The sequence below is a fragment of the Salvia splendens genome, chromosome 7 (genome assembly GCF_004379255.2).
Source record: "Salvia splendens isolate huo1 chromosome 7, SspV2, whole genome shotgun sequence".
NCBI lineage: Eukaryota > Viridiplantae > Streptophyta > Magnoliopsida > Lamiales > Lamiaceae > Salvia > Salvia splendens.
This window is the reverse complement of record NC_056038.1, coordinates 8,077,008-8,148,814: the sequence shown is the minus strand read 5'-3', so window position 1 is coordinate 8,148,814 and position 71,807 is coordinate 8,077,008. Positions and strand designations below refer to the sequence as shown.

General features: G+C 39.1%; 4 protein-coding genes and 1 pseudogene across 6 annotated transcripts; 3 read left to right on the top strand and 2 right to left on the bottom strand.

The window, feature by feature from the left end:
* Window positions 1-13,674: 13,674 nt before the first annotated feature.
* LOC121741228 (E3 SUMO-protein ligase SIZ1-like) lies at window positions 13,675-25,771 on the top strand. Of its 3 annotated transcripts, none has more exons than XM_042133935.1 (17): window positions 13,675-13,951; window positions 14,234-14,301; window positions 16,882-16,962; window positions 17,299-17,341; window positions 18,027-18,099; window positions 18,385-18,544; window positions 18,698-18,831; window positions 19,435-19,503; window positions 19,942-20,029; window positions 20,112-20,187; window positions 20,594-20,667; window positions 21,563-21,670; window positions 22,233-22,397; window positions 23,300-23,404; window positions 23,544-23,624; window positions 23,709-24,924; window positions 25,078-25,771. In XM_042133935.1, the coding sequence occupies exons 2-17, from the start codon at window positions 14,278-14,280 to the stop codon at window positions 25,215-25,217; spliced, it is 2,637 nt and encodes an 878-aa protein (XP_041989869.1). In that variant the 5' UTR covers window positions 13,675-13,951; window positions 14,234-14,277; the 3' UTR covers window positions 25,218-25,771. The 3 variants fall into 3 exon arrangements, with proteins under 3 accessions (XP_041989869.1, XP_041989870.1, XP_041989868.1); XM_042133936.1 differs by having other exon boundaries at window positions 14,183-14,301; window positions 18,033-18,099; XM_042133934.1 differs by having other exon boundaries at window positions 13,676-13,951; window positions 14,183-14,301.
* A 5,004-nt stretch (window positions 25,772-30,775) lies between these two features.
* On the bottom strand, window positions 30,776-35,010 carry LOC121810343 (annotated as a pseudogene).
* A 6,386-nt stretch (window positions 35,011-41,396) lies between these two features.
* LOC121811170 (isovaleryl-CoA dehydrogenase, mitochondrial) lies at window positions 41,397-46,082 on the top strand. Its single transcript, XM_042211968.1, has 15 exons — window positions 41,397-41,606; window positions 41,987-42,070; window positions 42,146-42,203; window positions 43,042-43,166; window positions 43,248-43,292; window positions 43,665-43,713; window positions 43,817-43,926; window positions 44,324-44,400; window positions 44,832-44,882; window positions 44,967-45,031; window positions 45,164-45,318; window positions 45,399-45,439; window positions 45,520-45,574; window positions 45,665-45,721; window positions 45,836-46,082. Exons 1-15 carry the CDS (start codon window positions 41,508-41,510, stop codon window positions 45,980-45,982), a joined length of 1,218 nt encoding a protein of 405 aa, XP_042067902.1. The 5' UTR covers window positions 41,397-41,507; the 3' UTR covers window positions 45,983-46,082.
* Window positions 46,083-47,869: 1,787 nt separating this feature from the next.
* Window positions 47,870-49,193, bottom strand: LOC121740960. Its single transcript, XM_042133626.1, has 4 exons — window positions 49,078-49,193; window positions 48,889-48,976; window positions 48,316-48,793; window positions 47,870-48,212 (listed from the first exon to the last, which is right to left on the bottom strand). Exons 1-4 carry the CDS (start codon window positions 49,103-49,105, stop codon window positions 47,985-47,987), a joined length of 822 nt encoding a protein of 273 aa, XP_041989560.1. The 5' UTR covers window positions 49,106-49,193; the 3' UTR covers window positions 47,870-47,984.
* A 13,945-nt stretch (window positions 49,194-63,138) lies between these two features.
* LOC121742351 (MLO-like protein 12) lies at window positions 63,139-68,284 on the top strand. Its single transcript, XM_042135467.1, has 15 exons — window positions 63,139-63,431; window positions 63,546-63,603; window positions 63,698-63,942; window positions 64,032-64,148; window positions 64,240-64,300; window positions 64,404-64,492; window positions 65,828-65,902; window positions 65,996-66,090; window positions 66,242-66,291; window positions 66,503-66,543; window positions 66,693-66,866; window positions 67,167-67,202; window positions 67,466-67,533; window positions 67,609-67,669; window positions 67,757-68,284. The coding sequence occupies exons 1-15, from the start codon at window positions 63,312-63,314 to the stop codon at window positions 68,156-68,158; spliced, it is 1,692 nt and encodes a 563-aa protein (XP_041991401.1). The 5' UTR covers window positions 63,139-63,311; the 3' UTR covers window positions 68,159-68,284.
* The last annotated feature ends 3,523 nt before the right edge of the window (window positions 68,285-71,807 follow it).

Below are 71,807 nucleotides of genomic sequence, written 5' to 3'. Positions count from 1 at the left end.
GCCGATCTGATTGTTCGGCACTTTTAAGCGCAATCTGCAGACATTCTTTTGCTCTCTTTTGATCACCTCGGATGACTGCTATCCCTCCTTTAGTGGGGATCTTGATTGTGAGGTGATAAGTAGAGCAAATGGCCCGAACTGTGTTGAGCCAGTCTCTTCCCAGTATAATGTTATACGGGGATCGAGCTTTTACCACAAAAAACTCGATCACCGTACTGGAGCTAGTAGGCGCTCTTCCTACCGTAATCGGAAGGCTGATAATACCTTCAGGGCGGGTGTCCTCCTGGGCGAAACTTTTCAGAGGAATTGGGGCCGGACTGAGCCGAGCTGGATCCACTTCCAGTTTATCAAAACATTCTTTAAAAAGAATGCTAACCGACGCTCATGTATCCACAAACACTCTGTGGATCAGTTTGTTTGCCACTCCAGCTTGAATGACAATAGCGTCTTGATGAGGAGAAATGGCCGGGACGGGATCTGCATCTGAAAATGTAATTACTTCCTCCTTCTTCAGCCTTTTATGTGTTGGCTCCTCTCGATTGAAGCCTTTGCGCTCTGATTTTAGAGACGATTTAGTCTTCCCGGCTGGGAGAGCGTCAATAGTCTGGATCACTCCATCATATTGCGGCTCGTCATCGTCTTCGGGATCCTGTTGCCTTTTAGGATCCTGAGGAGCGCAGTTCGCACTTCTCTGTTTCTTATTCTTTTTCGGCGGCTTGCTTTGGTATTTTTTTAATGTCCCTGCTTTCACAAGAACATCAATATCTGCTGCCAAATTTCGGCACTCCTCGGTATCGTGACCGTGGTCTTGATGGAAGGAGCAATACATATCCTGACTTCGGCGCGTGGCCGATTTCGTCATCGACTTTGGTTTTTCGAACATATCAGAATGCAGTTCGAAAATTTCCGCTCTCGACTTGTTCAATGGTACGAACTGAGCGGGTGGTTTCTCAGGATTGAGACGTGGTCCCAATCTGTCTTGTACCGGTGCCCTTTGAATTCTTTCAAAAGGAGTTCGGCGAGGATGTCCCTGATCGCTATGATCGGGCTTCCTCTTGTCTCCTCTGGAAGAGCTGTCTAAAGACCGTTTTCGACGGTCTGCCTCATCAGCACGAGAAAACTGGTCCGCAATGTCCCACATCTCTTGAGCTGTTTGCGGACTGCACTCAACGAGCTTTCTGTAGAGAGCTCCTGGCAGAATTCCATTTTGGAATGCCGAAATGACAAGTAGATCATTGAGATCATCTACTTGTAGGCATTCCTTGTGGAATCTTGTCATGAAGTCGCTAATCTTTTCATCGCGACCTTGACGTATAGAAAGCAGCTGAGCCGAAGTGATTCGGGTTTCCGCCTTCTGGAAGAACCTCCTATGAAAAGCATCCATTAGATCTCTGTAAGATCTAATGCTGCCTTGAGGGAGGCTATCAAACCACCTTCTTGCGTTCCCGATGAGCAGCTCGGGAAACAGCTTACACATATGAACCTCATTGAGACCTTGGTTCGCCATATTATACTGATAGCGTCCCAGGAAATCATGAGGATCCACTAACCCGTCATAAGTCACTGACGGAGTTCGGTAATTCTGTGGCAACGGAGTTCTGGTGATATCATCCGAAAATGGAGTCTTCAGCGCTCCATACATAGCGAATCCGACATCTCTACGGTATGGTGGAGATGGAGTTCTCCTGTGACTTCGGTAACAAGGAGGAGAAGGAACATATCGGTGGTGAGGATTCTTTCTCCTGGAAGATACGACACTACTGCGGTAGTGACTTTCATGTCTGGAGGGGGAGGGAGAATCCGCCGTTTTCTTCTCCGGCTTCTGGCTCTTTTGTAGGAATGTTAAGAACTCATCCTGCTTCTCAGCCAAGAACGACTTGACAGCCTCATTCAAAGCGAGCTGCTGGGGAGGCTCGGTGCGATGACTTTTTGAGTGGTTTGTTCTTTCACCGTGAGAACTGGAGGCAGATTTCTCCCGAGGCTGTTTTCCAGACCTACGGGCTGGACTAGCTTCCTCACGTTCATCACGGACGGAAGTATGGGTATTATGTGATCTGGTATGCATTTTTTGGTGGAAGAGGATCAAAAACTCGCTTTTATCACAGTTTTGGTTTTCTGTCGGTTCCCACAGACGGCGCCAGTGATGATGTAGCGAATTTTTGATGGGAATAAATGCAAGTAATAAACGATCACGACACGGAAAATTACGTGGTTCGATTTACTGAGGTAAATCTACGTCCACGGGAAGAAGAGAGGGCAAATTTGTATTGCTTGGTCTCGCTTACAGATTACAATATTGATTTGCTATAAGATTCAGGATCTAGAGAGCTTAACCCCTCGTCTATCTGATCTAAGTTCTATTTATACATTCGAACTAAGATCGTGGTTTGCAGGTTGATAACTGCTTGATACCACTAAATAGATCGTGGGTGTAATGGAGGTCGTGGAGATCCTGCATGGGTCCACTATCTCCTTGTTCGGTCGAATACTGAGACCGAACTGCTGAACTTTGCCGATCAGCTTCTGCCGATCTGAGAGTTGAGCTCGATTGGTCGGCTTTTACCGAGCTATAGGCTGTGACCGAACTCTTTGGTTGTGCCGAACTGATACTACCGAGCTATAGGCTGTGACCGAACTCTTTGGTTGTGCCGAACTGATACTCTTTCTTGGGTTTTGGGCTGATGGGCCGTCACTGCTATTGGGCTCGCAATTATTGTTTAGTTGTTTAGTTCGTATCCCATCATGTAGTATGGTACAGGACCAAATATTCACCAATATTTTTCTAAGTGCTACCATTTATTCTAACTTCTCTTTGTTGCAAATAACACTGAATTTTGAAAGACCCTGAAAAGCAACCTACAAGTGAGTTTTGACAAGGATACAGATAATCATAGGAAAGCGAGTTGGGCTAGCATTCATAAGCCGTGCCCATATGGTGAAAGATTCTAAGTGCATCATTGTTCATTGAGATGCACATATCCCTTGATCAAAAAATATCAGGCTCAATCCCAGCATCTACCATTTGCTTGAACAAACTTCTTATAGTCTCCATATAAATATGATTAATGTAGGACTTCTTTCCACGAGTAAGAAGAGCGGCAAACAATATATTGTAAATTCTTATAGTTGGCCTGCTATCCAATTTCCTACAATCACACATACGCTTGAATATATTGGATTGGATTGGATTGGATTGGATTGGATTGGACATACTATAGAGAAAGGGTTTATTGGGTTGGATGAGTTGAAATTTATTTCCGCGAAGAGCGAACATTTTAGGAATTGGGGTGAATATCAGTTAGTTTATGGGAAGGTGATGAAGGATTAGTATGGAGTCGAGGTTTGAAGCTGTCGTCGACCCTCCGACGGGCTCCGATTCTAATCCCTGATTTACATTGACATTTACTCCTCCATTTGCTTATTTTGGTCGACCGGTGATATAAATTTTATGGACAATTTTCTGGTATTAATACATGACTTTTTTTTAACTTTCTTTTTATCAACTTTATTCATTAATACCATACTATATGCATTTTGGGAGGGTTATATTACTACCTAATACTTAATTACTAACTATAATTAAATAATAGTCATTAGATATTCAGATCAAGGACCTAGATCATCAGCCTCACGTCAATACAATAAAAAAAGGTCAATAAGTTGTAACTAACTTTTGAAAAATATCTCATAACTTTAAAATGCATATAACTTTCTCGATTTAAATTATTTTTTCGCACAACATATATCAAATTAAAGATAATTTCATAAGGATTCTAACGAGATCTCACTTGCATGTGTTCCGATGTCAAAATTTGGGAAAAAATTCAAAAAAATTCATAAATTTCATTATCAGCTTTATATCAATACACGACATATAATATGTCAATACAATGCTTGTACAATGTCAATATGAAATTGTATTGATATTGTCATGTCTTTGTGTTGATGTATTTCATACACTATATTGACATTGTGTTTCTATACCCTAAATTTGATAGTTGCTATTATCTTAATAGGAGTATTAAAAAAATAAAAAATGAAATTACCCATGACAAATTGTAGACCACAAGATTTTCAAAATCCTATGATCTTAAATAAATTATATTAGCAATTAAATGATGAGTTAACAATTGATCATTCTGTTTAATTTTATTGCATAAGTTTTATGTTTTTTATTGTTTATATTGCTATATGTAATCATAGTTATTGTGTCTTTCATTTTTAACCGTGGATTATGAATATATATAGTATATGTGCGTTCTTAAATTCACAATTATTGTCAATTTTAAATTAATTGATACTGATAGTTCCACTTTAAAATATTAAATTAATCGATCTTAATTAACTCATTGTATTTATTTCATACTCCATTCGCCCAAAAAGACAAGTTTTACCATTTTGGACCGTCCATTAAAATTAGACCAATTCTAAAAATGGAAGTTTTAAACCAATAATAACCATACAAATCATTCTAAATACGGACCCCACAATCCACTAATATTACTTCCACCACATTTTTCATCTCTCTCTTACTTTACCAATTACACATTAAAACTCGGATCATTTACAACTTTGTCTATTTTTTTGGACGGATGAAGTATGTTTTTGAAAAATTAATTCATATATTTTTAATTAGCCGATCTAAATTTTATATGCAATTACAAATTAATTGATCTCTAACATAATTGAGAATATTTCCTTTTTCTAACATTGGATAATGTAGATATACTCCATCTGTCTCATAAGAATATGCATTTTTCTTTGTTAGTTCGTCCCAAAAGAATATGCACTTTCTAATTTTAGAAATTATTTTCTCTCTAATGAGGTGAGACTCATTCTCCACTAACAACACTTTTTATTTACTTTTTTTCTCCACCTCTCTATTACTTTACTAATTTTGTATTAAAACTCATGCCGAACCCAAAATACACATTCTTTTGGGACGGAGGGAGTATGTTGTTTAGCTTTTATCTCGTTTTCAAGATATGTATATTCGTAGGAATCAACTGTTATGCCCAATAAGAGCATCTCCAATAAGAATAGCCCAGCCATAACCCAGCCATAGCCCAGCCACAAACTCCTTCTGCCACATCATCAGCACTAAAACTCCTCCTGTCACATTATCAGGACAAGCAATAGCCCAACCATAGCTCAGCCACAATAAACAAAATTATTAAAAATAAATAATTAACAATCACACAAAACACAGAATTAAATTTACGACACATATATGGAAAAATTCAATAATTTCATTTAAATTAAAAAAAATAGGCTAGCCGATTCCGGGCCTACAATGGCGGCTAGCGGATCGGCTAGAGCCCCCGAATCGTCTAGAGCTCGCGGATCGGCTAGCCGTTTTGCCGCTCGCCGCCTACAATGGTTCGGCTAGCGACCGGCCAGCGCCCGGAATCGCTAGCCGGTCCGCTAGCCGATCATTGGAGATGCTCTAAAGACAGAGTTAATAAAATTATAATTTTTTATTCTATAACAAAAATTATATAAATATTTTATTTATATTAATATTTTACTGTGTCTGATCCGACCCCTCGAATTTAGATTTTTGGATCCGTCGCTGATGAAGAATGGTGTTGTTCAGTAATGAGTTGAGGACAAAAGATGTTGAAAATAACGGCATGCGGTAGCAAGAATCCGGGGGCTGTAGAAGATGATACGACGACGGTGGAGGTGGCTGAATTACAAATTGAAGTCAGATCGATGCTGGTAGGGGAACTATTTGATGAAATATATAAACAAGGTTAATGAGCTTTGTGGAATGGTAATGGAGTCTCTTGGAGGAGACTCGGCAAGAGCATTTGGGGGAGGTTTGTTTTGTGATGAGCTCGGAGCATGGAAGTGTGGGTTTGTTGTTAATATTAGAACGCGTTCCATTTTGACTGCAAAAAGTTTGGTGCTTATTCTATGGGTTACAGTTGGCAAAGTCTCCAGGAATTCAGAAGCTAGAAGTGGAGAGCGATAGCTTTGTTGGAGATTGATAAGTCGTATTCTAGGCCTTGGTTACTGGTCAGTATAACGTGCATAATTGGAATATATCTGCAAAACAGTTGCTAAAGTGTGCAGGGAAAGGGTTCTAGTCAGAAGGAAAGGTATCAGATAACTCGGGTGAAAAGGGCATCAGAATGTTGCTATACTGACCAGTATGCATGCCAAAAAGGCTCGAGATGGAGAAGAAGGATTGCTGGGAAGATCAGCCACAAGTTAGGGCAAAAGGGTCATTTCGCGAAGAGAGTCTACCCTAAAAATCAAGGGCATGCCTCCCTATAAAAGGAAGCCACTTGGAGAGAGGAAATCATCATCGATCAAAGGAACTTTAGGAAAAACACTCTTAGTTAGAGTAGTTCTCTCTCGGCAGATCAGTCCTTCAGCCTAGTCTTTCATATTCTCGTTCCTCGCCACAGCCATGGTCACTTGAGAGTTTCATCAGTTCGTCGGAGTTCCGCATTCTCTCAATCCAGTCAGCGAGTTTCGTAGTGTTAGCAGTTTCATCGCCCGGAGTGGCAAAACAATCTTTATTTATTTTCTTAGTTAATCTTTACGTGTTTCCTTACGTTGGACCTGTTGCACTTTCAATTTCCGTTTGCTTTTGAAGTATTTCGTTTAGATCCAAACACCTTTTATGCAATGAAGTTGTTTTTATGCATTTCTTTCTGTTCGATTCTGTTTCTTTCTACCTAGATAGCTTAGATCTAGTTATTACTGTAATTTCCAAGTGTTACGAGCATGTTTTCATTTCCGCATTGATAAATCTGAGTTCATGAAATTAGATAGCTGTTAGATTTTAGATCTGAAATGGTTAAGTGTGAAAGCTTAGTTTACGTGATTTCTGCCACCTTGCATGTTACCCAGTAAGCGTAATTTCAGTTTCGTTACTTTAATCTTTTGATTTGGAGTTTAGATTGTAGATCTGTTTTTGTGGAGTTTGTTAACCTGAAATTCTCGTTCATGGAATCTGAGTTGTTTGATTTGTGTTCATACTCGTTGGAGAAGACAATGTCCACATCAAAATTTGAGACCACTTTTACTTTTTAGTTACTTTTTGCTTTTGTCCTTTACGTTTCTCTACTTTTTTTGCTGGTACCCTACAGGTCTGTCAGCCTAGTCACCTAACTACCACTTATTCTCTGATATTCCGTTTAACCTTTTATAGTAACCTGTACCCTCCAGATATTTTCTGAAACATAATGTTCCCTCAATCTCACGTACACAGCTGCTTGTTAATCATCTTTCACACCTCCTAGTCATTAGAGTACCACCTTAATTTCCAGTCTAGTTAGAATCTCAACCCAAAGCGTGGTAGCTAACCAACCTTTCCAGAATATCACCACAATTACCAAAGCGCATTCATCTCTGTGGAATTCGACCCTTACATCCATTATACTAGTCAGTAGAAGTGGGTTGAGGAATTATTGATACCAGGTTCAGGCTTAGCTGGGACGTCCATCCTGATTAGTAGGACACACCCTTTGCTTGACGCGACACCTGCACACAAACATGCTCTATCAGAGACGCTATGAATCTATGATGTTTTGATATCTCTGTCAATTGTCGCTCCATAGTGCAGAAGCTATGTAACCTACTCCTGAATTTTGAGTGTGTTGTGGTTTGCCATGTGCACAAAGAAGATAACTTTGCAGCTGATTTTTTGTCGCATCATGCATATAGCTTTCCTAGAGGAGTTCATGTTTTAGAAAACCCACAGATGGGTATTAGCAGTTGGTTGCTTCGTGATATATTAAGTGTTTCTTATGTTCATTAACTTCTCTTTCTGGGCGCTGCCCACAGCTTTGTACCAGAAAAAAAATGTGATTTACTACTTCGATAATTCAATCCCATTCAAACCCATTTAGATAAAATAAGGTTATTTGTGTGTAATATTTTTTGGTTATTCCCATATGTTGGAAATATTGCAGCCTTTACACGGGCAAACTCTTGCTATTACATAAGAACAACAAACCTTGCTTGGGTTGCTCGTAAATCAGCTCAGCTTATTCACCGTACACGCAAGATCTGGTCGAGTGCAGTTTGTGATAAACATCAAATTCCCTATGATCCTTGCATATTCTTCTTGAGCTACATGCTCACCCGTGTGCTTACTCAAATGCACGTTGGGTTCAAATGGAGATTTAGCTAGCTCACAATCAAACGAGTGAAATTTCTTAGCACTTTCTCAATATAATGAGATTGTGTCAGAGCAATTCCCTGGTGATTTCTTTAATTTTGATTCCGAGAATCACATCAGCTAAACTCATATCTTTTATGTCGAAATTTCTCTTCAACATATTTTTGGTTTCATTGATAATGGCAATATTGTTGCCCATAATCAACATATCATCTACATAAAGACACACAATAACAAAACCGTTATCTGTGTTCTTAATGTAAACACACTTATCACACTCATTGATAGTGAACCCATTTGACAACATCACATTGTCAAACTTCAAGTGTCATTGCAAAGGCGTTTGTTTTAATCCATATAGAGACCTCACTAGTTTGCATACCTTCCTTTCTTGGCCAAGTACTACAAACCCTTCAGGTTGTTCCATATAAATTTCTTCCTCCAATTCACCATTCAAAAAGACAGTTTTCATATCCATTTGGTGAATCTCAAGATTGTGCATAGCAGCAATTGCAAGAAGCACCCGAATAGAAGTGATTTACGTAACGGGTGAATATGTGTCGAAGAATTCATATCCTTCTTGCTGCTTAACGTCTTTCACAACTAGGCGAGCTTTGTACTTTTCAATAGTACCATCAGTTTTATATTTCCTTCTCAGGACCCACTTGCACCCTAAGGTCTTACAGCCTTCTGGCAAGTCTACTAACACCCATGTGCTATTTCTCATAATTGATTCAATTTCACTATTGATCTCTTCTAACTAGAATGGCGCATCTGGGCCAGACAGCGCTTCATCCACTGACTTTGGTTCGTCATCCAACATAAAAGTTATAAAGTCGGGACCAAATGTCTTAGCAACTTTAACTCTTTTACCACGTCTTAGTTCTACATCCTCAGGACTTGACCTCGTCCTTTTTGGCGGATTAGAACTAGTGGATTCATCCATCATTCTTTCACTAGAATGATCCTCCTGCTTCTTGCAAGGGTAAACATTCTCAAAGAATATATCATTCTTTGACTCAATTGTTGTTCCTTCAGCCACACCAGACACAGCTGACCTATGGACTAGGAAACGATAAGCACTACTATTAAGTGCATGACCAATAAAGATGCAATCGACTGTTTTAGGGCCAATTGCAACTTGTTTTGGAGGCGGCACTTGTACCTTTGCTAAACACTCCCACACTTTGAGGTATGTATATGAAGGTTTCTTTCCCTTCCACAATTCATAAGGAGTCACATCCCTATTTTTGAGTGGAATTTTGTTCAGGATATGATTCGCTGTTAACACAGCCTCCACCCCACATATTATGGGATAAACCAAAATTAATCAACAGAGCATTCATCATCTCTTTAAGTGTTCGATTTTTTCGCTCAGTAACTCCATTTGACTGATGAGAATATGGAGCCGTTGTTTGGTGAATTATACCACTTGCATGACATAATTCTGCAAACGGGGCTACATACTCACCTCCTCTATCACTTCGAACACACTTAATTCGACAATTAAGTTGATTTTCGGCTTAATTTTTGAAGTCTTTAAACGCTTCAATTGCCTCATCTTTACTTTTTAATAAGTAAAGGTAACAATACCTTGTGCAATCATCTATAAATATGATGAAGTACTTTTTACCACCTCTAGTTTGCACAAATTTTAAATCACATACGTCTGTATGGATTAACTCTAGAGGTTTTGTGCTCCGTTCTACCGAGCGAAATGGTAGCTTGGTCATTTTTGCTTCAACACAGACTTCACATTTCTTTTGTGAGTTAAACTCGTGAACTTTTAGTAAATCAAGATTCGCTAATCTTTTTATAGCATTTAGATTTATATGTCCTAATCTACAATGACATAAATCGGAGCACTCAAGCAAATAAGAGGATGCGTCATCTTCCTTATTGCTTGTTCCTTTTCCACGGTGAATGACCGTAACATTCAGCTCAAAAAGCCCATTCACTAGGTGACCTTCACCTATGAACTTTCTATACTTGGTCAATATAACCTTTTCACACTCAAATTCTAGTGAAAATCCATGATTTACTAGAAGTAATCCTGACACCAAATTATTTCGGATGTTGGGGACATGCAACACATCCTTAAGGGTAACAACCTTTCCAGATCCTAATTTTAGGAACACATTACCCACACCAACCACCTCAGAAGAGGCTTGGTTTCCCATGCATACTTTTCTACCTCCTACAGATTTGTAAGTAGAAAAAACGCTTCTCTCGGAGCACACATGACATGTGGCACTCGTATCAACAAACCATTTATTTGGATTGTTACCATGGTTCACGTCGGAGACCATTGCGACCACCTCGTGATCTTTGTTGTTTATAACAACACGTTCAAATAATTTGCACAATATTGTCTCCATTAATAAGTACACAATTATATTGAACCATATGTGCATTGGTATATTCAATAACCTATGCATCTCAATTACTACTACCAAGTCTAAATTGGTCTTGCTTGTCAGATGACAAACGATAAACACCATTCTCAAGAGAATAGATCTCAAGGAATTAACCACTCCATAGCGCATCGACATGATTTCAGCAAGAGTACAATATCTCGTCTTGCGATTGTTGGAAATATTGCAGCCTTTACACGGGCAAACTCTTGCCATTACATAAGAACAACAAACTAGAAGGTAAATAAAACAAAGTAATTACAATAAAAGAACAAGATGCAAACTATGGTTTTCTTCAAGTCGAGTCGAGGTATCCCTCTCTCCGCAAGACGAGATACGCCCCGGTTAGTGCTCACGGATTGGTGCAACGTCCCCAAAGATGAAACGACTTTCCTCCTATCGAGTTTAAGCACCTCAAACTCATAGGCTCCGGCGAACTTGAATTGGAGACGAGAACCGAGCAATGCAATGCTTATAATGATGCGAACTAGAATGCTTGAGAGCTAGAGAGAAGAGAGAATGATTTGTTGGTGTTGTTTCCTCTCTACAACTCTATGCCTTATATAGGCACAAAAGATGACATGGAAGGTCTTGATAATAATTCACCATTAAGCAAACCATTATGCAAAAGGTGGTTACAAGAGATGGAAAGCCAAAGGATTAGCCATATCAAAAGTTTCCTCATGTTACACGTTTCTTACGCCCTATTTTTTAAAAATTTAAATTCACTTAAAACTTGTCTTTTTTTTTTGTTAATCCCACTTTCATTGTTCTAACTAGCTGGTCCTCGAAGGAGAAGCTCATATAAGATTCAATATGCTAGAGGTTAATTGATTTAGTCACAAAATATTTGTATGAGCTCAATATATAAAGTTATAAAATCCAACTGCTGCACGCTACGTTCCACTCAAGATGCCCACATTCTTGAGTGACACATGATTTTAGGAAGAATTGTTAAATTAAGTAGAGAAAAAATGTAATTGAATATTTTAATGCGAAGAGATGAGAAATGGATTTATTTCCAAGCAGGGACGGAGCCAAGAATTTTATACAAGTGGGCCAAAACTATGTATAAAGACATTTTAAGGATTTAAGAAGGGGCATATATAAGGATATTTCAAAAAATTTAAAAATAATAATAAAAACAACATAAATAATTTTTTTGAGGTGGGACATTTGCCCCTTTAGTGCTCATATAGATCCGTCCCTATTTCCAAGTATAGAAAATGGACGTTTTGAGTGGGACAAATGAAAAAGGGAAAATGGACATCTTGAATGGAATAGATGGAGTATTATTTTTTATGTTGTAGGTTGGTTGATTGGACTATTTAGATTAATACTCCATCCGTCTCATTATAAGTGATGTGTATTCATTTTTAGGCCGACCCACTATAAGTGTGACATTTCCCTTTATGGCAAAAAACAACACTCCATATCTCTCTTACTTTATATATTCTCCTACTTTTTTCTCTCTACTTTTTTTTCACTCGTGTTTTATTCTCACTTCATTTAATCACTAAACATCACTACCTAAAAATCTGTGCCTAAGAGCATCTCGAACAATGAGAGGTAAATGAAAGTGGTATATTATCTATTTACCTTATCATAAAGTGGAATATACCCTTCCAAAAAGTAACACCCTCCAAAGGAAAAAAGGTACTATATGGGAAGGTAAATCATTTTTAAAAAAAATAAAATAATAGTATAAAATCCTTTAAAAGACATAAAGTGGAGAGGTAAAGATACCTCTTCAAAATGGGAAATGGTATAATACATTCTCAAATACCTCTTTTCAAAAAAGGTAAATATGGTAGTTATATGACTTTACCTCTTCATTTACCTCTCCGCTTGGAATGCTCTAAAAGAAATGTGTCACATCATCATCACATGTAATGAGACGGAGGGAGTAGTTATAAATGCCCTGTAGTGTCGAATTGAAAAATATCATGATTGCCCTTGAGAGTAAACATATACTAGTATTTGTTTTCTGTCCATATATATGAGATTCATTAACATAATGGTTAACTGATTCAATCGCAAGATATTAATATGAGCTCAAATGTATAGAGTTACAAAATTCAATTGCTATACATTTTTTTTTGTAGGTTGGTTGATTGGATTATTTAGTAGATTAATAGGTAAATTCTCCACTCCAAACATGCGGCAAACACACCTTAAAAAACCCACAAAAAAAACACCTTAAAAAACCCACAAAAAACCGTAGTTTCTATTTGCAGAATTTTTTTTCAAAACACCATATCCATAATGGATTTCGAACTTTTGACAAATACCACCAAAATTCCACTGACCAACATACGAACATACTCGTCAGCCTACCTCCACTTTTGAATCTTCTTGTTATTATGTCACTTTATTTTTAACTTTTGGGTACATTAGTGAACGTGGTTCATATGCATTACAAGCGATAGAATTTGAGTAAATGTATTTATGACGTATGAGATCTTGAGTTAATTATGTAGTAAAAGATGTGGGCGAAAAGTCATGGATATAGTGAAAAATAACAATAAATGTTTAGTGTAATTAAATGGAATGTGGGACTGAGTTTATAGTGCATCTTAAGACCAATATCAATTTTAATTTTAACTCACGTCAAAAACACCTAAACACACTCATAAAAGGACGGTGGGACGATTTAATTTGCCATCCACCCAAATAAATGAAACGCCATTACTATTCATTGCTCCATACCGGAGGACCTAAAGTGACATTACCGCGTAAATATTGGGTCCCAAAAAAAAATCACAAAATCTGACCACAAACTCTTATTTGTTGTTATTAGCCCCAAAACAAAACAGATTAAATAATTTAATTAACAATGTTAATTGCTGGGCCATTCCTCAACTTATTTGTTTATAATCCAATCAGCCCCAAAATTAAAAACGCTACCTCTAAAATCCGGTTGGGATCAGGTGCATCGTCAGTCAGTTTTCTTCATGCATTGTACGCTTGACTTTACATGATTAATGGATAAAAATGTAATTAAGGTACAGCCATCTACAGCACAAGCCTTTTTTATCCGTACCTACTCCCGCTGCACGACCGAATTAACGCTGAGAAATTGCCACGATATTGCTTACGTCAAAACCTATGACTGAAAAAAGCAGAAAATGCGTCGTTATGTAGAGTCGAGCACAGACAATCAAAACCCGGACGTTTCTGCGGGGATTAACCGGAGTTGATAGCCGACGATACGTCCGGGAAAAAAATGGTAGTTTCTCCTTCCTGCTGGTTCATTCCTGGGGTCAAATGAAAGCGCACATTTCATACCATTGTTGGTGTGTGATAGAGAGAGAGAGAGACGGCGGTGAATCGGAGTCATCGTTTTGGTCTCCCTAGAACCCTAATTGCACTTACAGCTAGAATCTCGACTGTTTCGCGGGTACCTTTTATTGATTAATAATTTGCCAATTTATGTTGTTCTTTTAAGCTTTCTCTATCCAGATTCTAGACAAAAAGAAGTTCAATTATTGATAGCGGTTTGTGTATATGTGTGTCAGTAATTGTTATTGCTTTCGAATTTCGATTGAGGTAAATTCTAGATGGTGTGGAGTTGTGGATGGTTTGGATTAGGGTATCTTTGTTTGATCGGATCAGTTCTTATTTTATTTAGGAGAGTTGCTGTTGGCTGGACATATTGATCAATCATTTGGTGATTCTCCAGATAAGTGACCGTGGGGGAGGTATTTCTATCACGGGATTTAGAGGATGGACTTGGTGGCTAGTTGCAAGGTAAATTCACATTCTGTTTGGTCCCTGTTCTACTTGTTTTTGCGTTGTATGGTTGTTAGTTCTTCTGCCGTTTTTGGAATTTGATATGATTGAAGCACAAATATTGAATAATAACGTTGGCCAAAATTATAGTACTCGATCATATCCTCATGAATAGTTTGTTGTCTTTATATATAGAATTGAATGCTGACCCTTTTTTTTCTGATCGAAGCAGTAAATATTCAATCACAGTTTGATGCATACAGTTTAGTGTTTGGGCATCACAGTCACCCTTACAATTTGGAGGGAATACTTGGATGTTCTGATTAAAAAAGAATAGCAACTGTTACATTAATGATACATCAATTATGAAGAAGAATGAGATCGTTATAGCCAATAAAAAAAGGAATGAGATCGTTATAATTTGAAGTTGCTTTGGAGCTGATCATATAAGGATCTGTAAATTGATTTTGTAACCATTGAAGCTGCTAATTGGAGATCCAAAGTGGTATGTTGATATGGTGTAGTTCTTGGGGAAGGCCGTGGTCTGATTTTCGGTGCTTAAATGGTCCGATATTCTTGTCATACAAGACAACAATCTAGGCGATGCGTGAAATTTCGTAGTTTGCTTAGATTTATGATCTTATTAAGACTTGTACATTATAAAATGGATGATAAAAACTGGCCGAGTTTAGAGCACCTTGAATGCAGCAAAGATGGTAGCTATTCTCCGTCCTTTATAGCATCATCTTCTTTGCTTGGTAACCGTATCAACTTTAAATGGTTTGACTTTGAATAAGAAGTAAGTGATTGGTCTATAATTGTAAGAATTTTTTTCTCTGCAGGGAATATTGCTGAAGCGTTATCCTGTTACTTCCACTTCTAGGATATTTTTTGTGGGTGAAAGATTTATCATGTGTTATTGTTGAATGATATAGGATTAACTTTTAGTCTTCCGGTCATTTTTCAAGTTTGTTAGACAGAGAACTATTAAATGAAAATCTTCTTAGTCATTTCTATATCTGTAGTTTATATCAAAGGTATGTTGTGTAAACATAATGCAGGTCTAGTATGAAAGTGTAGGGGGATGAATTGAATGGCAACTGGCAAGAGACCATGAGCAGTTTGAAGTAATAAAGCCAGATGTGTTTTAGTTGCAGAATATTATTGCCATTTAAGAAACAGTATATTTTTCATAAAACCATTTATTTTTTTGCTTAGCAGAGAACTCTTGAGCTGAAAATTATGACTACTCTGCATCCAGTTAGGTGATTTAGTAAATTTCCAACAAAATATTAGATGATGTGAGAACAGAACACTTTGAAAGGAAAAAAAGCTATATACAGGAAATAAAAAGCAACGAGTCCAGGCTGGTTGTGGCCATTATTTCCTGATGACTTTTCTTCCTAAGGTTAAAGGGTTATTTCAGTCCTCACTTTCCTTCATCATATTATTCTTCTAAGAAGCATCCTTTTTTTGTCGGTCTCTCTGAAACTACATTTGCTTGAAGCATCTCAACTTCGAAAAGCCATTCTAGTACTCCCTCCGTCGCATCATAAGTGATTCACATTCCATTTTAGGCTGTCACAACTAAAGTGATGCATTTCTTTTTTTTTTTGGCAAAAACAAACACTATTTTTATCTCCCTTACTTTATTCTCTCTAATACTTTATTGTCTCTCCACTTAACCTACTTAACATCATTTTTCTTAAATCTTGTGTCCAAAGGAGTGCGTCACTTGAGAGATGGGACGGAGGGAGTATATAACTTGCTGTATCCAACATGAAAATTTGTAACTATGCATTAACAAATAGCGGATCATCATGACATTCTGTTTATGCACTGAAATGCTCGACCCATTGTATTTTATTCTCTCTAATTTATATTTTTAATTACATACATTGGGAAATAATAACTTTAGTAGATTGGGTTTTTACCATGTATGTTAGAAAATATTGGTGCATCTAGCCATCTTAGGAGCGGACGTATTTATAACTAAGCTTGCAACATTTTTAAAATTTACTGTGTATGGATTATAAGAGCCAGTAGTAGATTTGAGATTTTCCCAACATTTGAGGCTCTGCCTTTTCTTAGTTCTTCCATGCTTTGTTGGAATAGATGAGCTTTCTTTAAGGATGATCAGAATATGTTCAAAGAGATATACTTGGTGTTTAGATATATCTCACATGGTGTATACCATTAGGTCATCTACTAATTGGTAAGATGGTAGGAAATAAAAATGGCACAATCCTTCAGTGTGATGCTGAGATCTGGAAAGTCATTGTATTGGACCGAATTCCTGTTGGAGTAAAACCATTTGTGTTTCTTTGCCGTGTTTATTTGTGCTTGATTTGATTTAATGACTGCTGGGAGTGTACCGGTGTGTAGACTCATTTAGTACTACTCATAATCATCTTTTTTTGGGTAGAACAATCATCTTTTTTATTCTTTACTAATTTATGGTCAAACTGGTCATCCTTGAAAAATTTCAATGACTTATATAGTGTGTTAGTAAATTCTTCCTTTGCTACAAATTTCATGTGAACTAATATCTGATTATATATTATTTCATGTAATTGATCTAAACAATCTTTCTTTCAGGACAAATTAACATATTTTCGCATAAAAGAGCTTAAGGATGTTCTTAACCAGTTAGGGCTCTCAAAGCAGGGAAAGAAACAGGTTAGAAGTCAAAGATACTACTGATGCCGTTAACAGTGAATATTCAAAATAATGAAAAACACCCCTATCCTGCAGTGCCAAATGGAAAACCAAAGTTGACATTATTTTATTGCTGAGAAACCACTGTCAGCTTGTGTTTGAATTCGCTTGCCATTTTGTCGTTATATGTGGAATCATTATTAATTGTTCCCTATTTTTTTAATACTATCATTTAATGTCCAACAACACTTTAACCGTGGATGAAAACCTCGAGTCAGATGGCTTGCGTGAGACCTATTTCTATCTTTTTGTCTATTTCTGATGCTTGATATTTCTATCTGCATTTTCTCCACACAGGACCTTGTAGATCGAATATTGACTATTCTCTCCGATGAGCGAGGTAAATTCAATGCGACTTTTAGTTACTTAGTTAATTTGGGTGTTTTATTTTTAACATTTATGGTATTTTCATTGATTGGATGTAAGATAAGTGTAAATTTTTTTTGTACAAAACTGCTAAACTTATTTCGCATCTTATCCTGCGAATTTGTAAGTTGAAAGTACTTTGTGCCGAAGTTATATGGTCTGATTTACTATGGAGGATTTGTAACTTTGATTTACACTATTATATCTCGAAATTGTTTTTGTACACTGTACTATGTTATTTATTCACTGGCTGATTATGAATTAAACTTTCAGCTATCTTACCTGGCAGCGACCTGTGAAAATAATTTGTGTTACAATAATGTTATGTTGATGTAGTGTGTTAAGGAAATAAAGTTGTTGGAAATTTTTTGTAGGGAGATGAACAGGGTAAGTCTTGGGAATTTTTTGTTTCGTAATCTCTAAGCTAAAATTTGGATCCTATACCAACAAAGTGAATATTCTGAGCCCACCAATTGAATTTTATGTGTGGAATAAGTAATTTGTTTTGACAAAATTAAGTTACGCGTACCTCAGTGTTCCTACTTGAGTAAGGAATAAGAGGTTGGCAGGTTATAAACTTTGCTTGCATCATGTACTTGGGTTACCATACCATAACATATGACTGCCATGCCACAAGTGTAGCTAATATTCTTTTTCAGTCTCAGGAATGTGGGCCAAGAAGAATTCCATTGGGAAGGAGGGAGTTGCAAAGCTAGTTGATGACACTTACAGGTATTATATTATTGTAAAGACTTACTTGTATTGCTTTGTATTCCCTTATTACTCACACAATTTATAATTTCTATTAACTTGCCCATACTTTGGATGAATTCAACTACTACTTTTTACATATGATGTAAATGAGAAAACTGATTGACTGAGAAAAAGTTGAAAGATGAATGTAGGGGCATATTACAACTTTAGAGTTCATAGAGTAATGACATCTTTTAAAAACAGATAACTGAGTTCTGTTCAAGTTTGATAATCTCGCATTGAGACTGTTGTTGCTATTGTTAGAAAAATGCAGGTTTCTGGGTCAGCTGAGTTGACTTCAAAATCGGAAGCTGTTTCAGATAACTCCAATATGAAACTTAAAGAGGAGATAGATGATTCTTACCCAGTGGACAAGATACGCTGCCTCTGTGGAAGCACGCTGCCCACTGATTCTATGATTAAGGTGATGTATATTTTGATCATTGGATTTTAAGCACACTAAATGAGGGAGTGTGCTGCAAAGTCTTCTCTGTATTGCTAATATCATTTATTCTAGGCACAAACTTGATGGGTCACTCATTGTCTCTTTTTTCATGTAACTTACATATGGATGCAGTGTGAAGATCCCAAGTGTAATGTCTGGCAGCATATGACATGTGTGCTGATTCCTGAGAAACCCATGGAGGGTGGTTTACCAAATCCTCCAGATATCTTCTTCTGCGAAATTTGCAGACTGAATAGAGCTGACCCGTAAGTGGCACTTTTCCATGTATTTCTGTACATTGTTATAGAAGATTATCCTATTCATGTTTGTATTACCAGTGATTTTTCCTGTTGTGCCGGTTCATTATGTCAGTTTAATATCTCCGTGAAAAATTCCCTTACATTGGTTAGGGAGCCACTGTGTTTATTCGTTTTCATATAGATAGTAATAGAAGATTTGATGGACTTGGTTGGGAATTGCAGAGGTTACAGTGTCTAAATTCACATATCTGATTTTCTGTTCACTCTACTAACCCCTTTCTCGAACAATTCCCTGCGTTGCTTGCTCTACCATGCAAGCAAAAGCACAAAAATTCAAACATAAGCTGGCAACACGTCCTCTGTCCAGCTTGTAACTTGTTAATGTTGCTCAAAATCTGATAATGTTGTAGTCACAATCATATAATGAGACATGTTTACTTTGTGATTGCTGATTCTATCTAAGATTTCTGTTGGTACTTATATTGCAACAGCTATTTCCAATGTGATGATGCTCATTTTGATTATGATTATCATTATTGTTACCATAACTATTATGTTACCCAAGCAGAAACTATTTGAATGCTCCAATGTTGTTTTTTAAATATGCAGCTTCTGGCTGACAGTTGCACATCCCCTACTCCCAGTGAAGTTGAATATCACTAATGTTCCTACAGATGGGTGAGTTCTTGCTGCAACTTCTCAATAATTTCAGTTAGCTATAGATAATTTTCTGCGGGCATAACAGCTTTTCCTTTATGTTCTGCAGAAATCACATGCTCTACTATATTTTCTTTTCTGAAATAAATATCTATGTTATGCTACAAGTATAAGTTTCAGAAAAGATGATTTTAATTGCTAAGGTCCTCGTGTTTTTGCAATAGTTTACCTTGTGAAGGTGTCATGATTTTTATGTAGTTGTGGTCCTGTGGATGTGTTCTAAAAATAAAAATAGAAGTTACATTCCTGGCTCTTATTCTGTTTGGCCCTTTTTCTATGTCTGCTGTTGGAATTTTGTCTATTCTTGCTTCTCCATTGGCATTTTGCAATTTCTTGTGCATATTATGCAATTGTTCTTGTCATTGGGCGCATCTGATGGTTCTGTTTACTGTTTTTTAGTTCTAATCCTAGTCAGAGCATTGAGAGAACATTTCAACTCCTAAGGTCAGACAGAGACTTGTTATCAAAACAAGAATATGACATTCAGGTTGGTTGTCATGGCGACAGTAACTGTTCTCCATATTCAGTTTATTGCTTCGGTGCTGATTTACTGTGGTATTTATCATTAGGCATGGTGCATGCTTCTTAATGACAAGGTCACATTTAGGATGCAGTGGCCACTGTATGCAGATCTGCAGATCAATGGTATTACTTCCCCTAAGACTGCCCTTCAGAGTTGAGATCCCTCAGTTGTAGATGTAATAAGACTATGAAACTGTTTTCTTTCCTCGTCTGTTAAACTTTGTCCTTGTGCGCAGTGCATTTATTCTCTGACCTTAATTGAGTTACATAATACTTTCATTTACATCTACTTTTTGTGCCTTTGTTTCTAAATTATAAATTTTATATTTGAAGAAAGATTTCTTGAATACTTTTAAGCTATCATGTTTTGTCGTGGAATTGCTTGATGTGCGTCCTTTATAAATTAGTTAAATAAAACCATACTCATCTCTTTTTGTTTATTTTCACATGTAAATGTGGCGCTTCTTTAATGCTATTACACTAGTGTTTTATTGTGTCTTAGAAACACATTGCATTTCTCATTCGATAGGTGTACCGGTGAGAGCTATAAACAGACCCGGCTCTCAGCTGTTGGGAGCAAATGGCCGAGATGATGGACCTGTTGTGAGTTTTATGCTAAATTCTTTTTCTATTCTTTTTTAAAACAAAGTTAAGCTGACATTTGCTCTCTAGTCATTTTGTTTGTAATCATAGGACATATATAATACTCCCTCCGTCCCACTTTAGGATTCCCACTTTACCATTTTTAGGTGTCTCACTTTAGGAGTCCCGGTAGGAATATTCCATAAATGGTAATAGGCCCCACATTCCACTATCTTTTTCACCAACTTTCCTTTCATTTCTTAAAACCCGTGCCGAACTCAACCCAAAGTGGGACGGAGGGAGTAATTTTTACTATTCAACTGCTATTGTGAATTTTTGATGGCCCTCATTTGTACTTCTATCCGCTCCTTGTTAATAGATGCATTTCTTTTCGGCACGTAGTTTAAGAATAGTGTGTTAAGTGGATGGTGAATAAAGTAAGAGAGAATAAAGTAAGAATAAAGTAAGAATAAAGTAAGTGAGAGGATTACTTTTTGCCAAAAATAGAAATGACTCAATTATGTTGGAACTTACCAAAATGGAAAAATGACCCAATTAACATGGAGTGGGGAGAGTACAGCTAAATTGTCTTTGTAATCTTGTTTAAAATGGACACTCTTCAGTTTCATATTACTTTCTAGCTCCAAATACATCCTAGTCTTGTCTAAGCTATATAAGTCCTTTCCTTTATGATCTGTCAAATGTCATCTCCGTCAACTGAGCATTGAGTTGCTAGTTCTGAGGTAGTTACTATTATTTATAAGATGTCTAAAACTTAGAAGCACAGCAGTATTCAATTTCTCAGTAATCACCTATTTGTTACGGTTCCGTCTTAAACCTCGTCTTCAGTTAATAAATTCCCTGTCTTATCAAATTCTCTTCTAGAAAGGTACTGTTGACATTTTTTCTTTATCAGATTACACCATGGACAAGAGACGGAATAAATAAGATCTTCGTAAGCGGATGTGATGCTCGCATATTCTGTGTGGGAGTTAGAATTGTCAAGAAGCGGACACTGCAGCAGGTCAGCTGAATTTCTAATATGTAATACTTCGTACATGGTTATTCTAGGCGAGGGAGTAATAAATCCGGCTGGCACACTTTGCCAATCTAGTTCTCATTTGCTTGGAATATTTATGACGTTTATGGCAATTCTCGATTCTTTTTGTAATTACCGTGGCCTTGCATTGCATTGCATATCATATACTTGCCATCATACTTTGGGATTTTATTAATCAAGATAACTTGTTTACTCAATCAAATTTATTTCTTCTTTTTACTTAGTTAGTTAGGTGTACCTTTCCCCCTGAGATTATCTATACGTGATTAGTCTTCTTTGAAAATGGTTTCAACTGTGTTCTTGTTGTTTAAACTGGTTTATGCTTGTTTTTCATTGCACATTAGCTTGTATGTTTGCAGTGTGCTTATGGCACCTTATCCTTGGATTTGCCCCTGTGATTATGGGGGAGTCTTTGTTGCTCTCAACTGTGAGATCAGGAATTTGTGCAAGGTTTTGACATTTCTACTTATATTTTCGTTATTCTATTGGCTGAGGCATAATGGTACTTTGACCATGCGTTTCCTAGGTTCTCAACATGATTCCAGGCGAGGATGAAGGGGAGTGTTTTGAAGATGCACTGAATCGTGTACGTAAATGTGTTGGTGGTGGGACGGCCACAGAAAATGCTGATGATAGCGACAGTGATATCGAAGTTGTTGCTGATTCAATTCCCGTTAATCTCCGCTGTCCTGTAAGTAGTTTCAAGACAAACTTTTAACATCTGGTTATGGTAGAACTGTAGGAGGAATTTTTATTTTAAATTTTGTTAAGTACTCCATATTTTATGTTGTTGCCCAGTACATAATTAAAAATTAAAGTACTCTATAAATGCAATAATATTTCTTCTAGCACTATTGTTCTGCTGAAGAGCCCTGCCATGCAAACCTTGCTTATTTGTAACAGGAACTCAATTTGTTAATGATCTAATTTGTTCCATGCATGTGTGATGCATAATTGGTTGGATACCACTGGCCTGGATTGACAAACGCGTGCGCGCGCTGGGGGGGGGGTGGAGCTGTTCAGTTAGCATATTGGATTTTTGATTTTTTTGCTATGATTGTGCTCTGACCCTAGGTATAAGTTCATGCAGCAGTGTTAAGGATTTTATTCTTGGTAGATGATACTGTGAGTGCTTCTGACCAAATGCCATGATAAAGTCCCCCCTTAGAAATTCTGCCTTTTCAGTGCTTACTATACATTCCTCTGCTTTGTTATTACTGTTAGAAGCTATTGGTATTATTATTATTTGATAAGAAAAGAAACCAAGTATAAAGGGAGAATGTCTGCCCAATCACTAACTGTATGTGCCAAGTTATGATGTCTGTATTAATAACAACAAAAACAGTTTACTATAAACTTTCTTAGAAACTTTTAACCTTTTACTGTTGAACTTATTCAGAATCTATCTGGCATACGTATTACCTCCAACCTTCTACAAATTCTTCAATAGTGATTAGCTGGATAAGATTTAGTCTAGGGTCACTTTTATTGCCAAGGGAAAACATTAGTTCTTAATGCTAAAAGTGCAGGTAGCTCCGCTTCATGTATCGAAGTCTCATGTTTATAAACTGAAAATCTATCAATGCTTGCCAGATGAGCGGTTTAAGAATGAAGGTGGCTGGGAGATTTAAACCCTGTGCCCATATGGGCTGTTTTGATCTTGAAGTGTTTGTGGAAATGAACCAGCGCTCAAGGAAGGCAAGTAAATATAAGACCCACTTTTTTTTGGCCTTGTAGTTTCATTTTTCGACAACGGGTTGTTCTTTCGCATTCATAGTTGACTTGCTTACAGAACTTGGAATGTTTCCTCACTTTTCTGTCCATGTTTTGGATGTAGTGGCAATGCCCTATATGTTTGAAGAATTATTCCTTGGAGAAAATCATCATAGATGCCTATTTCAACCGGATCACATCTAAGGTATTTTGATGAATTTTCTTGAGTTAAATTATTTTATTCTTTCCACTTTTCAGACATGTATTACACACTCTTTTCGTTTTACAGATGCAAAATTGTGGAGAAGATGCTGCAGAGATTGAGGTGAAGCCTGATGGCACCTGGCGTGTTAAGGCTGAGAATGACCATAGGGGTCTTGGGGAGCTTGGCCTGTGGCATTCGCCTAACGGAACAATCTGTGCACCCATGGAGACAGAACCTAAACAGAAAATGGAACCTAAACCAATTAAAACCGAAGTTGGTTCCGATAGTAATGCCGGTCTTCGACTAGGGATGACAAAAAATCAAAATGGTCGGCGGGAGATTAATAACTCAGATGATATGCAGGGAATCTTGCCTGCATATAGGCTCCAAGAAAATTTTGAGAACGACCAAAATATAATTCCTATGAGCAGCAGTGCTACTGGCAGTGGTAATTTTGAAGATGCTAGTGTCAATCAGGATGGTGGGGGAACCCTTGATTTTTCTATGGTCAATGGTATGGAATATGAGTCCATTTCTATGAACATTAATTCAACACATGGATTTAGCGACCAAATAGCTTCCGTACCAACAATTGATGCTGAAGTAATTGTCCTCAGTGATTCCGAGGAAGAAATTGAACCACTAATTCCTTCTGCTGTCAATTACAATAACACTGGACCAAATAATGGCGAAGTTCAATTTCCATCAGCACAACATGGAATTCCTGATTCTTATTACGAAAATCCTGCTCTGGGTAATGGTGGTAGTCCAAGTCTTGGGCTTTACAGTGCTCATGAAGATGACTTTGGTATGAATATGTGGTCACTGCCATCAAGCAGTCAAGGTGGCCCTGGATTTCAGTTATTTGGTTCTGACTTGGATGTATCCGATGCCTTAGTCGAAATGCAACATGGTTCTCTTAATTGCCCTTCATCTTTAAATGGCTATGCATTGGCTGCAGAGACTGCCATGGGATCTGCTGCTCTTCCTGCTGACCCTGCTGCACAGTCTTCTAATACTACTAATTTTGATTTAGTAGACAATCCATTGGCATTTAATAGCAAAGACCCCCCTCTTCAAATATTTTTGCCCACGAGTCCATCTGAGACAACTGTTGGGCCGTCTGATTCAAGAGACCACCCAGAAGTTCCAAACGGTGTTCCTACAGAGGACTGGATTTCTCTCAGGCTTGGTGATGGTGCTGGAGTGGGTCAAACTGGATCTGCAGCAGGGAATGATTTGAATTCATGGCAGCATTTGGAGTCAAAGGAATCCACCTTAGATCCTTTAGCTGACAATGGTATGGGCTCTATTATTTTCTCTTATTTTTTCCAGAATAAATAACCCCAAAAAAATGTTGTACATGCTGCAAATTTGTTAAATCCTCTCTGAAAGACCTTGTCATTCCTCGTAGATAGTTAACTATCCTTTCAATTCAATTTCTTATCTGCAGCACCTCTGTTGCTTGGAAGGAAGGACAACGGGTCTGGTAAGACTGGTAGGGAAAGACCAGGCAGCCTTTTTTCATTTCCTCGTCAAAAACGTTCTGTAAGACCAAGGTTTAATCTGTCTATTGATACCGAGTCAGAGTAGAGCTGTTCCAGGCTTGTCTGGTCAAAGTAGTTTTGGGAAGGATTGGTTTATCATTGTATGTTGAGCTACATATGCCGAAGGAGTTAGCTAGCTACCAATAAGCACGGTACCTAAATTTTGGAAACGGTCCTTGTGTTGAACTCATGGTCAGCTTGGCCCAGAGGGGTTGCCTTGTGTTGAACAATGAATGCTGCCTGAGTTTTAAGAGTTGCGTTGGTACCTGGTATTTTTCTTCATCCGGCAACCGATGGAGCTTCATCTCTCAAGATTATACATCTGACCGCTTACAGTTTCAGACTTAAGTAATGTTGAGGAAGTCATTTATTTTCAGGCTTAGGTTAGGACGTCTATTCTCTTAACAAGAGTAAGAGTATATCTCATTGTCAAAATTTATTACTAGTTTACTTAGGAATATAGTCAGGTTTACCCCTTTTGTAATCATCAAATGATTTGTATGTATTTGTATCATAGCACCTCTTTTTCATCTGCTCGTGATCGAATCCTCCGTGGAGTGTTTGAGATAGAATTTCATATTGAAGAAGCTTTTTGTGATACTTAATTAGTGATTTCTATTTGTTTTCTATATTATCAAGTGAGCTGCGATACTATTAAGGATGTCAATGTAGCTCGCAACTCGTGGACTGATCCGAATAGCCCGCCAAATTTATAGGGTTAGAGTTGAAAATTTCTAGTTCGATAAAATTACAACCTAATTAGCTTGCACTCCGATTAATCTGCAATTCGATAGGGTCAGTCCGAAAATCCAATAAAATTTCTATTGTTTAATTTGTTTGACTTTTAATTGGACATTTTCATTGATTATTTTTATAATATAGTTAACTAAAAAATAACTTCTAATTTTATATTAAAGAGTTGTGATCCATGTCGAACCAATTTTAAGAATCAATTTTAAAGACCAAACTAGGGATCAAATCTCATCCATCCATTAATCACGTCTAATAGTTTTTAATAATTTCTAATTTTTTTATTCAATTAAATTGGTAAAGTGTAGTTTTTAAGAATATCTAATGGTTATTGATAATTTCTGATTTTTTTAATTCAATTAAATTGGTAAAGGGTAGTTTAGGAATGGGCAGCTCTTCCTCCCTTCCCAAATCCAACCCAATTCTCTCTCTATAATTCTCTCTCATCGTCCCTGCTCCCAATGCCCCCTTCACCGTCGGCATGTCCCTTCGCGAGGACGGTCCCTCCGTCACCATCGTCACCACCGCTTCCGGTTCCAACAACGTCTTCTACCACTCTCTCTAATCAGAATCGGAATCTGGCCGGAGTTGCGGACTGGCAGCAAAACGACAGTTCGGTTTTTATGACGGAAGATTATTCTCAGCCAGCTAACTACTGGTATTACGGGTCAGATCCAGCGATCTCGTCGGATACTTCGACGTTTCAGATTAACTGCAGCAGCAACAACTTCAGCTTCCAATCCTTTTTGTCCAACATCTCATCGCCGTCGTCGAGCCCATCGCCGTTGAGTTCCGGTTCGAATTACAATATGACCGGCGGCGGCAGCACAGAAGATGAGAGGGAAAGTTATTGCAGTAATATGTTAAAGTTTGAGATTCCGGCGGATGTTTTGGATGCCGTCGATTTCATCTAAATTTTTACCATTCGTGCGAAGCGATGCGGACATTTTTCTTTTTCCTTTTTCTTCTTTATTTAGGATTTTTCTCAAGTTCCATGCTTCAATTCATCCAACGTTCTCATCAATTCTCCCCAATTTGATTCAATTTTGAGTTAATTCTTCCCCTCCACAGTGATGGAGCGGAAGCAAGGTTTTTTCGCGGCTTTGAAGGAGCCAATCGCGGTCGGGATTAATGCGTCGGAGGAGGGGAAGCAGCGTCGCGCCTCCGGAAATGTATGTGTCGAGATCGAGTTGTGTAAGGCCAGGGGCAGAGGCTCTGTCGCCGCTGAGAGAGGGTCCGGATCCGAGTGAGCCGGATTCGGGTGATCCGAGGGCTGATAGCTGGGCGAATTGAGTAGATAACTTAGAGCATCCACATGGTTTTCGCTCCGCCACAGTCTAGCCACAAACTCCTCCTGCCACGTCATCAGCACTAAAAATCCTCCTGCCACATCATCAAATAGCCCGGCCATAGCCCAACCACATCACTCAAAATTATATAAAACAAATAATGAACAATCACACAAAATACGGAATTAAATTTACGCTACAGATACGGGAAAATGCAACAATTTTATTTCAATTTTAAATAAATTACATTTTAAAAAATTACATAAATAAAAAATTACATAAATTTTAAATGCAACTCCGAGTAGTCCTCCGCGCCCATAACTCTTCAATTAAATCCTTTTGGAGTCGAATATGAGCTTCCGTTTGGCGCATGTCGGCATGTGCTTGGAGGAGGCCGGCTTCATCGTGAGGTACCCCACTCCGTGCGTTGGGGACGGCCACGTCGTGGCTTGGACCGGCTTCATTATCGTCGTTGGCCCAATCCGTCAGTTGTACACCTTCATCTTCGACAATCATGTTGTGCATGATAATACAAGCGTACATTATATCAGCAATGCAGTCGGCATGCCACAAACGCGTTGGACCCCTAACCGCCGCCCATCGAGACTGGAGCACACCAAATGAGCGCTCCACGACCTTGCGCGCCGACTCCTGCCGTGCCGCAAAGTAGGCCTTCCTCTCATCTGATGCGCATCGGATCGTCTTCACAAACACGGGCCACCTAGGGTATATCCCATCGGCCAAGTAGTAGCCCATATCATGCCGGTTGCCGTTGGCGACAAAACTGATGGCCGGCTAGACTCCCTGGCACTGCTCGTTGAAAAGGGGCGACGAGTTGAGGACGTTGAGGTCGTTGTTCGACCCGGCTATCCCAAAATACGCATGCCAAATCCACAGCCGATAATCAGGTACGGCCTCGAGGATCATCGTTGGATTCTTTCCCTTATAGCCGGTCGTGTAGAACCCCTTCCAGGGAGTGGGACAGTTCTTCCACTCCCAATGCATACAATCTATGCTGCCTAACATTCCCGGGAACCCATGCTTCTCCCCGTGCATCTGCATCAGATCCTGACAGTCTTGTGGGGTAGGGCTTCGAAGGTACTGATCACTAAATATTTCAATCACGCCCTCACAGAAATACTTCATACATTCCAGGGAAGTCGTCTCACCGATGTGGAGGTACTCGTCCCACATGTCTGCCGCGCCTCCGTAGGCCAACTGCCGGATTGCCGCAGTGCACTTTTGAATAGGTGTGTGGCCGGGTCTGCCAGCCGCATCGTGCCTGAAGCGGAAATACATATATCGCTGCTCCAAGGCGTTAACAATACGCATAAACAGGGCTCTTTGCATCCTAAAACGTCGCCTGAAAAGGTTGGCGTTGAACCGCGGCTCCTCTGCGAAGTAGTCTTCGTATAGGCGCTGATGTGCAGCTACGTGATCACGATCAATCGCTTGTCGGCGATGGACAACTGGCCGAGGTCGAGGTACCGCCGGCTGCAAGGCTCTTTGCATCCATTGGTCTATCCCGCGGTTGGTATATGCCTCAAACGCTTCGGCCATTCGACGTTCGTACTCCTCAGCGTCCCCCCCACTACCTCCACTACTACCACCCGCGTTACTCATTTCTCGGTGTTGATCTTGTACAGAAATTAAGATAGAGAGAGTACTCGTTAATACAAGTGGTGCGAATGAAAATGAAGTGCAAATCGCGTATATATAGTGTTTCAAAAAAAAAAAAAAACCGCTGGGCTATGCGCTGGGCGATCCGGGCGCTGCAATGGCGCCGAGCGGATTGCCCAGCGCATAGCCCAGTGGATTTTGAACGCCTAGCGCTAGGCGAAATTCATTTCCGAAAAACCGCTCGGCGGTTTTCGGCTCCTGCAATGGTTTGCCTAGCGACCGCCTAGCGCCAGCGCTCGGCTAGGCGGTGCACTAGGCGCCATTGTGGATGCTCTTATGGCATCCCCAGTGGCTTTCGCCCAGCAATAGCCCAGCCACAAACTCCTCCTGCCACATCATCAGCACTAAAAATCTTACTGCCACATCATCATGACAAGCAAATAGCCCAGTAATAGTCTAGCAATAGCCTAGCCACATCACCTCTAATTATATAAAACAAATAATTGACAATCACACAAAATACGGAATTAAATGTACGACACAGATACGGAAAATTCAATAATATTATTTAAATTAAAAAAAATACAATAAAAAATACATTAATTTAAAAAAATTTACATTAAAAAAATACATTAATTTAAAAAAATTACATTATTTAAAAAAAAAACGACCTCCGCCTCACTCCTCCGTATCCGCCGGAACCCCCCCCGGTCTTCAAATCGTCACGCATGCTCACGAGCATTGCGTGAAGAAAACTCTTCTCCTCGGGGTTCGTCTCTCGTCACTGGAGTACCTTCGCTGTTGTTCACCATTTCGCGTTATTGATCTTGTACAGAAATTAAGATAGAGAGAGTACTCGTTAAAACAAGTGGTGTGAATGAAAATGACGTGTAAATCGCGTATATATAGTGTTTCGAAAATTAAAAAAAAAATTCGCTCGCCTGCAATGGCGGCGAGCGCTCGCGAATCGGCCAGCGCTAGCCGATTTTTTCGCCGAAATGGCGAGCGCCGGAAATCGGCTAGCCGGCTCGCTCGCCGCCATTGGAGATGCTCTTAGCTACTTTATTTTATTCTATTCTATTACTTCATTCAAATAGTTTTATCATTTCATTCGATTAGGTTATTACTTTAAGGGATTCTTGAGCATACGAGAAAGAGTGATCACTACTTCATTCATATGTGCATTTACTTCATTCAACAAGTATAGCACTTCATCACAATATAATTTTACTTCATTGAACTTCAATTGAGTTATTACTTCAGTCCATTACCTTATTAAATGAGGTTATAACTTCATCAACATTGACATACAACATAGTCTATTGGCTTTAAATTTTGTAAAAAAGTTAAACAAATTCAAATTCAAAGTGGAATAAAGTAATAATCTACTGGAATGAAGCAATTTACTATTGGAATGAAGTAATAAGTCTACCGGATGAAGTAATAAACTATAAATGTAATTTGACAAAAATACCTTCAGTTGAAGTAATTTGGCTACCTAATAAATGCGAAAATTTTCACTACATCATCTCATCTATTAAAAACTAGATCTAAGGGCACTAATTTGGTCTCAAGTTCGGTCTTTAAGACTAGATTTGTGAATAATGAGACTCTTATATTAAATATACAAATTATATATTAAATTTTTATTAATATAATAATAAATAAATAAATTAGAAACTTCTAATTCATTAAAAATATTTAAATTTATATTTTATTTTGCACAAATCTCAAATATTAGTATTTAATCATGTTTGTGTTTAAGTATATATCTCAAATTTATCATAATTAAATATTTTATATTTTATAAATATAACTAATTTTCTTCATTATTTTTTAGATTGGCCGCATGTTAATTTTATCGGTAGCAACCCGATTAACCCGTTGGGTTAGCTCGAAACCCAAGTTTTCAGGGTTAGGGTTGAACTTTTATAACCCGAAAAAATCACAACCCGATTAGCCCGCACATGATTGGCCCAAAACCCAATGGGCCGGCTCCGATTGATATCCCTATATATTATCTATTAAAAAATATTACAGGTTATGAAAGGGGATGAGTGTAGTACGCATCGGCGGATCCAGGTGGGGTCGAGTGGGGTCGGCCGACCCCACCACCGCCCCCGGAGTGCCGCCGGAAAGCTGCCTCCGACCCTACTCCGCGCAGAGAGAGATGACGACGAGGCTGAGCAAGAGATGAGAGGTGAGGCAGCGACTATGTCTGGGATACGAAGACGGCACCATGGAGGTAGCCACCGTGAATGAAGAGAGGGGATCAGAGAAGAAGCTTTATTTATCGTAAGCGAGGAGAGAAGAGAGAGATAATGCAATAATTAGAATTCATCCAATTTTCATTTTTCCCATGTATTTACCTTAACAGTTTAAATTGCTTAGCTGGCATCACGATCTATTAATAGAGTGGCTAATTAATTTTAATTTTAAAACAGTCTCAGATTTTATTACTAGGAGTATTTGTTTATAACAAATAAGCCAAGTAGGAGTAGTATTTATTTTGATATCAATTTTAGCCAAATAAGATTTTGAATAATTTCTATATTCTGTTTCTATAAATCATCTTACTTTCTTCTCTATTTCTTACTTTTTTCTCACTACTTTATTTTCTCTTTACCTCTCTTACATTTTCATCTCTCATTTTTTATTCTCTCTACTTATCTCAATAAATACTAGTATTATTTTCTTAAATCTTGTGTTTAAAAGAAATTTCTAACTTATAGTGGAGGTAGGAAGTATTTAAACCAAGCGCATTACTTGAATTTAATGATGATAATAAAAGTACAGTATCGTTTTTTTAATATTTAAAAAAAGAATTAGTTCTATAATTTAACATTTTAAACTTATTATTTGATTAGAATTATTTTTATATTTTCTAAATTTTGGTACAGAACAAACTATATTGTCATTCTCACATTAAAAAATAGGAGTACTCATTGGCATTATATTTTTATTAAAAAAATTATTTCAATATTATTTTTATTTTTTGGTTTGAGTCGACCCCACGAAATTCATTTCCTGGATCCGCCCATGGTAGTACGGGTATTGAAGAGACAAGGGTAAGGCCACATATTAGGCCATCCACAATAGAAATAGCCCAGCAATAGCCCAGCCATAGCCTAGCCACTGCCACATCATCAGCACTAAAAATCCTCCTGCCACATCATCAAAACAAGCAAATAGCCCAGCAATAGCCCAGGCCATAGCCTAGCCACATACTATCCACGTCACTATTAACAAATATATACAAAATGCAATAATTAACAATAACGCAATATACGAAATTTAATTTACGAAACATATACGGGAAAATTCACTAATATTAATAAAATTTAAAAAGTACATAATTAAAAAAAATTACATTAATTAAATTTACAAATGAAAATTTAAAATAACATTACAACTTAAAGTTTAAAAATAAAAAAAAGACATAATTAAAATCTTAAAAAAATAAAAATGACATAATTTAAAATACAATTTTATAGAAAATCCTTGAATGAGATTGTCCCACATCGAAAGTGGAACATAAAACATTCAATGATATCTCTCTATAAAAGAGAAACATCCTTGAATGAGTTTGTCCCACATCGAAAGTGGAACATAAAACATTCATGGATATCTCTCTATAAAAGAGAAACATCCTTGAATGAGTTTGTCCCACATCGAAAGTGGAACATAAAATATTCAAGGATGTCTCTATAAAATAGAGGCAACCAAGAATGAGATTGTCCCACATCGAAAGTGGAACATAAAACATTCAAGGATGTCTCTATAAAAGAGAGACAACCAAGAATGAGTTTCATAAATTCGCAAGCCCATTAAATATATATGGGCTATAACGAATTTCTAGTATAAATTTATTTATAAAAATTGATTTTAATATATAGAAAACAATTTTTATAAATAAATAATATTTTTTTATATTTGATTTTTTTTAAAAATTCGAATTTCAAAAATTCGAATTTAAAAAAAAAATCGCGCTGGGCGATCCGGGCGCTGCAATAGCGCCGAGCGGATCGCCCAGCGCACCGCCCAGCGCCACAAAACCGCCCAGCGCTGCGCGGTTTCTCTCTCCAATCGTCCGCTGGGCGACTGCAATAGACCGCCCAGCGAACCGCCCAGCGCCAGCGCTCGGCTGGGCGGTCGCTGGGCGCCTATTGTGGATGGTCTTAGGCACTCTGTGGGCAATTCACAAACACGAGCTTTGCATCTTGGGCAAGTGTAACCCCCGCCAACTTTAGCCTCTTTATGACAAGAACATATCGAAATTACGCCTTCTGCTGCTCTTTGAGGAAAACCCATCTTAATCAAATTTGCAACAGCAAATTCAGCTATAGCCGGAGGTGGAGGCGCATGCTCAAAGATCAACTCTTTCAAGTGAAACTGCCAAGGAAACATTTGCAGCAAATTATTTTGTTATGTCCTAATAAAACCATCTGCTTTCCTACTTTCACCATTGTTATTGACATCGACACGCATTATTCTAATTGCAACTCACCTCATCTAGTGCAACTGAGTATGATCCATCAGTTTCTTGACAAAGATATTTGCAAATGTAGAGCTCAGCAGAGAGACCGATGACAGAGCACCTGATTTTAGATGCCTTGCATTTTTGTACTGTTTCAATAATTTCTCCTGGATCACATGTACTAAGTGCAGAATACAAGATAAGAACTTCACGGTGACCATATGAAGGAACTTGGTTAAGGAGGCTCTGTACGAGATCCAACCCATTCTGGAGGGATGCGTCACCTGAGCTTGTCAACTTACCCATCAAAGCTTTGATATACGACCCGGGACTCCCACCAAGGCTTGTGAGGGAATTTTGCAACCCCATCTTTTAATGTCACTAGCCCAACTTGACTCGAGGGATTTTGATCAAAGAATTCTCTGATAAAAGCTTCCACTTGTCGAGCAACCACCACCATTCGACTAGGTTTATAATCCGTCTCTCCTGCTGCCTACATTTCAAAAGAGCAAGATTACAAAGGTGATAAAGAAAGGACCATTTGAATAAGATATTAGAACTCCTAAATACTCAGTGCCCAGGTTACAACGGCTATCATGTAGTTTCACATGGCAATTTTTAGAAACTAGGAACTCCCATGTAACATAACAACAGTACCAACAGCCAAAGGAAACTACAGTCAGAAAAATGATTGTCGTGTGCTTGTAAAAAGCAACAGACACTGATGATTAAGGTGTTCTCCAGAAACCAATTAAGCCCTCCAGTTACATTCTCTGGAGGAACTAACTGTTCAACTAAATCAATCCAGTATGGTTGAACAGATGAATGCAAGACACTTGAATCAACTTCATCAAAGAGTCGCACTAATTGTCTAAAATCATATGTAATTTTCCAAGTGCATAAATAGGGAGTAACAAGAATAGTTTTTTCACACCAAGCAATCAATTATATAACAATACGCATAATAGATACCCGTGAAAGGTCAATAACAATGTACAAGTAGCGAATCAATCCCTTTTGGATGCGAGCAGCTGTGGTGGTGCGAAGGTGTCTCCTATATTGAGCATGGTAGAGAGTTTTGTTGTCGATAGGGCGGAGAAGACCAGACTCGTCCTCTTGAAGAGACTCCCACGATCTCTCATCAGCGTAGTCCCTCTCCCATGCCTCAGGTCCCCTACCATCCCCATCATCATCTTCCTCATCTTCTCTGTTATACTTCATTTCTGCATCTTTAAGCGACATTTTCCTAGGAAATTAAAACACCGAATTCATAAACTACATTTCCATTTCCATTTCCAGTAGACAAAACAAACACAATCAGAGATCCTCACACAAACTACTTAACCAAGTCTACTATCAGCTCAAAAATACGTTAAGCCTCAACTGATTAAGCAAAAAAACCTAATGCGAAATAACTTGTGAATACAATGCACACTACCAAAATTAAATTAAAGGATTAGTAAAATTAAGATTCGATTGAGTGAACGCAAAGTACGAAAACAAAATGTAATTTCTACCTCAAACTGGAACAACCCAAGAATAAGGGTTGGGATCGATCTTCAAAAGAGAGGAGCGATGAGTAAATGAGTTTCCACTGCTCGTTTATTGGGCCTTTTGTTTCAAGAAAATTGCAACTGCCGTTGCATTGCATCTCTTAATTTCCTCAATTTTTTTAGGGATAAACAGTCATATTTTAGTTCGGATTTTTGAGCAATTCGAATGCAGGGAGCGCCGACTTTACCTTGTGTATATATATATTGGATTTCAGATTTTTAAATTTTTAATAAACACTTCATTTTTTAAAAATTGAAACTGTTTCATTTTTAATTCATTTCTTAAAAATGGAAATTTTTTATTTTATCAAACATTTTTCTCTTAATAAGGTGAGACTCATTTTATATTAGGGAGTACATTTTTTCTTTATATATCTTTTATATTATTAATTTTAAATTAAAATTTAATGTCTTTCAAATGTTCCTATTTTTAAGAAAAAGATGGAAATATATTTGATCTGATTGAATTTTTTGGAAAAATGTGATATGATCCGAAAATTATGAACTGAATTTTAAATTTAGATTTGGTTCATTATGAAATTTTTTTTTGGATTATGAATAAATTTCTCTTTCTTATACTTTCTTATCGATTTATGAACTGGTACATTTTAGTGTAGCATTATTTCGATTCCATTATTTATTTTATTGGATAATAACTTAGTCATATATCGTTATTTTACTGGAGTAATAGGGATAAAGGATCCAAATACGAGGAGCTTGATTTGGTTTCAGACTTTCAGTCGTGGAATCTATTTATTTATGTATGTAATATGAAAGATTTTATAACACAAAATATAACTTATGTTGTCACTAATCTAACTTTGTGAAATTACAGTTGTATTATAAAAATAGCTTTGAATAGATAAAATTAATTATATAAATAAAAATTTATTATACGTATATATAATTTTAAAATTGGATAATATGAGGGTCACTCGAGTGGATTTTACTACAACTTCCCATTGGTCGACTAGGGGTAGGGATGTCAATCGGGCCAGCCCACCGGGTTTCGGGCCAACCCTATTCGGGTTGCGGGTCAATCGGGTGCGGGCTAATCGGGTTGTTATTTTTTCGGGTTATAAAAGTTCAGCCCTAACCCTAAAAGCTCGGGTTTCGGGCTAGCCCATCGGGTTAATCGGGTTGCTACCGATAAAATTAACATGCGATCAATCCAATAAATAATGGTAAAAACTAGTTATATTTATAAAATGTAAAATATTTAATTATAATAAATTTGAGATATATGCGTAAACTCAAATATTAACATGATCAAATACTAATATTTGAGATTTATGCAACATAAAACATAAACATCAAAAAATTTTAAAGCATGTTTAGAAATTTAAATATATTTTTTTAGTGAATTTGAAGTTTCTAATTCATTTATCTATTATTATATTAATAAAAAATTAATATATAATTTATATATTTAATATATAAAATGGAAAGTTATTTTTTCAGTAATCTGTATTATAAAATAATCAATGAAATGTCGAATTAGAGTCAAACAAATAGAACAATATAAATTTTATCGGGTTTCCGGGCCAGCCCATCGGGTTTTCGGGTCTGGCCCTAACGGGTTGTGGGTTAATCGGGTGCGGGCTAATCGAGCTGTAATTTTATCGGGCTGGAAATTTTCAGCCCTAACCCTATAAATTTGGCGGGTTATTCGGGTCAGCCCACGGGTTGCGGGCTAAATTGACATCCCTAACTAGGGGTGTGGAGGAACATATATGGGGACGGAATGAAACGCATCATGTTGCAGATTCTCTTACTTTATACCTATTTTAGTATTGAGTTTTTTTTGTTAGGCATTTCTATTAGAGGTATGTCATTTCCTCTTTTGGCAAATTTTAACAAAATTAATTTTCTTACTCTACTCCTATTATGTATCTAATTTATTTTTAACAATTTATTCATATTCGTTCAATTTATTTAATTTCACTATTCCAGTGCATCAAAAATATTCCAGCATTATATTTTAATTTTCATGACATTCTTTCAGCTTGGATATTTTTTAGTTAGGGGCTTGGACAATTGAAGATGAGATGAATGTAATATTGAACCTAAAATTTAAACACCAGTTCAAATTAAATGGTGGTTTGGAAAGCAGACGTATTCAATGTATATAACTATAAGCATGCCAATATCAATATGGCAATGCACATATATATATATATATATATATAGGAAAATGATCAATACAAAACTTGATCTCAATACAAAATCCAGACCAAATCCTGACCATGAGATTTGACAATCCAATGGTCAATAATTAAACAAAAACACAGAGGGTCATTGTAAAGCAATTTTAGGTCATATTATAAACTTTGAGTTTGAGGTCATGTTAAGATTATTTCATGTCATCCTTACTATAATGACGTAAAAATAAGCTTACAATGACCTAAAAATGACTTTTATATGCTTTGTTCTGCATTTTTGTATTAATAATGGTTTTGCATAGATCAAAACTCTATATATAGGGTTTTGATCAAAATATATATATAAGTATGTGTTTAAAACTCTATATATAGGGTTTTTGATCAAAACTCTATATATATATATATATATATATATATATATATATATATATATAATCCTAGGGAGATGATCAAAATAAGTATGTGTTTAAATCCAGAAATGCAGACCAAATCTTGGCCCTAGGATTAGATGATCTAATGGTCAATAATTAACCAAAAACACGGAAGGTCATAATTAAGCAATTTTAGGTCATATTATAATATTTGGGTTTAATGTCATGCTAAGATCGTTTTAGGTCATGCTTTGTTAGCATGACCTAAAAATTACCTAATTATGACCTAAAAGTGCCCTAATTATGATATTGTTCTGCGTTTCTGTATTTAAATCTAGTTTTGCATAGATCAAAACCCTATAATCCTATATATATATATATATATATATATTGGCAGAACTCTGTTGCCAGTCTCAATATTAGTATATATTTATCCCATTTTATCTTAGGACCAACAACTAATGAACTAACCACAAAATCCATAGTTTCTCTCCGAGTAGCAAATTCATTGTCTCATTGACAAAATGCAGAAATAGTTTGCACACATTTCTTCATTGTCCACAAGAATCCATGGTTCACCAGCTTTTTCCATGTCTGTCTTCTTCCATAATAAATGTGTATAAAAATACAAAAAAATTTTATTTAATACACAAAATAACATCTTTAAAATCTCGTATAATCACCCAAGTGTGACATCTATTTTGTAATAACGAAAGTATATTAATTTAACTATATAAAAATTATAGTTTCTGAATCTTAACATTTCCATACATATAAATTATTCTACCGGACTCATATTCCATATTTCTAGGAATTATAACACTAACCCAAGAATCATAATTCAAGGGATATTTTGTGTTAAGTACTCCTTACGAAACAAATCATCCCGCATCGAACTCGCAAACAATATTGGAGTTGAAAAATTATTATAAAATAATCTCAATCAAGCAATGCAAAATTTAGGTCTCTAATATATGAAAGATTATAGTATACCACAAAATATAATTTTCACGGATCCAACTTTATGGATCATTGTGAAAAAAGGTTTTATTATGTTTTAATAAATAAAACTGATTGTATGTATAATACTACAAATTAATTTTTATAATAAAAAATTATATCTAAATATGTATAATTTAAAATTGGATGACACGAAGGTTACTTGCATGTTCGCAAGTTGACTTTACGACAACTTCCCATTAGTTGAGTAGTAGGTTGTGAAGGGACAGTCCTCCATCACTCATTTGAGGACAGACACGGGACGAACGCACGCTTGCAACGCATCCCATTCCCACCTCGCTTCCTACAACATAATTTAATGCCATTGTGTTACATAGAGTGTCCATAATGGTGGCCCTTGAAGGCCATCAAAATTGGCCAGACCATCATTTGTGGCTCTCTTGTGGCCCTCCGCAATGGTAAATTAACAAAATTAAACAAAAATAAAGAGGGCCACGAAATGTGGCTCTCTAAAAAAATAATTTGATTACCTTTTTAAATGATATTTTTAATTTAAGTTCAATAAATTTTATTAGACTATAATTTATTATATTTATAATTTTAATTAAAATAAAATAATTTGGAATTAAAAAAAATTCATAACCTAAAAAAAAATTAACAAGAACTTCGTTGTATTATACTAAAATAGGAAAATTATACAACGAAAGTTTTCTAGTTTAAAAACAACAACCCGAAAACCCATATCACTCTGCGGCGCTCCTTCTACGGTTCCAGACCTCTTCAACCATATCAGCCTGCAATGATGTATGCGATATTTGGCTCCGCATATCGGTGTACCGCTGGATCAAGTATTCATTCGTACGTGGTACACCCATATGCAGGGGCTCCATGGCAGTACCCGAGCTCGAACTAGCACCATCTTCCGGTGTCCATCGCTCTGCAGCAAATCCTTCGTCGGCTATTATCATATTGTGCAATATGATACATGCAGTCATGATGTCTGATACATCATTTTCGTGCCATTGTCGAACTGGGCACCGTATGATGGCCCATCACGCTTGGAGGACACCAAAAGCTCATTCAACATCCTTCCTAGCACCCTCTTGTTTTTTCGCGAAGTAGGTTTGCTTCTGCCCAACGGTTTGTCGGATCGACTTCACAAACACGGGCCAGCGAGGGTATATCCCATCGGCCAAATAGTATCCCATGTTGTACTGCGTGCCGTTGGCCATGAATCTAACTTGCGGACCCTCACCCCGGCTCTCGTCATTGAACAGGTGGGACGAGCATAGAACGTTGATGTCGTTGTTCGACCCAGCGACCCCAAAATACGCATGCCAGATTCGCAAGCGATAATCAACAATGGCTTCCAGGATCATCGTGGGATGTCGGCCTTTGAAACCAGAAGTGAACTGCCCCTTCCAAGCCACCGGGCAGTTCCGCCACTGCCAGTGCATGCAATCGATGCTCCCCAACATCCCTGGAAAATGATGTACCGTCTCGTGCATATCAATCAGTTGCTGGCAATCATCGGCCGTTGGTTTCCGTAGATACTCCCCTTTGAAGATATCCTTAATGCCCCTACAAAACTGCATCAACGTCTGTAGGGCAGTCGTTTCGCCCATCTGTAGGTATTCGTCGAACATGTCGGCGGGCCCGGCATAGGCAAGCTGCCTAATTGCCACCGTACACTTCTAGTATGTCGACAAGCCGGGTCGGCCGGTGGCATCATATCGCAAGTTGAAGCACTTGAAACGCTGCGCCAAACAGGTCGCTATATGGACGAAGAGATTTTGCGACATTCTGAATCGCCGACGGAAAATTTCTGGCGGATAACAGGCGTTCTCGTTGAAGTAGTCTTCCATCAACCGGCGGTCAGCCCCGGCATGGTCACGGTCGATATACCGCCGATGATAGAACGGCCGAGGGAACGCCACCGCCGCCTCCGCCTCGTCAGCTTCACGTTGCACCGCTGCAACAAGGTTTTGGAACTCCAGATCTACCACTTCTTGGAATTGTTCATAGTCGGAATCCATAATTCAAAAATTGAATTGAAATAGATTGGAAAGAGTGGTGTTTGAATTGGGGATTGGAAGTGTAAAATGGAGTGGAAAAAAATGGAAATGGAAGTAATATTCATAAAATAATTTTTGAAAATTAAAAAAAAAATTATATCGCGGCCCAGCCGCGAAACGTGGCCCGCTGCAGTGGAGGGCAGCGGCTCAGCCGCGTGAAGGCCGCGGCTCTCTTTCGGCTCTCGGCTCTCTGCAGTAGGGGGCCGCGCACCGAGCCGCGGGCAGCGGCTCCCCCACCGTGGACATTCTTACTTCCTCTGTCCCGTTGGTATTGTGTCTTTTTAAAATTAGTTATATTATAACTGACTCATTTATTTTTTTGGCAATTTTTAATAAAATTCATTTTCTTACTTTGTTCTGACTGTTTATCTATTTTATTTATATTCATTTAATTAAATATTAGTTTTTTAATTTCAGTGCTTAAAAGTATTTCAGCGTTATCAAGAAGATGGAATACACACAAAAGTTTTGTTAAGTGTAGTAGGACCGTTGGACTCTGTTTTTGTGACATTCTTTTAGCTTAGGGAAATTTTTAATTAGGGGTATTAAAGATAGAGATTGAAATAGGATCTTAGGCCATCTTCGAGACTTCAACTATTTATATTAAATTCAAACTCATTTTTAAGTATATGTTGCATGAAAAAATAAATTTACTCTAATCATTTACGCTATATTTAAAATTTATACTATTTTTGGGTATTTGTCTCATAAAATTTTTGTAGTAACACCAAATATGGTGTTATTCTATTGAAAAAATAAAAAATAGATTTGAATTTGATGTATGAGATATTATTTAAAAAAGAGTTTTGATGTATGAATGGAGATTAGGTCATGGCTAAGATAAGATCGAATCAAAAATTTAAAAACCAGTCATAATGAAGTCGTGATTTGCTAAGTAGACGTGACGTATACAAATTATTCGAGCAAGCCAATATGGCAGTATATATCTCTTGGCAGAAATCTGTTGCCACTCTCAATATTAGAAATAGGAGTATATATTTACCCCATTTCCTTCCTTTCTCTGGACCAACACTATCCCAGCTTCCAAAATTTCCCCTTTCTGATTGAAGAGTAGCAAGATGCAGAAATTGTTTGCACTCACTTCTTCATTGTCCAGAAGAACCCGCAGTTCCGCAGCTTTTTCCACTTCTCTCCTCTTCGACGACACTCAGAAACAGGTGTTTTCCTTTTCTGCAATTGTTAACATTTGTGTGTATGTGTAGAATATGCCTACTTTTTTGCTGCGCTGGCTTTTCAATTGGATTATGGATTTTTAAAAAAATTGTAGCTCGAATAATGTTGATTGGGCTGTTCTATTGAGTTATATCTTTGTAGATGATCTTCCTTTCGTTAATTAGTGATTGTTTCAATGAGATCTTTTTTTTTTTTCTGAAAACAATTGCTATCAGCCTTCTACTTCTAGTGCGATGAATTAATAGCATGGTTTAGAATTCTGTTTTTACATTTTGTTGCAGATTCTACTCTTAGTATCGTTTTCTCACTCTTCAATGTTGTCTTATATTCGAATTGCCGCTTGATAACCCTTTTATGTTGACAGTTTAAAGAAAGCGTGGCTCAGTTTGCTGAAGAAAACATTGCTCCTCATGCTGCTGAAATAGACAGATCTAATTACTTACCCAAGGTAGTATATGCTTTGGGTTTCTCATGAGCAATGCTACTCAAATTCGTACTAACTTGTCACCTTCTACCTCTTTAGGATGTTAACCTATGGAAATTAATGGGAGATTTTAACCTCCATGGGATCACTGCCCCAGGTACAACCTCTCAATACATTAAATTCTATAACTTTATTTTTCATTGCACTGTGCAATAGTTATTTGCACAACTTTCTTCTCCAAGAATTGGACTTGAAGTTTCTTTGAAATTTTTTAACATTCGCTTCTTTTCTGTCTCTTGTCAGTTTTGTGAATGTCAATCTTCACGTTATTTGTTCAAATTTTTTGAATAAATCCATAGTGCACATATCACATATGTCTGACCTTTTGTTTTATCAATAAATCAATGTACTCTGGTTCTGTATTGTAATTGCTGTATATATAAGGTTATAGGCAAAGGAGTAGAAATTTAGATTGACTGAGATGAGTCTGTTATTTTGACGAATTTCCGACCATCGACAGACGTTATCTTCATTTGAAATTTTAAAAGTAGATTCAGGAAGAAAATTAGCATCTCTGAATTCAAATTATTTTCCTTCAATTTCTTTTGTTTCTTCCTAGGTTCTTATGGAGGAACTTCTCATGGATTTTCTGTCACCATACTTCACTCTTCTGTTTTTCTGTTCATCTTTAAATCTATTCTATAGTTTCTCTTGGAAGAAGCCAAAAAAAGTTATTGTTTTCAGAAAGAGAAGTTTAGTGGAAATCGATTCCTCCAATACAATGATACGTCTGCCATACGTATTTTTGTTCTTATGCTGTCACATATCAGGAACTTCTTGGAGAAGCAAATCAGAATTGTATGAATGAAGCAGCTACTCTTTCTTTTTTCATGTAGCTTTCAAGTTCTTCTTTGTTGAAATGTTCTTCTGTATTTGTACATCAAAACTTGTGATGTATGCTGTCAAATTGTATTTGACATCCTTAAGTGCTACAGAGGAATATGGAGGACTTGGCCTTGGCTATATATACCATTGTATAGCTATGGAGGAAATCAGCCGTGCCTCTGGTTCTGTTGGTCTTTCATATGGTGCACATTCTAACCTATGCATAAATCAATTGGTAACTACTTAAACCTTAAGTTTAACTTACCTTTAACCAGTTATATACCTTTTAAGCTTGTGTAACATTCATGATTTGAAGGTGAGGAATGGGACTCCTGCACAGAAGCAAAAATACTTGCCAAAGGTTTGCCTGCATCTCACTTGTCTGTCTCTATGAACTCTTGTTATTTCATCAAATTAATATTACAAACTAAGTTTAACCTATGGAATGGCAAATCAAATTAATTTCTGTTTGAGGAAAGACAATGTCCTCACTAGCGATACTTTGTTGCTACCCAAGTTTCTACATTCTCCATTATGGGTTTAAGCAGAAGATAGTTCAGAGGATTTGGTTGGTCAAGCTAGTTACCTATATTTCTGCTAATACAATATTGTTACACACTTCTAATATTTTCCTATTCAATTATGCACGATGATACACACCCTGTATTTTCGTTCGTATATGTTCTTACTGACAATAGCTAATTTTCTTTGTAATGTTATTATTCTGATAAAGCTAATAAGCGGGGAGCATGTGGGAGCTCTTGCGATGAGTGAACCTAATGGTAGTTCCTTTGAACCTATATATTTCTTCTTGCTACAAACCATAATTTGTGGGTAACATAATAGTTAATTGTGACTTGTGCTTCTATTTTTTTGAATACTTAGCTGGCTCCGACGTAGTTAGCATGAAATGCAAAGCTGATCGTGCTAAAGGTGGTTACATTCTCAATGGGAACAAGATGTGGTGCACTAATGGTCCTGTTGCCGAGACATTGGTATGTAAATGACAAGCCTTATTTTCGGTGCTTACAACAGCCGGCTTAAGAACTCCATTACTTTGACAAAATACACTAATGAAGATGGGAGAAGATAAAGCATGAAAATCATTACGTGTTAGCATAAATGCCATAGGCACTAGAAGCATTCCTTTTGATATAATATGAGTCTTTGAAAAATGTGATGCCCTAACAGAAAATTCCCAAACAGCCACTTTCTAGGAGGTCTTGACTAAAATTCTGAACTTTGTAATGATAATTAATATACACATTTTCTTGCTAAAGCCTCTCACCGTTGCTAAACCTCGGGAATCAGTATTTAATGCTATATATTTATACTCAATTTGTGTTCTAGCTTTCAGTGACTTTGATTTGCTCATTACTTAGATTGGAGCAGGTTGTTTATGCAAAAACAGATATGGCAGCTCACTCAAAAGGAATCACAGCATTTATCATAGAGAAGGATATGCCTGGGTATGATACTTTTTCTGTTAGTGAAAGTGCCCTGTTGTCAATACCTTGCTTAGGTGAAAAAGTGTAGCTCGATTTAGTAGACTATCAGGCATAGTCTAACCTAGGGTTGCTTCCGAGATGTCCCGATCCAAGAGCTGAAAGAATGTAGTAACATTTTATTCATGCAAGTGAATTTAGGATAAAGCATGTAAATTGGCCATTTCTGCTGAATTTTATGATGCATGGGACATTTTTAGTTTTGGGAGTTGAGAGATGGATAAACTATCTATACTACATGTATATGGGCAATTTAGGAACAAGGGTCCCGACGCACATATATGATGCACTAGATTTAAGGAAGTGGAAATCTACAGTAAAGCAGATTTGGGAGATTCTTCTGTAATTTTAGATTAATCTTAACTGAACATTTTTGTTTCCTAACGTGAATGCAGATTTAGCACCGCCCAGAAACTGGACAAACTTGGAATGCGTGGAAGTGATACGTAAGCAATATTGCTCAAACATCTTGTCTCTGATTATCAATTTTTCTGTTGGCCCTCATCAAGAACTCATAAAAATAATTGCAGATGTGAGCTAGTATTTGAAAATTGCTTTGTTCCTGACGAAAATGTTTTGGGCCTGGAAGGGAAAGGTATTTCAGTTATTTTTTATTTAACAACTATTTGAGCATTCTTTCAGCACCAAACTCGTTTTTTTTTCATTTTCTGTCAGAAACCCGATATTTTACATCTGGGAGGTCTTTGATAGTACTTTGATGCATCAGGAGTTTATGTCATGATGTCGGGGTTAGATCTGGAGAGGCTTGTTTTGGCCGGAGGACCTCTAGGAATCATGCAGGCATGTCTTGATGTTGTTCTTCCCTATGTCAAACAGCGAGAACAATTTGGCCGACCAATTGGGGAATTTCAATTTATACAGGTCAAGATAAGTTTTAGTAAAGCACAATATTCGAGTGGTTCTACAATCCGTTACTGAACATGATATTGTATTAAATGCAGGGAAAGGTTGCTGATATGTACACTTCATTACAGTCTTCAAGGTGGGAGATTTGCATCATGTCGTTATTTACACAATAACGATCATTCGTACAGATACATAACAAATTTCTGTACATCTCAGGTCATATGTATACTCCGTTGCTAGGGACTGTGACAGTGGAATTGTTAACCCAAAGGTCTGCAAACTCTCCTGCTGTGTCTTGGCCGACTAAATTCCTGACTTTGAAGCCCTTTTTTCGAACTCTCTATTAAATTCTTTTGTGCAGGACTGTGCTGGTGTCATACTTTGTGCAGCTGAAAGAGCTACACAAGTTGCTCTTCAGGTAAAAAAGCTCAAGTTCTGTGTGATATACGTCCTCTTAGTCTACATAACTGAACCATGATTCTCGAATAAAGGAGAACTAGTGAGCTGACTTTGTGAGTCGATTCTGCTTCAGGCAATTCAGTGTTTGGGTGGCAATGGCTATGTTAATGAATACCCAACCGGGCGTTTCTTGAGGGATGCCAAATTATATGAGATTGGAGCTGGAACGAGTGAAATTCGAAGAATGATTATTGGCCGTGAGCTCTTTAAGGAACAGTGAGGCTGACTGCCGGTGTTCAGTACTGTGGGCTATGTTAAATTTACGCTGTTCTACTTAGAGAATAATTTTAAATCATTATAATTTATAAAGATTATGTCAACCTAACAACAAGCTTAGAGCATGCGCAGCGGTGGCGTCCGTCGCCACCGCCGTCCGTGCCACCATCCGCCGCTGCTGTGCTCGCGCCGCTGGCACGGCACTGCTCGATGTATCGAGCACGTCCGTGCCAGCGGACGCACACGTGGCGCGCTCCCATTCGTCAACGGCATAGCCGTTGTGTGTAAATATTATTTATTTATTTTTTTTAAAAAAAAATCGGTTTTTTATTAAAAAAACCGATAAAAAAAAAATTCACTTTCCCAAAAAAATATATCCGTTTATAATCGTTTTTTACACCTTTTAAATTTTTTTTATTTTTTTTACCCCAAAAATACACACTTTCATCTATAAATACTCCCAATTTCATCCCAAAAATTCACATCAAACTACACAACTCTCATCATGATTCTCCAATATCCATTCTCATCTCCATTCTCTCATATCCATTTTCATCTTCATTCTCTCATACCCTACAACATCACTATGTCCGGCCAAGACGATAACCCTTCGGGCTCCCACGGTTGGAACCCCGAATGGTTCGGTTCACAACCGTTTCCTAGTCCGGAAACGGAATATTCGGCCTCTCCTCTCACCCAAGATTCGGGCGTTCCGGGTGGCTACCGGCCATACCCAATCGACGATCAAGGTGCCTCCGATGGGCGCTACAGGTGGACACCGGAGCCTAGGCCGCGCCCCTTCCCAAATGCCGACTCCTCCATCTCGCGCCGGTGTCCGCACACGGTACTCACCGGCGGAGATGGAAAGATTGTTCAAGGCGTACTTGGAAATCTCCGAAGATGCGGTGGTTGGAACGAACCAATCCGGCGATCACTTTTGGTGGCGCGTCTCTAGCCGGTACAATGCAAACCGGAAACCGGCCGCCGGGAACGATCGAGCGCAACGAGAGTATGGTGCGCAACTGCATCGGCCGAGCCAACGAAGAAATTGGCAAGTTCAACGGCTATTTCATCCAGGAGTCCCGGAATGCCGGGAGCGGCCGAAGCGAGGTCGACATCATCACCGCCGCGCTGAGCACCTACCAATCCATGAACGGTAAGTCGTTCAAATATCTTAACGTTTGGCAGGAGACGCGGACGCACCCGAAGTATAAGGGAGGCATAACATCCTCCTCTAGCGGCTCCTCCAAACGATCAAGGTCGGTAGCCCTATCCGACTCCGGCTCGGAAGAAGTGGCTAGCCAACTCGCCGGAGCTAACTTGGGTAGCCCCGACGCCGGACCGAGCGGTTCCCAACGCCGCCCCCAAGGAAGGAAGAAGGCGGCGGCCAACCGTCGTCGCGGCTCGACTCCCGAAGCCACTCCCAAAGCCGCTCCGGCTCCCTATGTGCCACCTCCACCCCCGAACAACTCGCTGTGGATGCTCTTAAGCCAACTCAATATGGCCGATAGGTCATCTATGACCCCCACGCAACTTGAAACACACGAGACCATGATAAAAGGTCTCCAAAAACAATTGGGGCTGCTGATCCCGCCGGATGCGTAGTCTTATTAGGAGTTTAATTATGTAATTTTTAATTTTTAGGATTTTAATTATGTATTTTTTAATTTTATTTGTAATTTGTAATATTTATTGTGGTTTTTAAATGAATTTTAATATTATGGAAATGTTTTTGTTTAATTGAATTTTATATTAATTGTGCTCGTCCTTGCGGAAGAGCACAGTTGTGGGTGTTGTGCTCTTGCCAGAGAGCAGGCATAAGTAGTATCGCCCGGGCCCACAACCGTGCCGCTGGCAAGAGCACAGTTGTGGATGCTCTTAGCCTACAAACTGGAAACTGCCTAATTGTTATCCCCCGAATTCAAAAGACATAAAACAGCCGTTTTCTGACATGAACTGAACTACTCTATACCACAATTCACAACACTTGACATCTTCGTAAAAGGTCACTTTATATCTTCTTCATCAAATTGGTTTGGCAAATTATCATCTTTGTGGCTGTAGAGACTTGCATTCGCTTCTTCCATGCCGCCTTCTACAACATCTCCATTTGCATTGCAATCTTCTTTTACCAATCCATAGCTAACCTTCATCTTCCTCCACACCTCTTCCTCACTCACTTGCTCATGTCGTGCCAGATACTTCCTTAGTTCAACTCTCAAGTTACGAATGGGCTACACAAGGAATTCACATCCCAATGAGCTTTGGATTCGAAAACAAGACGCCTTAACATTAAACACAAAACACACCAAAAATAAAAATAAAAATAAAACTCACCTCTGCATTGCAGTCGAAAGCCAGTCCAAACAAAGCAGCAGAGACCCAATGTTTCCCCACAGATTCCGCCAACTTGATCTGAGACAGCCAGTAAGACGCGGTCTCAAGCTTGTCGAACCTACATTTGCTACATTTCTCTGCGCTGTAAAAAGGCGTGGCAACTCTTGGCTTGGCTATGATCGCGTTCAGAGGAGTGTGAGGCTCGGCATTTCCATCATCCGAATTCTTTCGGGGTCCCTTCTCTTGAAAACATACGGTTTTCTTCATCGGCCGAGCCAGGGTCTTCTCCGTTGGCTTTCCAGCCACCAAAATTGGCCTCCGTATGATTGGTGATCGAGTTGCTTGGGTTGGTTTTGTCACTTTTGAAGGCTTCTTTAGCAGCCCTGATGCGGGTTTCGACTTCACCGGCTTCTCGATCACCGTTTTCGTCTTCAAAGGAACGGCAGGGCTTCGGGCAGTTCCAAACACCCGCCTTTCCCTGCAACCAACCAACCAACCGCATAAGAATCCTTCATTTATTCAGTCATTCACTCAGGTATTAAAACAAACACCTTGTAGATGCCAATTTTTTACCTGTGAACGAGCGATCCGCCCTTCGCTTTGATTTTCGGGGGTTCGGAGATTTTCCTTGTGTGTCTTGGTTTGATAGTTTGGGGTCTAACTGTATAAATTTCAAGAAAATTCAGGACAAACTGTTTCAAACTACGCACATGAACCGAAACGAACAGGTAATCGCAAAATAAAGGAAAAACAAAATTGAACCTGGAAACGGAGTGGGATGAGTTTCCATCGCAGCGAAAAGTCAGTTAAAACTGGGACTTAGATTTCTTGAGAATTGAATAAATCTTCCTGATTTAGATTCTTTTCATTTTCTGAAAATTGAAGACAATTATGTTTGAATGAAGAAGAGCGGGAAAAGTCTTAATAAAGCTCCCTAAATCATGGCCAAATGGGCCAATAATTCCTTTTGCCACAAATATGGGCCCAATTTCTTAAAAATACACTGAAAAATAGGCCCGTTAAAATTCCAAAGTCATTAAAATAAACCAATAGATTAAATTGACAAAATAATGATATTATTGTTTTAATATTTCTAAGGTAATTGAATTCATGTAAAAACGAATCTAACAGTATATGATTTGATTTGATTGTATAAGATCTTTCTCGGTAGACTGACTGATTAAACTTTAAAGCATGTTGATGACTGCTTAAGTAGTTAAAAGTCAAAACAAAAAAAAGACAACTCGACCTAAAAATGTTAAAAAAGAAAAGAAAAGGAAAATGCGAATTGAGCAGCACAATCCACAAATCAAAAAACAAAGGTAAAGTATATCAACTTACGTAGAGTCTTGAAGTTGAAGTCAGCATATTCTGCGTTGATGGGATTAGGGACTACATATAATAACCCACTTGTGATTCAACTTGCAATATCCTTGTTCATATATATTAGTCATATATCATATGGAGTATATTATTTATTTTCATATATTCTCTTCATTATTTTTGCATGTAAGATTGTAAATTGAACTAATCCATTTGATTGGTACAAAAATATGGCCGGGAAAAGGATGATGAAGTTTTCGAACTAACAAGTCCCCAGATTTGCAAATTTAAGGATTTGAATTATAAAACATTATTCTGCTAGTCCTAGTCAAACATTTCGAACCAGTATACTTAAGCTGTTACGCAGATTAATTATCATCAAAACTCTACAAAAAACATTTATAAATTGTATACTAGTAGTAGTACTATTAATTTAAGTTATACAATTATATATACATCACAAATACCAAGAAATTGAATACAAATTTCTTAGACATCAACATTCCCACTATAAAGAATATTGCTACCATTAGTTTCGACGTAACATCCATATTTTCTTAACTCATTATGTGTATATAGCATTTATGAATTAGTCAGCAGTGTCCGGCGCTAATATAAGAAATACTACTCCACGTATGTCGATCGGTTTATCATGACATTCTCCAAAGCACTAAATGTCCATCAATGAGTAAATGTTTAAATCAAATTATATTACACACTGTTCAGTGTTACATAAATAACATATACTGTACTTCTATATACTATTTAGGTGTACGTGTTAGTTTGTTAGTGATGATGTGGCGAATTTTTGATGGGAATAAATGCAAGTAATAAATGATCACAACACGGGAAATTACGTGGTTCGATTTACTGAGGTAAATCTACGTCCACGGGAAGAAGAGAGGGCAAATTTGTATTGCTTGGTCTCGCTTACAGATTACAATACTGATTTGCTATAAGATTCAGGATCTAGAGAGCTTAACCCTGGTCTATCTGATCTAAGTTCTATTTATACATTCGAACTAAGATCGTGGTTTGCAGCCCTGGTAGTGGGGTTGATAACTGCTTAATACCACTAAATAGATCGTGGGTGTAATGGAGGTCGTGGAGATCCTGCATGGGTCCACTATCTCCTTGTTCGGTCGAATACTGAGACCGAACTGCTGAACTTTGCCGATCAGCTTTTGCCGATCTGAGAGTTGAGCTCGATTGGTCGGCTTTTACCGAGCTATAGGCTGTGACCGGACTCTTTGGTTGTGCCGATCTCAGATCAGCTTTTGCCGATCTGAGAGTTGAGCTCGATTGGTCGACTTTTACCGAGCTATAGGCTATGACCGAACTCTTTGGTTGTGCCGAACTGATACTCTTTCTTGGGTTTTGGGCTGATGGGCCGTCACTGCTATTGGGCTCGCAATTATTGTTTAGTTGTTTAGTCCGTATCCCATCACCACCCCCCCGAAAAGCGAAGTGAATCACTTCGGCATTTTGGATAAGTGTAAGGGGGAGGCTGACGTCAGGGGACGTGCTCCGCACGTGTCTGCATTAAATGTGACAGCAAATCCGGCCAGAGAATCCGGAAAAAGTGGGATTTGAAACGGTGCGACGAATTTGAAATGCCTTTGCGAATCCGATAAATATTTCCTTTCTTCATCATTGGAAACACTTTTGCGATTATTTCTTCTGTATTCTCTCCCTTTTTCGAAAAATTTTCTTCCGCTTCTTCAAGACTTTCTTCAGACTTTCGACCATCAGAGAGTAAGAATCATGTCTTCTTCTTCTGAATCTGTTTCTGAATCAGGTAGCGGTAGGAAGGGGGGTAAGGGGTCTTCTGGCCGGAAGAAGTCCGGGGAGAAGACGGTAGAATATTTTCTGAGCATTTTGAGTAAGGATACTGTGATATCCTTACACGGAAAATATTTTCTACCTGGGGGTTTAGTGGTAATTCCCTACGACCTTCATAGGGCTGATTCGCCGCCGGAGGGTTACGCCACCGTTTACGAAGCCTGCTTGGAATGCGGGCTTCGTTTCCCTCTTCCCCCTGCCTTTGTAGAGCTTCTTGATTTTTTTCAACTCCCTTTAGGTCAAGTGACTCCGAATTCTTGGAGGCACTTATCGGCCTTTGCTGCCGAACTGCGTAGATTAGGAAAGGATCTGTCTCTGAGGGCAATCCTTAATTTCTTTCAGTTTAAGAGGAAGGGATCCTGGTTTTACTTGATCCCTTTACAGCCCTTTAGAGCCTTTTGTAAAACCAAATGGCCGAAATGGCAAAATCGTTTCTTTTTTTACAATAGGACAGCGGCTCCGGGCTTTCCCTGGAGAGGGCCGAAGTCCGTAATTCCTCATCCTCGGTTAGAACCGTTGAACGAGCTCGAGGGCGAGCTCAATAAGATTCCTATGATTAGGAAACAGTACTCGGAATCTGAGCTCGTCAAGGGTGACTTCGTGTTCGATATCTCGTCTTCGGACGAAGAGACTGAGGGTGAGGATTTCTTTTTTATGCTTTACTGCTTTAACGACGAAGACTAACCTTGTTTTCTTGCTTTTTGGCAGTGAACATGCTAAACAAGCTCGGTCGCAAATCCTCCGAATCTAATGAGCCGGAGAGACAGAAAGCCACCGGCTCGGCGTCTGATGCCGAGAAGAATCCGAAAAGGCAGAAGACCTCTTCTTCGGATCCAAAAAAGCCGGAGTCGACTTCGGCAAAGGGGAAGGGGAAGATTCAGAAACCCCCAAGAGCGCCGGAGAAAGACATTGTCTTGGCGGCCCCTTCGGAACATGTCTGTGAGCCTTTTGCATGGCCAACGGACTTTGTAGAGGTGAATTCTCTTCTTGATTTTCTGGCCTTGCTTTTTTCCTATATTTTTTGTGGCCCCTCTGTTGACTTTTTCCTTTTTCCATTTTCAGAGGAACAATATGCTCTCCAAGCTCGTCGCCGTTGAACTCTCCAAAGCGTCCAACGATTATGCTGAGATGCAGAGGAAGTTGAATGCTGCTCGTCACCAGGCCGAACAGGCTCGGGCAGACTTTGAGAAGGCAAGGGCCGCTAGGATCTCGGCTCAGGATGAAGCTCAGCGTGCCAAAAACCAGCTCATCATCCAGAGAGAGCAATCTAAACAGAGGGAGGCTGCCGCCGTGGTTGCTCAGGGGGAGGCTCTCCGTGTTTTCGCGGAGAAGAACTCTTTTTGAGCAATCAATTTTCGGCCTTTATCGGTGATCTGCTGAAATTGATGACCGATAACGCTGAGCAGGGACCCGAAGTCGTCCTGCCGCTGTATGGCCGAGAGATTTCAGCTCGTCTCCAGAGTCTGCCGCTCCTTGAGGAGCTTGCTTCTTCCTCGGTCCTGCTCTCTGCTGAAAGAGTCCGTAACTGCCGCGCTGACCGGGACGAGAACATGGAGGCCATCTTTGCCTCCTTGGGACCTGTTTCACCCGCTTCAATCTTTAACGAAGAGGGTGGGCAGGAAAACGAGGCCGGCAAGGAGACCGAGCAGACGGATCAGCAGGCCGGCGACGGGCATGCCGAGCAGGAGGTGCAGCAGATCGGCGATGGGGGCACCGAGCAGGCTGGAGGGAGTAGGGAGGCCGAGGCTGAAGCCGAAGTAGACAAGGAGAAGGAGGCTGAAACCCACAGAGGAGCCGGAGACGAAACTGGCGGAGTATGATTTCGTCTCCCTTCTCTTAGTTTAGTTTCTTTCTCTCCTTGTAAAATGGCCTTGAAGCCCTCCTTGTGTAAAAAATTTTTCTTGTGAATGAAAAAATTCTTCTTTCTACACTCGTGTCTTCTTTATAGCTTTTCGTAATCTCTTTTACTCCTGTTGTGGTTTACTGCCTGCTCGGTAAACTGAAATGCCGAACTGACATAGCTGCTTTGTATTCTTAACTCTAAGGAGCTGGAGGTACTTCACTGGAAGCGGCTATACTCTTCGGCTTTAAACGAAGCTGAGAAAAAAGCCATAGATGACCAGGTGAAGTATGACGAACTCTTGGCTCGGTTAGTGGAGCTGGAGTCCAACAATAAGGACTTAAAGTCCATAAAGAAAGATCTGGAGGCCGAGCTGAACACTGTCATCGCTGAGAGGACTGCATATGAGGATTTCATCTGCGGGCGCGGGGGAATGACCATATCTGAAGTTCAGAATCAAGTTGATGAACTGTGGGAGGAGCTTCATGTACTCCGGAAGAACAATGCGCTGGAGAGCTCGGCTTGCCAACAAGTTGTGAAGTCATTGCGGCGCTTGGCTTCTCGGTACGACATCATTCTTTCCCGGCGTCCCTCAATCGAGAGATTCCTTAGGCGTTTCCCGCCAACAGATGCTCACACTCCAACTCAAACCTCTAATCCACTTGCTCAAGATTCTACTCCAAACCAACAACGGACTCAGGATGAACCGGAAACGTCAAGACGAGAACGTACTCCAAGTCAGCAACGGACTCCGGAGCAACCGGAAATGTCAAGACGAGAACGCCCTGAAGTTCGTAGAGGAGTTGTGATTATGAGTGAGCAAGATCAGCGGATGCTTCGTGAAGAGACTCTTCGCCGCCGAGGTGCTAGAACTTCCCGGACTCAGGGAAGGGGCGGTAGGTCGATCAGAGCATCTCGTCGACCTACTTATTCTTCAACTGTTCGGAACACCCGAACTCAGCATCATGAGGATTTTTTGGATAGGTGGCTCAACTTTAGCAACCGTGGACAGTAGAATAGTCCTTTGTAATGGTGTAACGCCTTCTCGTAGGGCAGCGAAATTGTATGCCGAACAAGACTTAATAAATGAAATATTTTCATTTCGCTTCTATCACTGCGTATTTACAGTTCAGCGATTTTTTATTTCATTTATTGTACTCGTCCGCGGTCTTATGAAGAAAACTCTTCTTTGGCCGGACTCGTCCTCAGTCTTATGAAGAAAACTCTTCTTTGACCGGACTCGTCTTCGGTCTTATGAAGAAAACTCTTCTTTGACCGGACTTAGTTTGTGTCCTTATTTGGCGAGTTTTATCGCTTGGATTGGACTTTCCCTTTGTGTCCTAATTTGGCGAGTTTTATCGCTTGGATTGGACTTTCCTTTTGTGTCCTAATTTGGCGAGTTTTATCGCTTGGATTGGACTTTCCCTGGTTGACCGAAGTGGTTTTCGGCTTATTGCAGTCCGTTTTAGACGAACTGCTTGTTTCTTAAGCTGGATTGTGGTCTTGTATCTTCCTTAGAAGCTTGGACTCACAATTGTCTTTAATACATGATCTAAAAAGGGGATCAGCCTTTAAAGATCAATATACCTCAGTAATATTTATAAGAGACAAAACGCACATAGAGACTAAACGCACATAAAGACAAATAAAAAAGACGAAAAAGATTTTAAACTTTTATAAAACGACCAGCATAAAGGACAAATAGAAACATGAAAGCACATATCCCTAGGACCGAACTAGATACAAGACTGACCGGACCTTGTCTCTTACAAATGGAACTTCTTGAGGTTGGAAATATGCCATGTTCGGGGTACTTGTTCTCCTGACATGTGAGTCAATTTATAAGACCCTTTTCCCAGGACTTCTGACACCCGATACGGACCTTCCCATGTGGGTTCAAGTTTGCCCAGCTTTTCTGCTCGGCTTACTTCATTGTTTCTCAATACGAGATCTCCCACTTGAAACTGCAGCTTTTTCACCCTTTGGTTATAATACCGGGTTACTTGCTCCTTGTACTTGGCTGCTTTTATGCAGGCCAGTTCTCTTCTTTCTTCGGCAAGATCTAGTTCGGCTCTCAGTCCGTCATCATTCAGTTCTGTTGAGAAATTGAGTGTTCGGGGGCTGGGTATGCCGATCTCAACCGGAATTACGGCTTCAGTGCCGTACACTAGACTGTACGGAGTTTCACCGTTGGAGGTTTTTGGTGTAGTTCGGTAAGACCATAGGACTTGAGGAAGATTTTCTACCCATTGTCCTTTGGCTTGTTCTAACCGAGCTTTTAATCCTTTCACCAAAATACGGTTTGTTACTTCCGTTTGTCCGTTTGCTTGTGGGTGAGAGACCGAAGTGAACCGCTGTTGAATATTCAACTCTTGGCACCAATTCTTGAATGTCTTGTCGGTGAACTGAGTCCCATTATCCGAAATGAGGATATGGGGTATGCCAAATCGGCAAACTATGTTCTTCCAAACAAAATCCAATGCCTTCGAGCTCGTTATCGTAGCTAATGGTTCAGCCTCCACCCACTTTGTGAAGTAGTCCACGGCAACGATCAAGAATTTCATTTGCCGAGGAGCTTGTGGTAGTGGTCCTACTATGTTTATGCCCCATTGCATAAAAGGCCAAGGGCTTTGCATAGCACATAGATCGGTCTGCGGCATCCTTGGGATATATGCATGGATTTGGCACTTCGTACATTTCTTAACGAGCTGTACTGCTTCTTGTACCAAAGTTGGCCAATAATATCCTCATCTCAGAACTTTTTTAGCTAAAGCTCTAGCTCCGATGTGGCTGCCGCACGATCCTTCATGAACTTCTCTAAGGATGTAGTCCGTCTCTTCTGGTCCTACACATCGCAATAACGGTTGAAGGTAGGACTTTCTATATAGGACTCCTTCATGAAGTTCATACCGAAGTGCTCGGCATGTGATTTTCCGAGCTTCTCTCTTATCCTCGGGCAGTTGTCCTTGATCTAGATACTTTGATATTGGCGTCATCCAGTTCGGCGAGCTGGTTACTGAAAGTACCTCAGCATCATCAATGCTTCTGTGCGGTAATTCCTCCACTTTTGAGCTCGGATATGAGGCTAACTTGCTTAAAGTATCTGCTCGGCCATTTTCCGCTCTGGGAATGCGGATTATCCGAAAATAAGAGAAACTTCGGCTAATGCTTTGCGCTTTGTCCAAGTATTTTTTCATCCTTTCATCTCGGGCTTCACTTGTACCCAACATGTGATTCACTATGACTTGTGAATCACAATGGATTTTGAGAGATTTGATAAATAGACTTTGCGCTAACCGAAGTCCGGCAAGAAGGGCTTCGTATTCGGCTTCGTTATTAGTGGTTGGGAATAAGAACCGAAGTGAATAAGTTACCTCGTGTCCGTCGGGAGCGATAAGTAGAATACCAGCTCCACTTCCCGTCTTATTCGAAGCTCCATCTACGAATCCAATCCAACAGTCCGGCGGCTCTACTTCGGGTTCCTGGGGCTGTGTTGGTTCATCATTGGTAGGGCTTTTCTGTTCGGCAATAATAGGGATTGCTTGATCGAACTTTGCCTCTACCAGAAAATCTGCCAAGGCTTGTCCCTTGATGGCTTTCCGAGGTAGATATTCTATTGAATGTTCTCCCAACTCTATGGCCCACTTGGCAATTCTGCCTGATGCTTCAGGCTTAGTCAAAACTTGCCGAAGTGGAAGATCGGTTAAGACGCATACCTTGTGAGCATAGAAATATGGCCGCAGTCTCCTTGCTGCATTTACTAATGCCAGAGCAATTTTTTCCAGAGGTTGATACCTTGTTTCGGGACCTCTTAATGCTCGGCTTGTAAAGTAGATAGGACGCTGCTTTAGGCCTTCTTATCGTACAAGTACTGCGCTAATGGTTTGATCTGATGCCGCTAAATATAAGAATATCACTTCGGCATCTGTTGGAGCAGAGAGAATAGGGAGTTCGGCTAAATAACTTTTGAGTTCGTCAAAAGCCTTTTTCTGTTCGGCTCCCCACTCAAACTTTGGTGCCTTCTTCAAAACATTGAAGAACGGCAGTTGCTTTTCGGCTGCTTGGGAAAGGAATCTATTCAGTGCGGCTAGACATCCAGTTAGCCTTTGCACATCATGTATGGACTTCGGCATTGCCATGTTCTGAACAACTTGAACCTTTAGGGGATTTGCCTTGAGTCCGTCCTTTGAAACCCAACAACCCAGAAACTTTCCCGAATCTACCAAAAAGGTACATTTTTGGGGATTGAGTTTGAGGTTGGCTTTTTTGAGCACGTCGAGAGTTGATTTGAGATTGTCTTCGTAATCCGAAGTGCTTCTACTTTTAACAACTATGTCGTCAACATAGACTTCAACCTCTTTTCCGATCAGGTGCCGAAATAGCTTGTCTACCATCCTTTGATATGTGGCCCCGACATTCTTTAAACCGAATGGCATCTTTTTATAAGCAAAAATGCCGAAGTCAGTAATGAAAGCCGTTTTTGAAGCATCATTCTCATCCATTAAAACTTGGTGGTATCCTTTATACAAATCAAGAAAATAGAAAATTTCGAAGCCTATCAAAGCTTCTACTTTTTTATCTATGTTCGGAAGGGGGTAGCAATCTTTAGGACAGTGCTTATTTAGATCGGTAAAATCTATGCACATCCGCCATCCTTCTTTTTTCTTGATCATCACAGGATTGGCCACCCAAGAAGGATATTTTACTTCAAATAATACATCCGCTTTCAGTAATTGGCGGACTTCGTCATGGATGACTTGATTTCTTTCTGCCGCAAAGAGTCTTTGCTTCTGTTTTATAGGCCGGACTGAGGGATCAATATTTAACCGATGTGTAATTACCTCGGAAGACACTCCGGTCATGTCCAACGGAGACCACGCAAAGACATCTTTGTACTCTTTGAGGAGCTGGATGGTCTTTTCCCGGAGCAGAGGTGTTCCCGCGAAACCGATCTTGACCGTTCTGGATGGATCATCTTCGTATAACTGAACTGTCATCGAGTTCGGCTCCGGTGTGACTTCGGTCATTTCTCCTGCCTCTGACTCCGGCTGCTGTGATTGCTATGCTTGATGGTGCCGATCTGATTGCTCGGCACTTTTAAGCGCAATCTGCAAACATTCTTTTGCTCTCTTTTGATCACCTCGGATGACTGCAATCCCTCCTTTAGTGGGGATCTTGATTGTGAGGTGATAAGTAGAGCAAATGGTCCGAACTGTGTTGAGCCAGTCTCTTCCCAGGATGATGTTATACGGGGACCGAGCTTTTACCACAAAAAACTCGATCATCGTACTGGAGCTAGTAGGCGCTCTTCCCACCGTAATCGGAAGGCTGATAGTACCTTCAGGGCGGGTGTCTTCCTGGGCGAAACTTTTCAGAGGAAGTGGGGCCGGACTGAGCCGAGCTGGATCCACTTCCAGTTTATCAAAACATTCTTTAAAAAGAATGCTAACCGACGCTCCTGTATCCACAAACACTCTGTGGATCAGTTTGTTTGCCTCTCCGGCCTGAATGACAATCGCGTCTTGATGAGGAGAAATGGCCGGGACGGGATCTGCATCTGAAAACGTGATTACTTCCTCCTTCTTCAGCCTTTTATGCATAGGCTCCTCTCGATTGACGCCTCTGCGTTCTGCTTTTAGAGACGACTTAGTCTTCCCGGCTGGGAGAGCGTCAATAGTCTGGATTACTCCGTCATATTGCGGCTCGTCATCGTCTTCGGGATCCTGTTGCCTTTTAGGATCCTGAGGAGCGCAGTTCGCACCTCTCTGTTTCTTATTCTTCTTCGGCAGCTTGCTTTGGTATTTTTTTAACGTCCCTGCTTTCACAAGAACATCAATACCTGCTGCCAAATTTCGGCACTCCTCGGTATCGTGACCGTGGTCTTGATGGTAGGAGCAGTACGTATCCTGACTTCGGCGCGTGGCTGATTTCGTCATCCGCTTTGGTTTTTCGAACATATCAGAATACAGTTCGAAAATTTCCGCTCTCGACTTGTTCAATGGTACGAACTGAGCGGGCGGTTTCTCAAGATCGAGACGTGGTCCCAATCTGCCTTGTACCGGTGCCCTTTGAATTCTTTCAAAAGGAGTTCGGCGAGGAAGCCCCTGATCGCTATGATCGGGCTTCTTTTTGTCTCCTCTGGATGAGCTGTCTAAAGACCGTTTTCGACGGTCTGCCTCATCGGCACGAGAAAACTGGTCCGCAATGTCCCACATCTCTTGAGCTGTTTGCGGACTGCACTCAACGAGCTTTCTGTAGAGAGCTCCGGGCAGAATTCCATTTTGGAATGCCGAAATGACAAGTAGATCATTGAGATCATCTACTTGTAGGCATTCCTTGTGGAATCTCGTCATGAAGTCGCTAATTTTTTCATCGCGACCTTGACGTATAGAAAGCAGCTGAGCCGAAGTGATTCGGGCTTCCGCTTTCTGGAAGAATCTCCTGTGAAAAGCATCCATTAGATCTCTGTAAGATCTAATGCTCCCTTGAGGGAGGCTGTCAAACCACCTTCTTGCGTTCCCGATAAGCAGCTCGGGAAACAGCTTACACATGTGAACCTCATTGAGACCTTGGTTCGCCATATTATACTGATAGCGTCCCAGGAAATCATGAGGATCCACTAACCCGTCATAAGTCATTGACGGAGTTCGGTAATTCTGTGGCAATGGAGTTCTGGTGATATCATCCGAGAATGGAGTCTTCAGCGCTCCATACATAGCGAATCCGACATCTCTCCGGTATGGTGGAGATGGAGTTCTCCTGTGATTTCGGTAACAAGGAGGAGAAGGAACATGTCGGTGGTGAGGATTCTTTCTCCTGGAAGGTGCGACACTACTGCGGTAGTGACTTTCATGTCTGGAGGGGGAGGGAGAATCCGCTGTTTTCTTCTCCGGCTTCTGGCTCTTTTGCAGGAATGTTAGGAACTCATCCTGCTTCTCAGCCAAGAACAACTTGACAGCCTCATTCAAAGCGAGCTGCTGGGGAGGCTCGGTGCGATGACTTTTGAGTGGTTTGTTCCTTCACCGTGAGAACTGGAGGCAGATTTCTCCCGAGGCTGTTTTCCAGACCTATGGACTGGACTAGCTTCCTCACCTTCATCACGGACGGAAGTATGGGTATTATGTGATCTGGTACGCATTTTTTTTTTGGTAGAAAAGGATCAAAAACTCGCTTTTATCACAGTTTTGGTTCTCTGTTTCCCACAGACGGCGCCAGTGATGATGTGGCGAATTTTTGATGGGAATAAATGCAAGTAATAAATGATCACAACACGGGAAATTACGTGGTTCGATTTACTGAGGTAAATCTACGTCCACGGGAAGAAGAGAGGGCAAATTTGTATTGCTTGGTCTCGCTTACAGATTACAATACTGATTTGCTATAAGATTCAGGATCTAGAGAGCTTAACCCTGGTCTATCTGATCTAAGTTCTATTTATACATTCGAACTAAGATCGTGGTTTGCAGCCCTGGTAGTGGGGTTGATAACTGCTTAATACCACTAAATAGATCGTGGGTGTAATGGAGGTCGTGGAGATCCTGCATGGGTCCACTATCTCCTTGTTCGGTCGAATACTGAGACCGAACTGCTGAACTTTGCCGATCAGCTTTTGCCGATCTGAGAGTTGAGCTCGATTGGTCGGCTTTTACCGAGCTATAGGCTGTGACCGGACTCTTTGGTTGTGCCGATCTCAGATCAGCTTTTGCCGATCTGAGAGTTGAGCTCGATTGGTCGACTTTTACCGAGCTATAGGCTATGACCGAACTCTTTGGTTGTGCCGAACTGATACTCTTTCTTGGGTTTTGGGCTGATGGGCCGTCACTGCTATTGGGCTCGCAATTATTGTTTAGTTGTTTAGTCCGTATCCCATCAGTTAACATTGTGTTAGAGCCTGTAAACTGTCTTCCTGCTAATGCCGTACTCCTCTGCTGCCTCCATAACTGCCCCTCTTGTGAGCACTCCATCGATGTTGTGCTTCAGTAGGAACTGCACCACCAAGTTCTTCCTACAGCTGCTTAAAAACATTGTTGTTCTTGACCCCTCCTCCATCCCAATGATGAGCTTTTTCTGAGGGAGTATGTAATTTTTCCTCTAGTGGTGTTTTTTTGTTTTATTGAGAGGTTGGTGGAGGTGTAAATGCAGCTGTGAATGTATTTATAGGAGGCTACTGTAAGAGGGAAAATTTGTGTTAAAATTTCCCTCTAAAATGTTAAAGAGGGAAACTTGAATTGTTTTTTGTCACCTCTTGTACGTACTGTAATTAATGTATGGAAGGCAGGTTCTTTGCATCAATTAAAAATTGCAATTAATGTTTTATTTATTCCAGTTTGTTTTTATTTAAAATAGGAATACTTAAATCCAATTAAATTTGGATTTAACACACTGAAATTATGAACATTTGTTCATATAGCTCAATTTTTGCATTCAACCAACAATTTAAGTGGGACCCACATTCCACTATCACACTACATTTATTACACACTCAAACTCTTTCTTAAAACCCGCGCCACTTGTGAATGAGACTCCTATTGCCGGACGGAGGGAGTATAGTTTATTTTTGTTACTATATGTCAACTCAAACAAGGATACATATATAAACACAGTTATTATTATCATTGCCTCAAAACAACAAGATTTTATCTATTTTTAACAGTAAAAAATATCAAACATGTAAACAAAATCAAAGTTTATTTGGGATGTATTATTAATCATCTTAATTGTCGAACCACCGGCATAATTTGAATAGATGGAAGTGACAACTAGTATCATTAAAGGTATAAATAAACCGACACTACATAAAATTTGGAGTATATCTTTGAAGGACACAAAAATAAAGACACAATTACTTGTTTTGAAATTTTTTAAAAATAACAACAATTTAGGATGCAAAAGAAAACGTCCTTAAATTGAGGACAAATTAATTTAGGATGAAAATTACATATATTCAAATTTAAATCTAAATTGGAATACTCCTCATTTGCAATGAAAATATCTTTAATTAGAATGCTTCATCTTTTATAGTGGGACAGATACTTTATTTCAGTAGCTCGGTAAATAGTTATGACCATGACAAATACATCTGCTGCATATTAAAAAATTGAATCTTAATTCTTAAATAATCGACATGGAATTATGGAAAGAAGCTCTCGTAAAAGTTTAGCATTGCGTGGACACTGTTATTACAATAAGAATGTCTTTATGAGACCGATATTTTGGATCTATTGTAATCACGGACTTGATATTCTAGACACACAATATTTTAATTTAGTTTTGCCCTTTGGTGAAAGCAGATAAAACAAGGATTTAATTTAATTAGTTTTAGAGGGATTATACCGAATGCGAGTATATAATAAATTACATTATGACACCGATTGTATATATTACTACTATATTAACACTGAATTTAAAAGAAAAATGAAAAGAGAAGGAAATTTATGTAAGTCAATAATCCAATCATTGAATTAACAAATGCAATGGCTTAGATTCATTTCAGTGAAAATATGATCATACTCAAAGTTTGACTGAGTGGAGTGATCAACGGCAAATTATTTTTCTCACACACACAAAAAAAAATACTACCATTATTATATTTTCGACAATAAAAATCGAAATGAATAAAGAAAGGGCTAAAATCCACTTAAAAAAGGAAAATAGTCAAAGAAATCTAAATTATAAGAAGCTTACAAATTGTTTGATCAAGTCAAGCAATTGGCCAACTCCTTTTCACGCGTCTCTGAAGTCAAAGTCTTCCAATATCACTCCACACTAATTTTCCTTTTCTACCCTTGTAGTTGGATTTATCTTTTTCCAAACATCTACTGTATAAATTTGAGTGAGCACAGATGCATTTCTGACATTCTCCTTCAACAACCTTAATTTAGCTAATGCTACTTGCTTCCATTAGAAATTCCTCATTTTGAAAAGAAAATAATAAGAGTGATCAGCTAATTATTAAACTTTTGAGGAGGATCGACTGCGGAGATTATAGAAAATGGCTGGAGGCGGAGGAAGGAGTCTGGAGCAGACGCCAACATGGGCTGTTGCCGTCGTTTGTTTCATTCTTGTCGCCATCTCCATTGTTATCGAATATATTATCCACTTAATAGCAAAGGTTCATATATTTATACTGCATTAGTACTTTAATTAATTGTTATCATTATGAGCTATAACTGGATAAACATAATGAATTAAATTGACATCAATATAAAATCATGCAATTTTGCAGTGGCTACAATCCAGACATAAAAGAGCTCTATATGAAGCACTGGAGAAGGTCAAATCAGGTATTCGAATTAACAAGAATTTATGACATTTTTATATTTTTTGTTGATATTCTTACAAATTTGACATTTTTGTGATTGTGGTATATATGTACAGAGTTGATGCTGTTGGGGTTTATATCTCTGCTGCTAACAGTGGGACAGGGGCCAATATCAGAAATATGCATATCAGAGGAGGTTGCTGCCACGTGGCACCCATGTAACAAGAAACAAGAGGGTAAGAAGTACCCTTTGGAAAAAATCGATGGCGAGAGCCGTCGCAGACTTCTCATGGATGGCAGCGATGCTGAGAGCTACCGAAGAATCTTGGCTGCTGGCGCACCGGACAAATGCGCGGCCAAGGTGATCAGACTGTTTTGTGGCCTTATTCTCTCCCTCTTTCTCTATATGCATATAAATAATCTTAATGCATGTTAATAATATATATGCAGGGAAAGGTGGCATTTATATCTTCAGATGGTATTCATCAACTGCATATTTTCATATTTGTTTTGGCTATTTTTCACGTCCTCTATTGCATTACCACCCTGGCTTTGGGAAGAGCTAAGGTATGCATCAATTCAAATGTTTTTATCTCGTAATTTTACTAAGTATATTTATTAAATATTAATTTTTGTCTAATTGTTTATGTTGTTTAAGATGAGACGTTGGAAAGCATGGGAAAAAGAAACCAAAACAGTGGAATACCAATTTTCTCACGGTATATATATGCATGTGGTGTATTTATATATAGAGCTCTACCAATGAAAATATTATTGTAGTAGTACTATTTTTTTTTATAATATTTTTCATGAATTGGGCAGATCCAGAGAGATTTAGGTTTGCAAGAGAAACATCATTTGGGAGGAGGCACTTGAGCTTCTGGAGCAAAACGCCACTTCTCTTGTGGAATGTAAGTGATGCTAATTTTCAATATCCACAAATTAATAGTATTATTCCATGTGAATGGTTGGATAATGTCCTTCCATTGATTTGATATCACATAAACTCAATCACGTACAATATAAGTTAGTAACTAAATAGTGGTGTGAAAGAAAATCTGAGTGATGCATAAAATGACGCGTTAGGTAATTACTATATTCGTTAATTACTGGTTGCTACTTGATGCTTGATTGTGATGATCAGTTAGCTAAACTAGTGGGAAACAAATCTGTTACTAAACAATAATTTATCTCATCATTTCTAGCTAGTGAAGTTAGTTCCGATCTACAACAACAATGTAGGACTACCAGTGCCCCCACTCAATTACCTAATTATAGTAGTACTTATTATTTAATAAATTAACTAATAGAATTTTAAATAAACTTTAAATATTCACAATCTATGTGAATATTTAATTTCTATATGAATTACTTGACTCAGTTGTCCAAGAGAATTTATGATTTGTATTGGGTCCATATGTATTTCATTGTAGTGTAGAAAAATCCATATTATACATGTGAATATGATACATTGCTTCAATTATTAAAATACTATTGTCATGTCTGTTTGACTTTTTCCACTATAAAAGTCTTGACATTAATTTATATTAGCTCTATCATTCGATTGACTTGTAACGTAGCTGATCAGTTATTTGGGTAGATATATGGTTGATTCATCGAATTAATTAATGGATAAATACGTCTCCTGAGCACGTGGAAGTTCTCAAGTAATCGGGGTAGGATGATCATTAATTGTATAATCTACGAATATTGACTTATATAAATATATATTATACCATATTATAATAATACATATTTTAAATTTAATCGAAAATAATGCAATGAACGTTAATCATCTAGACCGGTTTTAATGTGTATACATAGTGAATACACTGAATAGTGATAATGAGCCATAAATATCATTTAAAGGCCCGACTAATCATAATTTTAAGAAATGATAAATATAATTTTAAAAATTCATAACAATTTTAGCAATAGCATAACATTGTTTGGATTAAATGAAACGTTGAAAAATATAAAAACATGGTATAATAAAATTAAATAATGAATAATATCTAATTTAAACTAGTAACTATGCAAGAATATTGGTGGTCATGTTGAAATTTGTGCTATCATTATCATCATATTTAGTTAAATAAATCAAACCGGGAACATCGAACACATAAATGTATTATGACTTTTGTAGTATTATTATCTTCTATTACTGTTCAAATTCGAATGGACAAACGGGGATAAACTTATCAATCGTCTATTCCAACTTATTAATTTTGGTGTTTCATTTTCAGGTTTGTTTCTTTAGACAATTTGTAAGATCAGTTCCAAAAGTCGACTATTTGACTTTGCGCCATGGATTTATTATGGTAATCAGAATCGTATCAAATTTATTGTTGATACAGGAATAAAACGTAAATACTATTATTACATTCATATTGAATTTGTTTGTGACGTATCAGGCACATTTAGCACCACAAAGCCATGCTAACTTTGATTTTCAAAAGTACATAAATAGGTCACTTGAAGAGGACTTCAAGGTGGTCGTCGGAATTAGGTTTGTGCTTCATTTATTTAACTATTACTCCTTTAATTTGGTCATTTATTCAAATTCCTAAATCTATAAACTTGTAAATTATAGTTCATATATATTAACTTATTGTGCATGTGTATGATCTCCCCTAACTCATATGTATTTTTATTCTCAGTCCACCCATTTGGTTTCTGGCTGTCCTATTCTTACTTTTCAATACCCATGGTAAGTAAGTAAGTAAGTAAATAAATAAATATACTACATAGGAAAAAATTCCAATTGTAAATCAATTGTTGAGTGATGAGTTTTGCACAAATTAATCTATAATTTAAAGTTAACCATCAAATACCGCAACTGAAACATTAAGCATTGGCGTGCTATTATTTTCAATAACACTTAAACAATTTTTTTTATTTCTTTTATTTATTGTGGACAGGCTGGTATTCTTATCTTTGGCTGCCTTTCCTACCCTTATTCGTAAGTACTCAATATTCTATCGCAAGCAAAAGTCCACCTTCAAATTAATTAAGATGTTGATGCGTCTATTTTTTAGAGTTATCATTAATAGTATGTCTATATAATTAATATGAAGGGTCAAATAATTTAAGAATTTTGAAAAATTGCAGATAATATTGTTGGTGGGGACGAAATTACAAGTGATAATTACAAAAATGGGGCTTAGAATTCAAGAACGCGGCGAAGTGGTGAAGGGTGTTCCAGTAGTTCAACCAGGAGATGACCTTTTTTGGTTCAATCGTCCCCATCTACTTCTTTATCTTATTAATTTTGTGCTTTTTCAGGTATATATAATAATAATAATTCAAAACTGCCAATTTAAAAATTTGAAGAAAATCATGCTAAAATATTAACTGTATATAGTATGATCTAGTCAATATTCAGTTGTATCAGTACTAAATTATGTGGGAAGTAGTATTATTATTAGATGCCGTTGAAGATTATTTAAACTAAAATGGTCTTAGTCTTGTAGAGTTATCTACTGATCAAAGAGTTGCAGTAATTTTTAAGGATTCAATATTGGACTTTGTATGCGTCTTGTTAAGTTAGTATTTAACTCGAACTAATTTGGTTTCACATTGCAGAATGCATTTCAGCTTGCCTTCTTCGCATGGAGCTGGGTAATGCCTATACTCCATCCTATTTTCAATAAGCCTTCTATTTATTTGAATCTAATAAAATTTTAAATTAATAAGCTTATTATAAAGATAAATTTTCTAATTTCATCGTATGCATAAATTCAAAGTCATTCCAAATTAAAATATGTAATAAAAGAAAAGAACTAATCAAAGATCATGACTTCATATAGCAATTAATAAAGATAAATTTATTTAAGTTATTTCATGCAATTTAATAAACTCTGACAAAATATTTCCTCCATCAGTATGAATTCGGGATGAGAACATGTTTCCACGAACATGTAGAGGATATCATCATCAGAATGGCAATGGGGTGAGCCGTATTTCAGTGATGTGGTTACACAATACTAATTTTAAACTTATAGTAATAACTTTATTATATCATCAGGATTCTCATACAGATCCTCTGCAGCTATGTCACACTCCCTCTCTACGCTCTTGTGACCCAGGTAGTACTATATTTATATATCTAAATTATTATCATAAATAATAAAATATGAAGGAGAGTAAAGAAATTAATGGTGCATGACTACTAGATGGGAACAAGTATGAAGCCAACAATATTCAACGACAGAGTAGCGACGGCCCTACGAAACTGGCACCACACGGCGAAGAAGCATGTGAAGCAAAACAAGCATTCGCGAGCGGGGACGCCGACGTCGAGCCAGCCCGTGACGCCGTCTCACGGGTTATCGCCAGTCCACCTCCTCCGCTACCACCCCAGCGAAACGGACAGTCCCCAAATGTCCACAACAAACCCCAATTACTACTACGGAGAGCACAGCGACACCGAGCCCGAGGCCTCCTCGCCCTCCCCGCCTCGAGCGGCCTACATTGATCAGCGCCAACGCGATTACCAACACGAGATCGATATCAGTGTCACGCCAAATGAGTTTTCTTTTGATAAGGCGGCTAGTAATAGTATACGTGAGATTTAAGGACTTCACTCCTACTATTAAAATTGTAAAGTTGGACAGTACGGAATCTTTTTCCTAAGGATTACACTTCGTCACACTTTGTATTTTAGTAGTATTAATTTACTAGCTTACAGTTGTACATCATGTCTTATCTCTTATATATTCCTGCCCATACTCTCATGTTCAATTTCATTTAAGCAGTTTTGTGGCGAGTTTTGTATGATAATGATGTAATTATTTGAACAGACTTTCATCCTTATTAAATTTAAATACAGTTGACACATCAAATGAAAAATACATTCAAATGTAATAAACTTTATATTAATTTAATCATAAAATATCAAAAATCGAACTAGAATTGGTGAGTGAACCGGGCCAATGCAAATTAGCAATAGTGTAAGTGATACAATCCCAACGGAACCGCAGCCTCGGCAGGAACCGGTCGGGGAGCAGAGGCGACAGAGTGTCGAGGATAGGCGGACAAAGGTAGTTCGAGAGGAAGCGTCCATCGCGAAGTCAAAGCCGACGAGGAACGCGAAGCCTCCGAACAGATTCGGCGACTTCGTCGCCAAGTAGCTATTTCCATAATTATCTTTCTTTTATTTTAAGTATTAGTCGAACAATAGCCTTTTATTTTGGAATATTTTATTATTTATTCAGTCGAGCGTAATTATAAGCTCCGTCGGGTTTTCTTGTTGGTTCTTTCCCGATGTTAGGATTAGGTCGAACCAAACCTAGGGTCCGTAGAATATAAATAGGGCTATTTTGTTCATAACCTATCATGAATGAAAAATATTGATTGCCCAACATCTCGTTGATATCTTGTGAAATAACCTATGAACTTGATTGCCTGACGGGAAAGTCTCCCGCACACAATCCGTTCGTGCCGCCGCCGACCCTGAAACAGGGCGCCGGGAAGTTTGATTGCCGCCGAGAGATAGATCGGGGCTGTTGAGGGAGGATGCCCTTAACATCTGGTGCTTTCGTTGTTGAACCCATGAGACGCTACAACACCTATGGCAGAACGGGTTGGGGTCCGTCCCGACGCGGCCAGCCGTCGAATCGCCGTGAGTTTGGGGGATTTAATCACCCCCCGTTTGATGATTTGGAGATGGAGACTAGACAGGGGACGATGTGCAGCAAGGTGACCCTGATAACACTAAATTGGACCGGGTATTGGATCGCTTGGATAAATTGGATGTGTGGATGGAGGAGACAGATCGGAGGTTCGAGAATCTGGACCCAGTTCTTTCGCGCGAGGCAAAACCCCCATCGCGGTTTGACGATTAGGAGGAGTATGATGATCTGGATGTTCATGGAAAGAGAGCGTGGGACAGAGGGAATAAGCCTCGTCACCAAACCGCGAGTCGCCAGAAGGGATACGGTCGGGCGACCGCTCTTGGAGACAGTTCGGGGTTTGATTCTACCCGTAACAGGTTTAACAATTCCAATCAAGCGTTTGACCGCCCAGCATCCTGTTGGGATCCGCCCTAACGCTTCAATTCGCGGGAATCATCTTTTGATAAACCCGAAAGGGTTAAGATGGCAGCACCGCGATTTGATGGCTCGGACGCGACAAATTGGGTGTCGAAAGTCCAATTTTATTTTAATCATCTGATGATGCCGGATGCACAGCGCTTACACTACGCGGTGATGTTGTTTGATCCTCCGGCGTCAGAGTGGGTCTTTAACTATTGCGCGAACAACGAATTTGTCACGTGGTAGGAGTTCTTGGAGGATGTACGTCATTGATTTGACAGACAGAGTTTTCAGGATTATTTTGGCTTAATTGCAAAATTGACACAAACGGGTTCAGTGCTCGAGTATCATGATACGTTTGAGAAGTACCTTAACCGGGTTCAGGGCATTCCAGAAACACAGTTACTCACTCTGTTCGTGGCAGGGCTAAAGCCGGATATGCGAGAACGATTGCGCCTACATCGACCGTCGTCTCTAGCCACAGCGATGGCTATGACCTTGGATCTGGCTGACTCTCTGGGCGAGCGCCAGCCGTCACAGCAGACCTCTCGTCGTCCTTGGCAGAACCGGGACAAATCCAATCAGACGGGCCCGATTTCCAGCCAACCGACACCCCAGAATCCCGTCAGCCCGGATCAACAGCCTGCTCAGGAGCGTGTTCCCAACCTTTCTCGCCAATCTCTGATCCGAGTGTCCCAGGCCGAGAAGGCAAAGCGTGCGAGGCTGGGTCTCTGTTACTATTGTCCGGATAAGTGGGTCATTGGGCACGTGTGCAAACAGCGGCTCCTCTACTATGCCGATGATTCGGACGACGTGCAAGACGAAGAATTAGAGACGCTTGCCTCAGGGGAATGCGAGGAAACAGAGGTAGCACACATCCACGCGCTGCATGTGGGTCGTAGATCACGACCTCTGAAAGTGATAGGGACAATCCAGGATCGGGAAGTGTGCATTTTGATTGATACAGGGAGCGATCGGGATTTTCTACATCCGCTAATTGTGAAGAGCTTGCACCTATCGCTTTCGACTATACACCCATTTCGGGTTATTGTGGGGAATGGCGAGGCTTTGCTTTGCACGCACATTTCAAAGCAGACGAGGTTGGAGATACAAGGGACGACGTTTTTGGTGGATCTGCATATTCTACCGATACATGGACCGGACGTTATTTTAGGGATGGACTGGCTCTAGTCCTTGGGGCCGATTACAGCAGACTTCGCAGACAAGAAACTGACATTCTCACAGGGAGATCGACGGGTCGTTCTGATGGGAATTATACCGCCACCGCGCCGAGTTAATCTGCAAGTTTTGACATCACTGGTTCCTTCGAAGGAGGTGCTCGACATTTTTGAATTGTTGTTGTTGGACCCAGAAATCGACCAGACGGGACAGACAGCGGCTGATGATTTTCCGACTGACCTATCGCCGGGCATATTGGATGTTTTGACGCGATTCCGACCATTTTTTAGCTTGCCGGGGGGGATGCCGCCCAAAAGGCCTTTCGATCACCGTGTCCATTTGCTGCCGGGCACGAAACCCATCAATGTCCGACCTTATCGCTATCCTTACTTTCAAAAAAATGAAATTGAACGACAGGTCAAGGACATGCTTGAACAAGGCATTATTAAGCGAAGCAACAACCCATTCTCGTCCCCGGTGCTCCCTATCAGGAAGAAGAATGGGACGTTTTGTTTTTGAATCGATTACCGCACTTTGAATAGTGCTACAGTCCCGGGCCATTTTCCGATTTCGACAGCGGATGAACTCTTTGACGAGCTAGGCAAGGCTCAAATCTTCACTAAATTGGATCTACGTTCAGGATACCATCAAATCAGAATGCATGACGGGGACATTTTCAAAACGGCTTTCCGCACTCATGATGGCCTTTTTGAGTTTTTGGTCATGCCTTTCGGTCTCACGAATGCGCCCTCGACTTCTCAGGCTGCTATGAATGCTATTTTTCAACCTATGCTACGGAGGTTCATCATCGTCTTCTTCGACGACATTTTGGTTTACACTCCGTCAGCTGAGGCGCACGGTCAGCATCTGGCCACTGTTCTGGAGGTGTTGTAGAAGAACAGTTTTTTTGTGAAATTATCAAAGTGTTCTTTTTTGTAGCTCCACGGTGGAATATCTGGGGCACTTAATCTGTGAGGGCCTTCTGAAAGCCGATCCCAGTAAAATTGCCGCC

Coding starts and splice junctions, on each gene's coding strand:
- LOC121811170 (XM_042211968.1), top strand. CDS start 41,508: ATGCAGAAATTGTTTGCACTCACTTCTTCATTGTCCAGAAGAACCCGC. Junction 45,032..45,163: donor TTTGGGCCTGGAAGGGAAAG/GTATTTCAGTTA, acceptor TTGATGCATCAG/GAGTTTATGTCATGATGTCG. Junction 45,319..45,398: donor GGGAATTTCAATTTATACAG/GTCAAGATAAGT, acceptor TATTAAATGCAG/GGAAAGGTTGCTGATATGTA.
- LOC121741228 (XM_042133935.1), top strand. CDS start 14,278: ATGGACTTGGTGGCTAGTTGCAAG. Junction 17,342..18,026: donor TATTCTCTCCGATGAGCGAG/GTAAATTCAATG, acceptor ATTCTTTTTCAG/TCTCAGGAATGTGGGCCAAG. Junction 21,671..22,232: donor AGAAGCGGACACTGCAGCAG/GTCAGCTGAATT, acceptor TGCGTTTCCTAG/GTTCTCAACATGATTCCAGG.
- LOC121742351 (XM_042135467.1), top strand. CDS start 63,312: ATGGCTGGAGGCGGAGGAAGGAGTCTGGAGCAGACGCCAACATGGGCT. Junction 63,432..63,545: donor TTATCCACTTAATAGCAAAG/GTTCATATATTT, acceptor GCAATTTTGCAG/TGGCTACAATCCAGACATAA. Junction 67,670..67,756: donor TCTACGCTCTTGTGACCCAG/GTAGTACTATAT, acceptor CATGACTACTAG/ATGGGAACAAGTATGAAGCC.
- LOC121740960 (XM_042133626.1), bottom strand. CDS start 49,105: ATGGAAACTCATCCCACTCCGTTTCCAG. Junction 48,977..49,077: donor TCATCCCACTCCGTTTCCAG/GTTCAATTTTGT, acceptor AAATTTATACAG/TTAGACCCCAAACTATCAAA. Junction 48,794..48,888: donor GGCGGATCGCTCGTTCACAG/GTAAAAAATTGG, acceptor GGTTGGTTGCAG/GGAAAGGCGGGTGTTTGGAA.